We start from the raw sequence: 61,240 nt of genomic DNA on the forward strand, positions 1-61,240 counted from the left end.
TCTGAAGAAGAGGAAGAAATTGCAGCTCATGGGGGACTTGCTGTTGTGCTTGTCCCTCTGGGGCTTCAACAGCCAAAAGTGTAAGTCCTACATCTGAAATAAGACCATCAGCTGAAAGCCAACAAGATTTCCTACATGTCTATGTATATATTGTCTATGTGAAGTGAAAGATGTGGGATCCAAATCAAGCTGAAGAGAATTTTTTCTCCAGTTCTTCCAGCTGCTCTCCACTGTAGCTAAGATGTCACGCATTCTAGCTCACGCAATACCAGTGTTGGGAATAACGGCGTTAGAATAAACGGCGTTACTAACAGCTTTACTTTTTTTCAGTAATGGGTAATCTAACCAATTACTATTTCCATCATTACAACGCCGTTACCGTTACCGACTATTAAATGTGGCGCGTGACAAACTGAAGCTCATCATTGAAGCTGTTGTCATCCGACTTGGCTGTCAGCCACAGGAGCTGCAGAGCTGTATTTTTTTCCTCCGGTGAGGGAGGAGGGAGGAGCAAGACAACCGCATAAGTGATGATGATTGGCTCTCTCACGTTGAGTGAGAGTTCTTAAGCCAATCAGTGGCAATGTTCGGTGTACACACAAGCCACACACGCACACAGCAGCCTCACACACTCAAACTAGCAGAGGGGAACTTCAATCAAAATGAGTGTGCCCCCAAAATTTCTTTATCTATTTCAAAGTCTTCCCATTTTTTTAACAAAATCTTTTTTCTTGAGTTTGGACAGTCAGATATCAGCCTTCATATGGAATAAGAAGCAACCAAGGATAGGTAAAAACATTTTACAGCTGCCCCTTACAATGGGAGGCATGTCACTCCCAAATTTCAGGTATTACTACTGGGCTGTTAATATTAGAAAGCTGATGTATTGTTTGAGGAGTGAGCCTTAGCTGGTTAGTATTAGAGAAGGCCTCAATTGAACACACCTCGCCTGCAGCTTTGCTGTGCTCTAAACTACATTTCAAAAAGCCCATTTCTAACTTTACATCCAACCCAACTGTTATCCATACATTGAAGATCTGGAACCAGTTTAGACGATCTCTCAACATTACTGGGCTGTCGCTTGCAGCTCCAGTGACGAAAAACCACATGTTTATTCCATCAGTAATTGCTGATGCCTTTGATTCATGGCCACAAATTGGAATAAAGTCACTATACGACCTCTACATAGAAAATAAGTTTGCCTCCTTTGAACAGTTATCGCAAAAATTTGATATTCACAGGTCACAGATTTTTTCAGGTATCTTCAAGTCAGATGTTTTGTTAGATCTAACTCAGACTGTTTTCCCTTATGTCCTCCCATGTCACTTCTTGACTCAATTTTCAAATGCTTTACAATCACCAAACAAATTATCAGTAGAATTCATACATTGCTTAATTCACATCAAATGACCAATCTGGATGCTCTTAAACGTAAATGGGAAACAGACTTAGAGGAACCTATTTCAGAGCCTGTTCGGCAAAAAATTATTCAGAGGATATACTCCTCCTCTGTATGCTTAAGACATGCTGTGGTACAGTTCAAAATTGTTCATCGTCTTCACTGGTCCAAGGAGAGATTATCTAAGTTCAAACCATATTTGGATCCAGCTTGTGACCGATGTAAACAAGTCCCGGCCACGCTGTTGCATATGTTTTGGACATGCCCAAAGCCGATCTATTTTTGAGGCCATCTCTAAAGTATGTGGGAAAACGGTACACCCATCCCATTTAATTTCACTATTTGGGGTGGATGTCTCTCTCAGTAAGTGCAATATAAACATGATTGCATTTTGTTCTCTGCTGGCCAGAAGGCTTATTCTTTCTAAATGGAAAGATTCTCAACCTCCAGCATATGGACATTGGATTCGGGAGGTCATGTGTCATATCCATCTGGAAAAAATCAGGTATACCATTGGGAAATGTTATTCTACCTGGCAACCATTTATATCCTTTGTTGAATGTGTGGCTGCTGCCAACTTTACAGAATAACTAATCTAACTATGTACAGTAAATATGTGACCCTGTGAAATTGCTAATAGAATTGACAGAATATTTGTTTGTAAATGCATCATTTTTTACTTTTCTTTATTTCTTGTTAAATAGCTGGCTATATGTATTTGTATTCCAACATTGGTCTGGTATTTTGGGGATGGGGTGGGAAGGGTTCATGTTGTGTTTGTTCAGACTGTGTTTGTTCATGTAGTTTTGTATTGTTTTGTATAATTGGAAAATTGGAAAATAAAAAGACTTTGATCAACAAAAAAAAAAGCACGCAAAGGGGAAGTGATGTATCTCCCACATTATCCTTCAGAAGAAAGCAGTGAACACCAAGAGCAACAGCGGCTCGAAATTCTGTCTGAATTAAAGAAGAGAGAGAGGGCAACCATCAAAGAATTGATGTCCAACACTTTTGCTCATCGAAGACAGGATGTTGTTGGTCTTCAACTGAGCATCAAAGAGATCAAGGAAAGGTGGCCTGCCTTGTTCGATATGTCACAGGTGAGAAAATCAAATTTGTGTTTACAAATGAGCAATACATCCAGATTTCTTGAGATTTGTATTGTCAATGGGAATTTAAATGTCAGGCGATGTTTTCTTCATGGAAATTATTTTTCAGGCAAACAATTATAAGAGAGAGAGGGAGCGCGGACGGGGGATCCGTTGTGTGACAGCGGAGTGTCAGCAGCTGGATTTTGCACGCACGGTCAGTAGTATTAGTGGGTGTTTGAGGTTTATGACGTTTGCGGACATTATTACATTCAATGTAATAATGTAACAGCCTTTGCGCCTTTGCGTGCGCACAGTTTGCGTGTGTAGGCCCGTGGTCATGATAATCCGTCTATGGCTATAAGAGATGGATACACAATCAATTTCATGTAGTTTTTATTGAATCAAAAATACATAGGTAGCCTATTGTCTTCTCCTCTGCCTTTTTTTTTTCAAAGACAAACTGAGCAGCACTGCTCAATCCACTCATACATTGTTAACCTTCCACAAAGACAAGTTATGTTAAAACAACAACCAGAGGGGTCATTCCCCGGCAGATCGCACCCATGGGCCACAGTTTATTTCAGAATTGTGCGAGTGCGGCTGGAAGTGGGGATTTCAGCACCACGGATAGCGTGTGTAAAAAGATTAGACAAACGTTTAAATGTGTTTGCTGCAAGCAAAAATATACTGCATAATAAATGAAGGTAGTGACATAGGTAGGGTGTACATTTTAGGACATCCTCAAGATCAGGCTTCAGCGTCAGACCTCAGATGAAAAGGTATAAGGTCTCAAGAAAAGCTCTGTCACACTCGCACCAAACAGCCACATGAAAAATAGTCATTGGACCAAAAGGCCTAAGAAAAAAAACTTGTCACACTGAAGTACCTCAGGATAAAAATTGTCACACTGAAAGCATTAGTAACTAAGTTGTTACACTGAAAGGTACCAGGAAAAAAATGTTCACACTGAAAGGTATCAGAAACTAAGTTGTCACACTGAAAGGTGTCAGGATAAAAATGATCACATTGAACGGCATCAGGAAAAAAAATTATCACATTGAACAGCATCAGTAACTAAGTTGTCACACTGGAAGGTATCGGGATAAAAATGATCACATTTAACGGCATCAGGAAAAAAAATTTCATACTGAAAGGTATCAGGAAAAAAAATATCACATTTAACGGCATCAGAAACTAAGCTGTCACACTGAAAGGTATCAGGAAAAAAATTATCACATTGAATGTCATCACACTGAAAGGTATCAGGACAAAAGTTGTCACACTGAACGTCATCACACTGAAAGGTATCAGGACAAAAGTTGTCACACTGAACGTCATCATACTGAAAGGTATCAGGACAAAAGTTGTCACATTGAACGTCATCATACTGAAAGGTATCAGGACAAAAGTTGTCACACTGAACGTCATCACACTGAAAGGTATCAGAACAAAAGTTGTCACTCTGAACGTCATGACACTGAAAGGTATCAGGACAAAAGTTGTCACACTGAATGGTATCGGGAAAATCAGTTTCCTACAGAGGTCGCATAAGTACGGTGGCCGACAAGGGCAAACGCACAGTAACGGCCAAACGTTGCAAATACGTAAACGATGCAGAACCAAAGACACCCAAAACACATGCAACAACAAAATGCTGCAAACAAAGAAACGATGCAGAACCAAAACGACACAAACCTCAATATAATATATCTGGTTTAAACAGATTATTATTAATTTTTTTTTTTTGCATAAGCAAAATGCTTCTTGTTAACACTAGAAGGGCCTGAACTCCAACTCTACTAGAACGGTCATAAGCGGTCATGGTGACCGCTACATATTAAACTCTATAATCTCTCATGTAAATACCCAACTGAGTGACGAATGCATTCATTGTGTCATGATATTTTTTAAAAAAAACGAAATAACACCAATATGTACATTTTAACACGCTTAATTATACATTTATCAATATTCATAACATGCACATAGTAAAATGTAATTATTGCATATATTTACACAATATTTTAATAGAGAAAACACAGAACATGAAAATTAACAATTAAAAATAACTTATTTGATTATGAAACATTTTATTTTAAAACTTAAAATAATAATAATAACAATAATACTAGAAAAGCTTGAAAGGAGCTGATCTAAAACAAAAAAGAGCCGTTTTGATCACTGGTCACAGTCTGCAGACTACCTCCGCTCTCCTCACAGTCACCACACACGGGCTTGTGGCATTTCAAGTGTCCGAGGTTTGGTTCCGTTTGCAGCTCTTTCAGACCGGCACTGCCTCCGTCTCCGTGTCTGCTGCTGCAGTGGTTGCTTCCGCTGCTGCCCACCTTGTGCCGACTGCCGCGGCCGCTTTCCCCTCCATGTATTCTGCCCTCAGCTCCTCTGCCAGCTGCTGCAGGACTTTCCTCCGGGCTCTCCTGCTGCTGGTGCTTCTTGAATAAGATGCGGGCATTGATCCCAGCCAGGTCGAGGAGGATGTTATAGAAGACCGCCACTGGCCATCTTCCATACCGCCTTTGACGGAGTACGCCCTCGCCATCTGGTCCGGGACGTCCACACAGTATTGGTGTTGTTATAGTACATCACAGACTCTGGTTTTGCCTTCGCCCCACTAAAGGTGCCCACGCCTGTGTGCATGGTGCTCAGTATGCAGACATTCTTCCTCGGATTTCCCTGGTACACAGTCAAGAGTCGCATCTCTTCAGCACCGAACAGCTCCGCACGCTGTTTCATGGAGGGGGAACTCCCGTTTATGTTTGCGCATGCCAACCAGGCTATACAACTAGATTAATTAACTTGCAAGTAAATTCGCAAAGAAGCACAATAAATGAGTCTCGTTGTTAATGAGACCCTGCAAAATGATGCGTGGTCAATACAACCACTTATGGCCAAAATAGGTCAAATATATATTTTCTTTGTCTTTTGTGTAATTTATATATATATATATATATATATATAGATATGTATGTATATATATATCCATCCCCCGCACTTTTAAAAAGCTTGCTACACCTCTCTATTGTATGTGTTTTGGGGTTTGTGTCGTTTTGGTTCTGCATTGTTTCTTTGTTTGCAGCATTTTGTTGTTTGCAGCATTTTGTTGTTGCATGTGTTTTGCGTGTCTTTGGTTCTGCATCGTTTATGTATTTGCAACGTTTGCCGTTACTGCGCATTTGCCCTTGTCGGCCACCGTACTTATGTGACTTCTGTAGGAAACTGATTTTCCCAATACCATTCAGTGTGACAACTTTTGTCCTGATACCTTTCAGTGTGATGACGTTCAGTGTGACAACTTTTGTCCTGATACCTTTCAGTGTGATGACTTTCAATGTGACAACTTTTGTCCTGATACCTTTCAGTGTGATGCCGTTCAATGTGATAATTTTTTTCCTGATACCTTTCAGTGTGACAACTTAGTTTTTGATACCTTTCAGTGTGATAATTTTTATCCTGATACCTTTCAGTGTGACAACTTAGTTTCTGATTCCTGTCAGTGTGATATTTTTTTTCCTGATGCCGTTCAATGTGATAATTTTTATCCTGATACCTTTCAGTGTGACAACTTAGTTACTGATGCCGTTCAATGTGATAATTTTTTTCCTGATACCATTCAGTGTGACAACTTAGTTACTAATGCTTTCAGTGTGACAATTTTTATCCTGAGGCAGTTCAGTGTGACAATTTTTTTTTCTTAGGCCTTTTGGTCCAATGACTATTTTTTATGTGGCTGTTTGGTGCGAGTGTGACAGAGCTTTTCTTGAGACCTTATAACTTTTCATCTGAGGTCTGACGCTGAAGCCTGATCCTGAGGATGTCCTAAAATGTACACCGTACATAGGCCTATTAGCAATTAAAAAAACAATGAGTTGTGTGAGTGCGGCCGGCAGTGTTTGATGTAAGAAGTAATGTAAACTTGAAAATCAATTTCGGAACAGCGGTGTTTAAAGTCCGTGTAAAGCAGAAATACATTTTTGTTATGAGTTTGTCACACCACAGAAACATGTGTCATTGACCACTGACCCAAATTTGAAAGATTAAAAAAATTGCCAAGTATATAAAATTAGGTCTCAAAATCATGGAAAAACAAGCACTTCTCTCTGCTGTGAAACGCTGGGGGCGTGTCAGTTAGAGGCGCTGGAACCACGCCCACGCAGGGAGGGGAGCCGCCTCCATGTACTGTACAAGGACATAACCTACAGTAACAATGGAAGCTAACAGCATCATCGGACAGACCCAGCCGGACCTGTTTGAACCATCAGAGCCAGAAACTGACTCTGAGTCAGACACTGATAGTGCTCAGCCTCGTTCCTCACAGTCCATGTTTTACATTACACACAAATGTAAAACCCCAGTCTATATATAATTCCTTGTTATAGCTATATTGGTGCACATAACCACATTACCTGAAGATTATCATTGTGCTGTCAGATGGACTCCGCTCAGGGAATGAGGCCAAATCATGTCATGATTAAATGCAATAACATTTGCTAACATTACATGGGCATGACAGGATGCACGATGTAAAATCACTTTCAGGATTTGCACCTTCAGCAAAATGCATTTAATTGCCCAAATGTACATTATTTATAACATACATAAGTACACACTTACACTTAGAGCTTAGATCTGGCCCAAAAAAAATCAAGCCTGACTGAGCGGAGCCCGTGCAGTGATGCCGGTAACGCGTTACTCTAATCTGACCACTTTTTCAGTGAGGAGTAATCTTACGCGGGGGGGGGGGGGGTGGTGCTTCCGTGTACTGCACAAGGACGCAGTCTACAGCGTGACGGTACACGTCATGTTAATGACGTCAGTGTTTCCCCAGGTGTTCCCCTTGTCTATCTAAACCCACGGACAGTTTACAATCATATGGATGCTGTTATAATGTGTAGTGATTAAGATCCTGACCCACCAAACATCCTGGAAAGTGACGAAGTTACGTTTTTCACGCTAAATTACACATAATCACCATCAGTAAACAGGACGCTGTCTGACTCTATCAGTCGCGGGGACGGAGGCTGTTTTCTGGGGGAAAGCTCCCTGAAGTCTCGGTCAGGAGGGCTGGCGGTCGCGGTGATTTATTTTTGTCACAAACACTCGGTGAGTTAAAGTCTTTGCCGGTGACAGACGCTGTTTTCTGAGCAGAAATGTGACGAAGAGTCGGGAGGACAGGCGGAGGACGGACAGGAGGACAGACGCTTCTCCACATACAGCTGTGGTATTTGTTTTCCTCATATACGTCGCCAAAGACAGTTACATTTACTACGTTACTTTTGTTCGGTCATGTAACGTTGCTTTGTGGGACATTTATCTGTATTTAGTTGAGTGAAGGACCTGTGTAGTTACCAGACTGTCAGACCAACACGCCCTCGCTCCGCGCCTCCGGATTATCGTTCACACTGGGACGACTCACCAATAATGCGGCCCTGATACTACCGCCACATACCGCCGGTGGGACCCGCCGTCAGCCGGACGGAGAGGGTCGGCTGCGGCGGCCACATTATGCCCAGTGTGCAGCGTCAACGGACTCTGCAGAGTCCAGACATTACCTGGTGATAGTTGCTGAAACTATCAGGGGTAAAGTGGACACTGCAGAGACGGTGTTGGTGTCACAGTAACGTTAGCTCCTCTTGACAAAATCGATCCACCGTTTCCTTAGTTGTCCTCCTTAGGAAACTTAAATAAGCTAACAGCGCCGTCACCCTGCACACTGTGGCTGCGTTACGTAACGCAGCTATGATTTGCATGATTTCTGACCCGCCCATTAAATCCTGAACACAGAAATGTTGAAAAACAGTTTGTGAGCCTAGCTCCGAAATTAAATTCTAAATGGTCGAATGGCTTTTACATGTTTTAAGTAAACACATTTATGACCTGTTTAATGTGTTTAGAAGAAAATGGCTGATTTTGCTTTACACAGACTTTAATTTCGGAATAGCGGTGTTTTGAGGGGAGGGTCAGAACAGCGGTGTTTCGGAATGGTGGGGTTTCGCAATGGAGGTGTGTCGGAGTGTCGGGCTGTCCCCGGGGGGGGGGGGGTTGCATGTTTTTTGTTAGGTTTATTTTGTGTGGGAAAAATGTTTTAAAATAAAGTTTAATGTTTTGTGAGATCTTGGTCATATTTGTATATAGTACTGAATATCCTTAAATCAAATACAGCATGTAGTGAATGAAGTTTAAAAAATCAGTCAGAACAACACATTTTTTTAGTAAGTCATTAGCAAATTTGCAATTATCTCCCACAAATATTTTCAATTATATTTTTATATTTCTTAAGGGCTTTCTACTCACGTTTTCTATATGGTTTACACAGTATTTCAGTTACATTTGCTCAATTTATGTGGTATTTGTGCCAAGTCAAATCATTCAGACCTAATTGAAAATATTACTTAGATTTACTCATTACTCATGTTTTGTTTGAACAGATTTGAGAGCTTTCAAATCAACTCAGTATTTTTAAGTGTAAAAATGTTTCACTAATTTAATTAAGTATTATGCAGTATTATTTTTTAGAGTGCAGTCTGATGCTCCCAAAAACCTAGAGAAAGACTGACAGACGTGGAGAAAGAGGAGAGACTGACTGACAGACAAGGACATGAATACTAGACAGTACGGAAGACAAGACCGTGGAAGACCAGAAGAACAGAGAGAGAGAGAAGTTAGAATTACAGAGAGGAGACTGCCATAAGTACAGACATGTCACAGACAACAACAATGATAAAACAGAAGACACACAACATGGAAGACCAGGGCTAAAAGAGAAAAAATGGAGAATAGGAAACAGAAAAAAAGAAACAGTGGTCTCTACCAGGTTGGGCTGGATTGCATCACTGCACGCTGATGGTCCAATGAGAAACCAAAGAGATTGTCAGTCTTTATTTTCTTTGTCAAATGGTTAAAGTCTATATGCTAATGCATTATGTTTATTATGTCTTATGTACATGCTGACTGGATTGTAATTCCGTATCTTTGTGGTTGTGTTTTTCAGATCCTGGGATGGATGAGAGGGAACTACGGGGTGACGTTAGAGACGTAAGACTTTACCGCAACTATCGGCTACCAGGCTCGGCTGGACTGCATCACTGCACCCTGATGGTCCAGTTCAGGTACTGAACTAAACCAATGTCAAGAGAGACTGTCAATCTTTATTTTCTTTGTACAACAGTGAAAGTCTTATAAGTCTTATTGTGCTGACTGGATTGTAACTCCATATCCCAGATCCTGGGATGGAGGAGAGGGAAGCAGAGCAAGCAGAGTGTGAGCACGCACACACACACACACACAAAGAAGCACACTGAAACCAAAAATTTTGGCACAACTTCAGCCCCTATTCTTTTCCCCTTAGCCCCTGATGTTCTTGAATCCTAAAATCGCCCATTTGGAACTAATCCGAGCTCCATAACCCGGAAGTAGGCAGCAGGCACTTGCACACATAAGGCCCAAAAGGTGCTTGAGCCCCTGCCCTTTTTGCCTCTTATTATAAAGTGCCCTTTTTGTGTGTTTTTTAAATGAATAAATAAAATCCAGTTGTGCAAAAAAACGGCGGTACTTTTATCTACCGTACGCATTTCGTAGTAATATGGTGTGTGAAGAACCAGGTTACAAAGATGCTTATATAGCATTCATTTTCACTAAACCTTCAGATCTGCTTCAATATTTGATAATCAATGGATTACTAAAGATGTTTAATGTAATAAACTTTAAAATAAATCAACTGATGTCACACAAAAACTCAAATCAGCTTCACAGCTTGTCTGTACACGTCACTGTCAGAGTGACAGTCAGCTCCTTGATATTAGATTATTGATTAGTCTCATTATTGTTTGAGTTTCCATTTGTTGTCTTCCAACAATAATATCTTTAGGTTAGCTAACAATCTAAATAAAAACGCTGCATTATGTTATATATTTTGAACACACCTGAACAGAATCTTAAGATCGGGGTATTCGTTAAATTTCACCAGGCAGAGCCGGAGGATCTGACGGGCTGTCCGTGAAGCCACAGGCTGAGCCTCAACCCAAATTAAGGCTCTTACTGATGCTGACTGCAGTCCAATAACCATGAGACGGCACCTGCAGGAGAAGGGCTTCAAAGACCACGTCTCCTCCCGCACCACAAACTTGCCCATTTGGACTTTGCAAGGTAGAACCAAACATGGGACACTGAAAGGTGGATGAAAGTTTTATTCTCTGACAAGAAAAAAATTAACCTGGACAGTCCTAATGGCTTTCAACATTACTGGCATGACAAAGAGTTCCACTGGTAGTGGAGGAGGCTCCATCATGGTCTGGGTTGCCATTTGACGCCTGATCTGGGTCAAACGGCATCTGGGCACCTGTCTATGGTGGGGTGGCTGGGTCTGTCAACAGGACAAAGCTGCAGCTCGAAATGCCCACCTGACGAAGAACTTCTTCCAGGAGAATAATGTTGCTTTTTTGGACCATCTTGCGTGTTCCCCTGATATAAATCCGAATTAGGTGCGTTTGGGGTTTGGGCAAGAGAAGTTTACAAATAGAGACGTCAGTTCTAGACTCTGGATGTCCTTCGTGAAGCCATCTTAACCACATGGAACAACGTTCCGACCAGCCTGGAGAAACTCACATCAAGCATGACTAAACTAATTTTTTAAGTGATCAATAAGAACAGTGGGGCTTCTTACTACTGAGGCATCTTTGGGTTTTTTTGCTCCAGTTTCCTCTTTTTGCATTTTGAAGCTCTACTTACAACCCGGTTGCGATCCATCACCGCAAAATGTGAATACTTGTAATTTTCTACTGGTCTTAAGGTTTCGTTCAGGTGTGTAAATATAGTTTGAAAATCAAGAAAATCCATCCACACATTCAGTTCTTAACTTTAATGTACAAAACCCACAAGAATATAAAAAGACAGAAGTGAAGAACAGAAATGACGAACTATGATCCAGAAGAGCAAAAACAGTTATAAACAGTTATAATGTGACGATACACCAGAGAGCAGAATAAAAACCCTGTGTCATTCTCATTCTTTCTCATTCTTCACACAGATTATAGTATGTTAGCTTAAGTCTGTGTTTTCTCTTTCTTGGTTCTTTCACTCCAGCAGTGATTGGCATCCTGTTTTAGACAGAACACTGTTAGCTAGCTGAGAATCTACAGACACATAAGCATGACGCTAACAATAGTTCAGACAGCAGCCACTAATGGTGTCTGTGGCGGCCGAATAAAGAATTTAAAGATGGTGCATTGACTGGGGGCTAAACAGGAAGTTGGCCGACTCGGTCGGTGGATATCTCCAGTGCTCAACCTTTCTTGGCCCAACAACACTGAAGATACTTTGGTTAACTCACAGGTTGTGATGTCATCATACAGCACCGTATGACTGAAGAGCAAAAGCTCCTCCCTCTGGACTGGAGGAGGACTGAGCCTGATTTACTTGTAGTCCAGCTGTGTGTCAGTTCTCCACATGGTCCACAGTCAGACTGTAGACCAGCTCTTAGATTACATGAACCAGGATTACTTGTAGGTTTAACTCACTTGTATGCTTTTTGTTTTTTACATGTAAAACACATTATACACTTTATACACAAAACACTTTAATAGTTAAGCTTGTTTTTTGTTATTATATCATCACAGCTCCTCCTCGTCCTCGCTCACCAAGGTGTCGAGCTCCTTATCTTTTTGTTCGCTGCTCTCCTTTACAAACTCCCTCTGTTGCTCCTCCAGCTCTTGCAGCTCCCCTTGCAGGCGGTCAAGGTGAAGCGCTCGTCGGTTCCTCAGCAGGCGTCCAGGGAACGGGTTCATGTCTGAGAAAGCGATGCTGATCAGCCTCCTGCAGGAAACACAGCAGGAGTGTTATAATGAGGTCATTGTGTAGATCATAGAGGAGGAGAAGCCACGACAGGCAGTATGGATCCAACCTAATCTCCAGGTTCTTTAACATCATGTATGTGTCACAGGTTTGGTGTCTGAACCTGATGATGTCAGCAGCACACTGTCTGATTCTATCACCAGACTCCCTTAACAAATGTAGTGATAAAGGTAAAAGAGGTAAAACAAACTTTATAACCTTGTGACAAATTCTAAAGCATTGTGTCCTTCTTGTAAATTGAGCATTACATCAGAACATGAAGCTGTTTGTCTCTCTCATTTAATTCCTCTTATCCATGAGGGTTGCCGCATTTTATCCCCCTTTTTCAAGGGGGTTTCTGGAGCAAATCCCAGTTTCTCTATCTCTATCCTGCGAAGGGTACATTCTGGATGAGTCTCCAGCTCATCGCAGGGGGCCGCCACACAAGGTGCACATCAGTTCAAGGATACTCCAGGGCAGCTGGGATTCGAACCACCGACCTTCAGCTCACTAGTCAACCAGCTCTACCCACTGAGCTACGCCCCTGGAAGTTGTTTGTCTCCTTGTAAAAGTGTCAGTTTGTTGCACTCCCTTAACAAATGTCTCAGTTTAGTGAGTTGTTGAGTTGGAGACACTTTATAAACTCTGTGAAACTCTGTTATGTTCTACATTAACTTCTTTCTGTCTCTGAGTAGAAACATGGAGTCTGTTTGTCTCAGTGATGGATGCGTTTGTTTCATAAAGAGCAGGAAGTGACATCACATCAGGTTAATGTAGCTGAGAACTGATGGACTGAGAACTGAATAATGTGATTGGATCAGCAGGGCAAATGTCCAATGACACATGACAAATGTTGGATTTTGTGGTTCTGGTTCTGTGTCTCGTTTTGTTTGGAGGATAAAAACATCACACGATGAGAGTCAGAGTCTGACCAGCAGGTGGCAGGTTGCACCTCAGACACAGAGGACAGACTTCACAACAGCTGAAGATTTTATAAATGTCTGATGATGAGAAGATGAAGACAGTGAGAGAGTTGAGGTGAGACTAGTTGAGACCATGTGAGACCAGGTGAGAGTTTACCTGCTGTCAGAGATGGTCTTGGTGAAGAAGCGCAGGTATTGGTAGATCTCCACGCTGTCGTGGATCCTTAGGATGTTGTCCTCTTTGTATTTGAAGAGAGCCAGAGCGTACCTGAAGATCACCTGCAGCACAGACACACAGGTGATCACTCAGTTCACAATGTTATGATCAAAATAGTTACTATTGTTTTGACCTCGTTGTTTATTTTTCATTTTCATTTCTACACTGTAAACTCCTAGGTATAATGTACCCGAGTACACGCAGGAAGTACTTCACATAGGTAAATCCTGATTATAGATGGAGATAAAAACTACTGCAGTAACAATGTGTCTGAACTTTGATTTATAATGACGTACTTTTCAGTGTAGTGTTGATACTTTTACTGCAGTAAAGTATCAGAATATTTTAACTGCAGTAACGTATCTGAATACTTCACTCAAACATAAAGTTTCTATGTCGTCACTAATGTGTCTGTTCATGTTATTTATACATAATGAGACTGGAAACTTTTATTAAAACATTACGCTGCTGTAAATAAACATCACAGATTCTAATAATAGAAAGTCTTTTGTTTTGAAATCACAGAGTCTTCCTCTGTCAGACTTCACATATAGAAATCTTGTCTACATGTTTTAGTCTGTTTGAGTGTGATGACTCACTCTGTCTAACTTCCTGTTGACGCTGATCTGATGTTGATTCTGCCCAACAAGGTTTTAATAACTTCATCAAATTTTACAGATCAGTGAACTAATAACTTAACAATGATTACAAACGGTCTGTAACCAGATCATCATCATCATTTTGATTTTGGAAGGTGTAGTTTGTGATGTTCATTACTGATTTAATGCTGAATTTAGGACATAATGATTCAGCATTTGTCACACAGAGTTTCACAAGGTTATAAAGTTTGTTTTAACTCAACAACTTTTAGAATTACAACATTTGTTGAGGGAGTCTGGTGACAGAATCAGACAGTGGCCCTTTTTACACAGCGACGCCACATTATCTCCGCAGTATTGGTAATACGGTCCTGATACTACCTCCAGAGGCAGATCAATGCCGGAGCGAAATTTCATCCCTCGCCACATCTGAAACTTTCACATAGAGGAGGAGGCAGAGAATTGGTGCAGAATTCCTGCATGCAAGCGGCAGTGTGAATGAGGCTAGTCTTCACAGAAATCAGCTGCTAACTGGCATTTTCGGATGATGATATCAGGTCTAAACAGGGCCCGGGTGTCGTGGTGCATTCAGGTGCTTGGTACCTTGGTGCCCTCGTACAGGAAGGCGTCCCACAGCGGCAGCAGGATGTCGCTCGGCAGACTCTCCACAAAGACCACCAGGAACCAGTTGAAGGTGATGAGAGACACGTCAATGCTGTGATCCTCAAAGTGAGTCGCCAGGCGGGGGAGCTTCTCGCCCAGGAAGTCCTTCAGCACCCACTGGTCCACCTGAAAACATAAACTGTCAGTCAATAACACTGATCAATCAATACAAATCATCTCTGACTCTGACATTAAAATCAAAGTACTGTCTGAACCTGATGAACTTGGACACAGTCAAATATCAGAGTGAATGATTCTGTAGCTTCCTGGGAATAAATGACCATTTGGACACCTGAGTGAAACCACAGGTGAGCAGGTGAGTGTGTCTCCTGACCTGAGAGGCCACCAGGTTCTTGGTGTAGTAGTCCTGAGGCATGATGACTTCCACCACGGCCACCAGACACCAGAAGGCATTTTCTTCACTCTGCAGGACGAGCAGAGCGATGGCCGCCAACCTGAGGGACACACAGTAAGTGTCACCTGTCTCATGACACACAAGAAAGTAGGCGAGTTCAAAATCACACAGCGCTGCCTAAATCGTGATGCATGCTGGTTAAAATGTGTGTACACGATGACCTGGATGGGAGTGGTTACTGTTCCACATCTGATGTCACATGACCTTAAGTTATCGCAGGAGCAAGGCGGCTGCAGAGCAGTTGCGCAGTTGCTCTTCAGGTACTGCGCGATCCTAGACCCACCTTCATGTCGTCAGGACTTTGCCCTAATTGGCTCTCATCTACGCTGACGTATATGACGTGTGTTTCGATGAATTTCCATATCCATAAGCGCCTGTGCCTCTTTTCCATTCAAGTATCACATACTTTCAGATAAGTAGCAACCGTGTGGCCGCACCTATGGGATAGTCAACATGAATAAACCTATAAAATCCTTCATGTAACACAACAACCCTGAAAGATGTCGTCAATAACACTTGTGGTGATGATGGAGAAGTGGTTAACTGCTGTGTCCAGTGTTATCTGTACTATCAAATGTATTTCATTCATTGTGAATAATGTTGCTATAAGAAAATGCATCATCTTATGTGTCTTTATGCATATTTGTTAAATGTAGTCAGCAAATTCCCCTTAGCTGTGATATAATCATGCACCTAAGCACAGTTGTCATCATAATAATTAATAACTGTTGTAATTGTATTGTATTGTTATTGGGCAAGCCTTACTATAATGTACCAGACAGACAAAGTTCAAATGTATTTAATGGTGACATTACAAGGAAAACAGAACATGATCATTTACAGTAATATATATGTGTAAATATATATATATATATATATATATATATATATATATATATATATATATATATATATATATATATATATATATATATACAACTTTTGATGGACAACTATTTTGAACATCTCAGATTGAATAATTTCCGAAGGGGACTCATATCAGGTAACGTCAGGTAAGAAAACTGATCGCAGTCGTTGTTGATTTTCCTCAAACATTAATGGAATTTCAATTTCCTCCACTACTTCTCAGACGAAGAAGGCAAACGCCGCAAGCTCAGCCAAGTCTCGTCACGTCTACGGGAAGAGAGAGTGTCCGACTTCATAGCAGCGTTTGTATCCCCGCCCCTGCAGTCGCAGTCGCCAGCTGCAGGCAGTCAGCAGGAATTCAACTTCAACGCGCCTAGTGTCACCTGTCACATGACACACAGGAAGTGTCACCTGTCACATGACACACAGATCTAATACCAGGACAAATGAGTGCATACCTGTTGAGTCCCTGGCAGTAGCCAATAGCAGGGTTCTGCCAGGAGAAGGCCAATAGGATGCGGCGGAGCTGCTGGAGGGCGGGGCTGGAGGGTGAGCAGAAGTGCTGATTAGTTGTCAGGGTGCGGTGGAGGTCCAGCTGGATCTGTCTGGAGGCCGGATGAGGACACATCCGACTCTTTTCACACAGCTGCAAACACAACAGCTGGATTATTGAGAGGAACTACAGCCAGCTGAGACAGAGGGCGCTGTGGACAGGTGTAGACAGGTATAAACAGGTGTAGACAGACAGGTGTAGACAAGTATGGGCAGACTGGTGTAGACAGGTGTGGACAGGTGTAGAGGGGTGTGGACGGGTGAAGATGGGTGTAAACGGGTGAAGTCGGGTGTGCTCAGTGTACCTGCTGGTAGCGCTGTGGGTGTTGCTCTCTCATGGTCCTGGTTCTGGTTTGGACCATCCAGCTCCAGACTCGCTGGCGGTACTCCTGAGGGACGCCGCCTCGCAGAAGAGCTTTGAGCTCAGGTGAGGGACAGAGGTCATCGTCAGACCTGCCAGCCAGGTACTGAGCCCAGCGACTCAGCAGGGGGCGATCTACACCCTCCTGCAGGGACACACCAGAGACACACTTCAGATACTAAACATTACAGGGGTGAGGGGTCATGTGTATAGGTAAGGGGTCATGTGAACAGTTGAAGGGTCAGGTGTACAGGTGAGGGTTCAATCAGAATCAGAATCATCAGAATACTTTATTCTGATTTCCGAGGTGTACAGGTGAGGGGTCATGTGTACAGGTGAGGTGTCCTGTGTACAGGTGAGGGGTCATGTGTACAGGTGAGGTGTCCTGTGTACAGGTGAGGGGTCCTGTGTACAGGTGAGGGGTTCTGTGTACAGGTAAGGGGTTATGTGTACAGGTGAGGGGTCATGTGTACAGGTGAGGGGTTATGCGTACAGGTGAGGGGCAGTGTTGGGCGCGTTACTTTTAAAAAGTAATTAGTTATAGGTACTAGTTACTTCTACCAAAAAGTAACCGAGTTAGCAACAGAATTACTCTAAATAAGTAAAAGTATAAAACTATAAAAGTACCTAGTTCACAGGGAAAGTAACTATTGCATAACCCCTTTTTCCTTCCCCCTTTTGAGCTCGGCATTCATTTTAGTGTACTCGGCATCTATGTATAGAAAATGTATTTTTGCATGGCGGACCGGCACCTGCTATCCCCCGTAATTTGCCAATGAGGTCTCTGAAGGAGTCTGAGTCAGCTGTTGAAAACGGGAGCATGTTCTCAACAACATACCTGCCTATCAGTGCATTCAGTTCAGTCTGTGTCACAAGTTTTTGTCAAGCTGGAGCAGAAAAATATAGCTTTAGCTGCTTGGACAGCTCCATGTCCTTCTTTGTTAGCGGAGCTCACGTTAGCCACAATTGGCCTGCTATCATCATCAAGAGTGTCAACAACTGTTTTTAGCCACTTCTGTTGTAGAAGCGTTTGCCGCTGAGAGATGCTTCATTAGATCAGAGTTGCTTACAACGGACGTGGACAAAGGAGATTAAAGTAGTGTCTGTACTTCCACTTTGAAAACGATAATTTTCCCTCCCGACTCACCATTGCTCCAGCTTACCTCTGCTAGTTTGTGTGTGTGGTTTGTGTGTAAACTGAACACTGCCTCTGATTGGCTTAAAAAACTCTTACTCTCCTTTAGCCAATCATCATCACTTATACGGTTGTCTCGCCCCTCCCTCCAGTGACTGAGAGCCAAGTCAGATGACAACAGCTTCAATGAGTAGCTTCAGTTTATAACGCGCCACGTTTAATAGTCGGTAATGGTAACAGCGTTATAACGATGGAAATAGTAATTAGTTAGATTACCTGTTACTGAAAAAGTAACACCGTTAGTAACACCGTTTATTTTAACGCCGTTATTCCCATCACTGGTTGATTGATTGATTGATTTATTTATTTATGGATCGAAAACACAATAAAACGGTAATCCAAAAGGATGACATGCAAAAGTGTACAACTTATTTCCAGCATGGTCCTTGGTGTTACACATCAGGATCATCAGGTGAAGGATCATGTCTACAGGTGATGGGTCCTGTGTACAGGTGAGGGGTCATGTCTACAGGTGAGGGGTCCTGTGTACAGGTGAGGGGTTCTGTGTACAGGTGAGGTGTCATGTGTACAGGTGAGGGGTCCTGTGTACAGGTGAGGGGTCATGTGTACAGGTGAGGGGTCCTGTGTACAGGTGAAGGGTCATGTGTACAGGTGAGGGGTCCTGTGTACAGGTAAAGATTCAAGTGTACAGGTGAGGGGTCCCACCTGGTGCAGCAGGTTGTGTGAGCGGATCTCCAGCGCCTGAATCTTTGCCAGCAGCTTCATGTCCTCCACCTCATAGTCGGGGATGATTTTGAAGCCATACTCATCGTGATCTCTGTGGACAGAACACAGCAGCTCATCAGTGATCCAGGTGTTCCCATTATTCTGTACACCCTGAGTGCAGACCATTACCTGTTTACCTGGTCAAGTTGAGCTTGACGACACTCTTCAGCTCTCCTTTCAGAGCATCCTCGATCATCTTCTGGACAGCTCCCTGCTGGGCCGGATCCAGAGATTTGGTCTCCTGCAGCTGCCGCAGGACGCCCAGGTAACGGCTTTCCACCTGACAGTTACTGGCCTCCAGGAAGGCACACTGCAGCCAATCAGAGGCAGAACAGAGTGTCCAACACAACACAATGAGAAGTGGAGCATTTGACCCCAGTGCAGCCCCAGTGTCACCTCTGTATGACCCCAGTGTGACCTCTGTGTGACCCCAGTGTGACCCACCTTCACCATCAGACTCTTCTCTTGCTCTGAGCTCTTCCTCCACAGTTTGGTCAGCTGGTAGATCTCAGAGTTCAGGAACTTGTTCTGAGTCTTATAAGCCTCGATGTCGTCCTGACGATTAGACACAACAACACAGTCAGCTGATCATGGATCAATATGTGATCATGTAATAACAATAAATCACCAATATCTGCTGTCAACAAACAGGTTGTTGAGGCTCAGTACAATGTACTTCCACCTCCCTCAGTCTATGTGGTCAGAGACAAGCTCAGGCTACATAAAGGACAAAGACAGAGAAAAGACAATGTGCAGTATGTCTTTAGTCTGAAGTTTACGATCGATCTATCAGATGTTTGATGTTTTCAATAAATTAATTGATCCAGCCTGTTTAATGTGTTTTAAAGGAGTTAAGTTAAATTTCCTGCTTCACATTTAAGCTCCAGCTCACCTTGAGGTTCTCGACATCCTGCTGAAGCTGTCTGAAGGTCTGAGAGTCCAAACCGCCGCCGCAGGACGAGACGGAGGGACCTGGGTCGTACATACAGGCAGTCACCTGATCGGACAGCTTTATGATCACCTGACAGGAAACACAAACCATCAGAGGATCCATAATCACTCTTACTTAGTTGACACCTGATCACCTGGTTCAGCTGCTCTGTGTCCTCATGTGTGTCTCACCTCCTGCCTGGCCTTGTTCTTTTCCGTCAGCATCCTGATGTTCTCCTGAAGCTCGGCCAGCTGTGTGTCTCTCTGAGTCAGACTCCTCCTCAGGGTGTCTGCCTCAGCCTTGGCCTCCTCCAGCCGGCTTCGCAGATCGGCCACCAGACGTTCACGGTGTCGCAGCAGCTCCAGACGCTCCTGCTCACCTGTTGCTGCCAGAAACTCTGCACAGGTGCGCTTCTCCAACTGAGACGCTTCCAAGGCTTTGTGCAGGATCCACACCAGCTCCTGGACAGGACACAGTGACATCATTCTTACTGATATTGTTGTTTATATTATTATAATAATTATCATTATCATTATTGCTGTTGTTTATAATATTATTATTATTACTATTACTATTATTGTTGTTGTTGTTGTCGTTGTTGTTGTTGTTGTTGTTGTGAAGATAAAACTTTCCACTGGGAGAATTGTCTTTTCTGTTTAGTGAAAATCAACCTGAAGTTCTTCTGTACGAGACTCAAACCAACATGTTGGTCCGTCCCTCAGTACTGTCTGACTTCCTGTCTGTGGCTCTTTGCTCTGTCTTTGGTTCCCACTGAACAAATGTTAAACTCAAAAAGGAGGAAACAGTGCAGCTGTTTTTTATTTTCAGAAAAAGATTAATCAACATTAATGGTGGATGGTGTGTGTGTGCGTGTTTGCATGATAAGTCAATAAGCTGTTATTGATTTGATCACCTTCTGAGCCTTGACCTCCTCCATCAGCATGTGTTTCTCCTGCTTCAGATGAGACGCCCTCTCTGATGACACCGTGTCTCTGCGGAGGACCTGCATGTTGGAAGAGCTGCGGCTCTTCGTCTTTCTGCTCCTGCTATCGAACTGCAAGGGTGTCTGTCTGCTCCCCGCTGGGGTCACCTGACCTGCTGGATCAGCCGATGAGAGGGCAGGGGGCGGAGTCAGAGGCTCGATGGGAGCTGTAAGGACTGAAAGTACAATAAATGTATTAAACATAAAGAATATCATTAACATAAAAGTGATTATCTGTAAAGAGATTGTCAGTGAGTCCGTTGCTCTTCCTAACGATGTCGTGTTTCTCCTCCTGACAGTCATCGCAGCGTTACCATGGAAACCTCACTGTTGGTTAGGTGTAAATGGAATGGTAAATGGACTTGCATTTATATAGCGCTTTTCCAGTCTACTGACCACTCAAAGCGCTTTACAATACATTCACCCATTCACACACACATTCATACACTGAGGTGCCAACTGCACATCAAGAGCAACTTGGGGTTCAGTATCTTGCTCAAGGACACCTCGACATGCAGCTCAGCTTAGCTCAGCCAGGGGGAGCTGGGATTTGACATTTTGGTGTATATTTTGATTTGTTTAGAACTGCCTTTAACAACTGACATGTTTGGTTTCCACCAATTTTTCTTTTTTTAAACCATCTAAAAACTTTAATCAATATAGTGTCTGGACAGACAGAACAGGCTCACATAAATGATTACATGAAGATCAATGACATGAACTGGGAAAAGTTTGGACTTCTGTGTGAGTTGGTATAAAATTATCCTATAAAAATAATGAATAACAATAATACTAGCGTCTTATAAGTGACTGTCAGTACCTGGACTGTTGGTGTTAGCGGCGCTGGGTAAAGTCCAGGGTGGAGCTTCGACATGAAACACACTCGGACTCCACTCCTGAGACGACCTCTTTCGCAGACTGTGGACTGAGTTTCTGAACATACAGAGAAACAACAGGGGTGAGAAGAAGCACCGGGGCTCATGGGAAACGTAGTCTCACTGTGGTTTTTATTAGCTGATGTTGAACTGACGCTGCGCTCACTCACTGTATCTCGATGAGCGGATGTTTGATGGACATGTTGGTGAGCGGCATTCGTTGTGATGGGACGTTGGCAGCCGCCTCCCCCACCAAACCCATAGGGGTCTTCAACACCTGCAGGAAGTCGTCTGCAAACAGGAAACAGAATGGGTTGAGAATGCGACGTCAAAAAAGTGATCAGCTGATCCCAGCCCTAGGTCAGCTGGACTCTGATGATGTTGTTGTGACCCACAGATGAAGTCGTTCACTGTGGATTTCAAAATGGACTCTGAACTGAACTCAGTGTCCCAGAATTCCCTATTTCCTCAATTCCCACACACATAGATGCAAAATTCAGCTTTGAGCTTCTATTGGTCAGGTTGACAGACACCCCTGTTCTAAATACACCTATGAGGTACTTGTACTTTACTTGAGTATTTCCATGTTCTGTTACCTTAAACTTCCACTCCACTACATGTATCTGATTACTTTAGTTACTAGTTATTTTACAGATAGCATGCTGGCCCAAAGTAATTGATTTACTCATCAAACAGACAAAATCAGTGATTGTGATGATCAGCTGACTCACAGTACTCAGTTTATACATGTAAATGTATGGATCATTTACTTTTACTTTGACACTTAAGTAGATTTAACATCAGGTACAGTTGTCCAGTTGCCTACGATACAGCACTTGAAGCAGTGGCGGTTTTAGACCAGTTTTAATAGGGGGGCCAGGTTGGGGCCGACTTTTTTGTTAGGAGGCACATACAACCTGGAAAAAAGGATAAATCCCTCATTCAGGCAAAGCAGTGTTTACAATTTCAGCGATTTTGATTGGGTAGTAAACTGCTGAGACACTTTATTTCTGCCTTTCCCTTCAGAACAAAATTATTGCAAGAAATCTGTCATTGTATTATTAATGCAGACTCCCTGTCAGGGGGGCCACAGGGGGGTCCAGACTCATAGTTACGGGGGCACTGGCCCCTGTTGCCCCCCCCCCCCCCCCCCTAGAACCGCCCCTGCAGCCATTTCTGCTGCTGCAGCGCAGGTGGACACAGAGCAAGAGGCTTTCCTTCCACCGGGTCCTCAGTCATCTGCACTTCACTGTGGCTCACAGTGCAACCTCAGACCTTTTCATCGTTCATCAGGTAGTGTAACATGACTCATATATAGAAGTAATTGTATATGCCATTAATGTACAATGTTTGAGGGGAAAAAAATGAAAATCTTTCTGTATAATGCAGGTTGGTACAATTCCAACACTATCTGACCTCCTTTTTTAACACATGATTGAGTGAACACATTCTGTGACAGAACTGTTGTATGGGATTGCAGGTTGGACAGGGGCATCTAGTAAACCAGCCACTGAATGTATGAAATTACACAATTATATAAAGAAGGACCTCTTTTTATTCTAGCTGTCCAGGCACAGCCCAAGATGGTCAGTGTGGGAACTCAGACAGAAAGCTCTGAGAAACAAACATCTACTCCACTGCCCAGTCCTGTGCACAGCGATGATGAATCGTCCTCTGTTTTCATGGGAGCTGCTGGAGACATGTCATGGATCCCAGAGGAAGAAATGAGAAGTGACTCATCTGATGAGGAACTCTCAAATCCGCCTCTGCAGGACTCTCACCGTGACCTCAAGTAAGACTTTTTTAGATTTTAGATTATGTGTATGACCAAATTGTGTCATCAGTGCAAAATAATAGGTGATTTTCGTTATTCAGGGCTGCTGACAAGTTCATTGTGTGCGAAAGCCAGCTGATGTCTCTCTTTACCAACTGCCCAGCCTGTCGTGGGGAAACTCAAGGAAACATTGAGACTCAGGAGGGAACTTATGTAAAAATAAAGCAGGTAAGACTTTTTTTGTGATTTCAGATGGAAAACTAAGTTGTATTATAACTTGTATATATATTTGTATGTCTAGGTCTGTTTATATACTTTTTTGTTAAAGGATGGATTTGTAATTTTCTGCCTTTCACAAATGTCTCTCAGGTCTGTGCCGCATGTGGGTATCAGCGTTTCTGGCAGAACCAGCCCATGCTGCACCGAAATATGCCAGCCTGCAACCTGTTACTGAGTGGAGCCATCCAGTTTTCAGGTTGCATGGCTACCCAGACGATCAGGTTGCTGAAGCTGTTCGGGCTTCAGAGCATCAGCACCAGCACCTTCTTTCGCCATCAACGCCTTTACACAGTCCCAACGATTGTGCAGGCGTGGCAGAATGAACAGGCAGGGATCATCAAAGACCTGAATGAGATGGGGGGTGGACTGATCCTGTCTGGTGACTGCAGGTAGCACACCTCTACTTATATCAATATAGAAAGCAGTTCAAAACAGATTAATATAATTTAATATATCAGATTTTGTGCTTACATGTCTGAATTTAACTGTTTTTGTAATTTGTAGGTCAGACTCCCCTGGCCATTGTGCCAAATATGGCACATACTCCTTGATTGAGGACAGAATCAACAAGGTGTTAGATCTTCAACTTGTCCAGGTAAGTTAACATTATCAGACACATGAACCACTTGTGTAGTGCAAGATAATGACATCGCTTAATGTTTTACACAGAGCTCAGAGGTCCCAAATAGTAGCTGGTGTGAGCAAGAGGGTCTTAAGCGCAGCGTAAGGTTTCTTGATGAGCAACATATGCATGTGTCAGCCCTCATCATGGACAGAAATCGACAGGTAAAGATGAGCAAGAACAGAATGTACCAGTGTCCATTGAAAATCTTGTTGATGACTCTGTTTGAAGCTAAAATTAAATAAAAAATCTTTTTAATGTGTTGTATCCCCTGGTTTAGATTGCTAAGTGGGTGCAGGAGGAGCTGTGCCCAAAAGGAACCTGTCATTTCTTTGACATTTGGCATATTGGCAAAAGTATGTTTCTTGATCAATGTAGTTTTGTTTGGGTTGTCTATGATTAAATTTTTTTTGTTGGTTTGTTATTTGTTTTTTACATTTTGTGTTTCTGTTTTGAAACAGGTGTAGGGAAAGCTTTGGATGCTGCTTCAAAGGAGAGGGAGTGTGAAGATCTGAAGCTGTGGAGGCCAGCTGTTATAAACCACCTTTACTGGGCTGCTGCTTCCACTCCTGATGGAGATCCAGATGTGATGGAGGCCAAGTGGAATTGCATGGTCAACCATGTTCAGGACATCCACGAACATGGCACACCAGCGTTTCTCAGCTGTGCACATCCACCTCTGGAGGGAGAAGCAAGGAACAAGCAGTGGCTGGAACCAGGTACAACATATTGAATCTTCATTGTTCAATGTGCTTACTTGTGATTTTAAGAGGTGCTTTTAAGATAAAAAAAAAAATTAATTAACATAAATGTAATACAAATCACAGCTAATAATGATTATACAGTCTTGCCTCATCATCAGAACAAAATTTGTGTTTATGCAGGATCAACTGTAGCAATAAAACTGGAACACGTAGCTACAAGAACAGCACTGGTAAAGGATGTTCGGCAGTTGTCCCCACAGCATCAGATCTTTTCACTGGAGGCCTTCCACTCCCTCATCCTGCACTTTGCACCAAAGCACACTGGCTTCTCCTTCCTTGGGATGTACAGCAGGTAAGTATGTGATTGTGAAAGAATGAGTACGGCTAAAACTATAGGTACAATTTATTGCAGGTATGTTGTATTAGACTGCATGAGTTTTAGCTTGGTGTACCCTGTCAACGGTGAATGATTTATTCTATTTGAATACTTTGTTCTGTAACATTGACCTATCACTACACAAGAAAAATTAGGTCTACAAATTTTCTACATGATGTTTTTACTTTTGGATTTATTCACACGTACAACTTGTGACTTTCTACTTTTTACTACAGACTTCTCTTGGCAGCTTTGCATTTCAACAGCAATGGCAGCAGAGAAGTTGCTCAAACCAGTGATGGTGAGGTGTATTATGCGGTTCGCTACCCACGGTTACGCAAAGGTGGCTGGGTAGTTCGCCCTGTCAAGGAAAAGCCATCATATGGTTAGCAGTTTCAGTCAGTTCCTACATATAATTGTGTCAGTCCATAAGTCAGTGAATGTGATCTAAATTTTTTTATCCTTCCCCAGCATATGCATCAGCCCTCATGGAGTCTCTGAGAGTCGTATACACCAGGTCACCACAGGCTCTACGAGAGCACAGCACAGTTCTGTCCTCCTCTGCACCTGCGCCCCTTTCCAGATCCCTACAGAAGATCAACAAGGATGAGGCTGTTGGCGTGTACCTTGCACAGCATTCACGATTTAATACAAGACGTTGATGCCCCCACAGAAGCTTGCCATACTCAAAGTACACACACAATGTGACTTTCTATATATTTTTTATATATTTGGCACATCTGCATAAAAGTTGCAGTGTTGTGTTGTACAGAATGTGCCTAATTTTAACTTTATTTATGAATATAATTTATGAAGAACATGTTTGTTAGCAGTCTTAAACTGCTGCTGCATGCAGGGTTAACCATCAAATGCAGATCTGCTTGAGATGTACACACGAAAAATCAGACATTGCTCTTGAATTTTGTTTCAACAGAAGTATTTAAAAAACAAACAACAGAAAAAATGATGGTACCCTTAACTTCTTAAAATTTTAATTTATATTTTGTTGCACAACCTTTTGAGCCAATCACTGCAGTCAGGTGATTTCTGTAACTCTTAGTCAGACTTCTGCACCTGTAGACTCCTCGTGAGCAAACTGCTCCAGCTGACTCAGGTTCGAGGGCTCCTTCTCCCGACTGCATGTTCCAGCGCCTTCCACAGATGTTCAACAGGATTTAGATCAGGGCTCATAGAAGAAGCTACTTCAGAACAGTCCAGTGTTTTATTCGCAGCCATTCCTGGGTGTTTGTAGCTGCTGTGTGTTTTGGGTCATTACCCTGTTGGACGACCCCTGACCTGTGACCTAGACTGACTTTGACACTGGGCAGCACATTTGGCTTTCTTGAGATTTCATTGAACCCTGCACAGATTCAAGACACTGTGTACCAGGTGCAGCAAAGCAGAACCAGAACAGAACTGAGCCTGATCCATGTTTCACAGTTGGTACAGTGTTATTGTATGTTTCATTTTGCATCTGTGTACAAAGAGCTGATGTGACTTGGCAAAAGCTTCAGTTTTGGTTCAAAAAGGCTCCAGCTTTGTCTCATCTGTCCACAAACCTTTTGGGAGAATGTCCTTTGGTCTTTGCTGAAACTTTTTGAACCAAAACTGAAGCTTTTTTAAGTCACATCAGCTTTTTGTACACAGATGCAGTGTCCGTTCGCGGCATTCATCAAGTCCGCCCGTTACCTTAAATTTGCGTTCGTACTTTCCCTTTTAAAATAAATAATTGAAGGGGATTGTTACAAACCATCATCACCATCAGATCAGTTAAATCATCATCAGATCAGTTAAACCACCATCAGACCAGTTAAACTACCATCAGACCAGTTAAACTACCATCAGACCAGTAAAACTTCCACCAGACCAGTTAAAACTCCATCAGAGAGGTGTACTGCGAAGCCAGTTTAGTGGGTTAGCGAGGTATGTTGAGTCTAAAGCCAGGCTTCCCTGTACTACAAAGGTGGCTCTCTTTTAACCCGGCTAGATCACCATGGTAACTTATGCTTTGCTCATAACCTGGTCCCGACCAGGTTATGTTCAGAGTTTCAGCTTAAAGTCGGCTATAAAAGCGCCGCTGTTTCACTGTGTAACTCATTCGGAGATGGCGTCACCATTCATTGAGAACCCAGTGGACCTGGGAGCAAGAATAATTCGGGCAGCACTACGACGTGAGCGGCTTCTTCGAGATCGCGCGGATCCGCTGGCATTTCCTGATGAAATTATCTACGAGCGATATAGATTTTCAGCCGAGGGAATACGGTACATTTGCTCACTTATCGAGCCGAGTGGCAGGAATGCCACTCGAAGAAGCTGTGCGTTCACTGTCGGGCAAACTGTTTGTGTAGCCCTTCGTTTTTTTGCCACGGGAACCTACTTGCATTCAGTTGGTGATGCAGAAAATCTGAGCAAGAACACACACTGACAAACTGATGGGGCAGCTTGGCTACATACCACTTTGAATGATGTTTTTTGTATTTGGCTCTAACTTGCTGCCATGTCCGACTGCTGCTTCCACATCTTAATAAAATGCAATATGAAATATTAATTATCCAACCTAGTATTTATTTGTCACAGATAATGAGTAAAGTTAATTATTTCTTTGATGTGGCCATGAATAAACTGATGAACTGATCAATGTTTCACCCGTTGTAAGGCAGTGTACGCCCAAACACAAATCTTACAGGCTTGAGCTATTTTCACTGTCAAAAAGGTCTTTATTGTCATTGTACAGGGACAGTAGCTACATTTGCTTGTTCATCCCGACACAGTAATACAAAAATAAAACACTGAACATTTATAGCCTACGCACACTCAGCCTCGCTTACAATACAACACACACGCGCATTCTATAACTGAGATCAGTAAAATGTGAAAACAATATAGACATCATTCAAAAATGAAAAAAGATAGTTGTTGCTTCAGTTTATTTATTTTTTAAATGAATGAGGGTTAATATGTAAAAGTTGCACAATGTTGAGCTTTCAGAAATTAAAACACCAAGGGCTTAATATAATATTGATCATAGTATTAATCATTGTTAACCTACGCATTTACACGGTCAGCACTTTTCTGCCAGCAGCCCTCCCTCGCTCTATTGGCGGCGACAGTGTTACTTTTTGCCGTGATGGTTTCTTTGAATTCTTCATAGCCTTGCATAATAAGAATCTGCTCATCTTGAGTGAAATATGTGGCCCGGGATCGATCCATTTTCGCACGGAAGTAGAATAATATGACGTCAAACGCCCCCTTTTATGTGAACGCGCACAGAGCACAAAGCAGAGAACAGGACTTGACAAATTAAGTTGATAACCACCGTCGCAGTACCGTTTAACTCTGTTTGGGGACTTGGGGCTTTGTTGAGCTGTATCATGAGCAAAAAACCTGGCTATGTTGAGCCCCCTTCGCAGTACAGGCCTCAGACCAGTAGAACCACCATCAGACCAGTAGAACCAGTCAGTCGAGTTGAAGTGTGGTTGTCGTTGACTCACCTGCAGTGTTGTTGCTGTTGTTTGTCTCTGAGCAGCTGGTCGGCTGTCTGTGCTGCCAGCGTTTCACCTGAAGCTTTTGCAGCCAATAGAGCATCAGCTCCTGGGTCACAGCCTGAGGGGGCAGGGCATGTACATCAATATTTACATTTATTCTAACAGGACATGTTTATGTCAAATCTCAGAATAAAATGGCTGAATGTTTGTTTCCATCCAACTGCAAGTAGCCTGATAAATCACCTCCAGTGATGTCACTCATGGGCTCAGGTGCATTGTGGGTAATGAAGGAAGAAGAATGTGTGGAATAATCTCTCAGTGATCTCTCTGCTTCCTTAGTTTTTAAACTGTCAGTAATGAGACCGACAGTTTTATAGTGACATGATAGAACAAAACCTGGAGTCTACATTATCCACAATGCTGAGATGTAGTGTTTGTGTGCCGAGGGAAAACTAATCATCCTTAGTCAAAATACTTTTCACAGTTCACTTTGTATTTACCGTTTACTGAAGGTCCTGGGTTCAAATTGTACTGAGGGAGGGCCTTTCTGTGCAGAGTTTGTATGGTCTGTTGCCCACTACTCCCTCTGGACGGGTTAAAGGCAGAGTAACAGCTTTACTGTGTTGTAAACTGTATGACATGTGACCTAAACAAACATTCTTCTTCTTCCAGTTAAAAACACATACATGACTAGAAAAGGCAAGTTCTGAAGAACTTGCGGTCGTGAATGCTCCCTGTTGACCAGCTGAAGCCAAATGCGGATTGCTGGCTGTGAAAAATTTGAATAATGTCCAGAATATATAAAAACTGTGAAATAATGTAGGATTTGTTGAAAAACTATGGCCAAAATGAATTGGTGGCTTTAATTCATTTGAAGTCTCGTCTGAAGAGAATGAAGCTTTGTAATAGTTGGGTGACAATGACGCATTAAAAATATATGGAGTTTGAAGAGATTTTCCAGTGAAAAAGAGTCAAAGACTCTGAATCGGAATGATGAAATGAAATCGGAAAAAAATAATAGTTAAATATAGTTAAAATGTTGGGAATTACACTGTGTGTGTTTGTGTACATGTGTGGTCATGTGTGCATGCTTACACATGCATATTGACTAAATTTGTGTGTGTGTGTGTGTGTGTGTATCAAACTAACTCATTGATAAATATGTCTCTCTGTGTTGGCCCAGTTGATCTCGGTTGCCACGGTGATAGATAGATAGATAGATAGATAGATAGATAGATAGATAGATAGATAGATATACTTTATTGATCCCAAGCTGGGAAATTACAGTGTAGAAGCAGCATTACACACAGAGACAATGATGGTAACCAGATTGGTCCTGGTAACGGACTGTGAGAATTGATGATTTCAGCTGAGGCTCATCTCACATTATCATGCTTCTCTCTGCAAAACAGTAACTGCTATCACTCAAATAATGATATGGTCGAAACAATGAGTCTTTTGAGCATTCTGTGAAATTTTTGCGTGTGTGTGGTCAAAAATGTGTCTTGTTGAGCAGTTTAGAAAAGTGGATGTGTTTGCCTGCCTCCAGATATTTTTCCTCTTAATGCAGCAGTTGGTCATTGCTCCTGTCAGTAAAATGCCCACCAAGCCAAACGTTTTTGTCTGATTGCTTCGAGACATCCACTGTAACACTAGCACAAGTGTACCTACAAGCTGGTGTTTTTATTTTCTGCTGGAGTGAAAATTGTGGAAATGGTGGTGAGTTGAAGAGGAGATTTTCTGAATTATTTGAGCTCATTCCCACTCTGTCAGTTGGCTCCTCCACTCTGGCTGTCAGCATTTCACCCCATACACACCAATGCAAAAATTTCAAAGTGGCTGAAAAGTAGGGGTGGGTAAAATATCGATTCATCAATGCATTGCAATATATTTTTTCCCAATTCAATATCGATTCATTAAATCCTCTGAATCGATTCAGGCAAGTGACCACCCGCGGTCCCTCGCCGGACCTCTCGGTCCCCGCCTCAAGCATAGACGCGACGACTCCCAATTGAGATGAATATTCTGTGTTTGAATGGAGTGAATCTGTTGAAAAATGTTGAAGGAGGCCTTCCAGGGCCTGACCCAGAAGAATAATAAGTAGAAGAACTAGAAAAATTGCATTTCCTTCGAAAACACAGTGTGAATGCTAAAGGCTGAAGTGATTTCAGAAATCTGCTCAATATACTGCCGAAAATGCATAAAATGGTCGTGAATTTGCAGAAAAAGCTGAATTTTTCAAAAGCTGAAAAGGCAGAAAAGGCTTAAAATAGGTTGAATGGTCTAACAAAGAGGTTGAAAGTCGATTAGTTTTGAAGAGGATTTGAAGATTTTCCCATTTACTTCAATGTAAACATTTTATTTTTTAAAAGCCGAATTTCTGAAGAAGTTGAAAAGTTAAAAAGCTGAAAAGTACAAGGCTACAAGAGCTTAAAAAGTTGAACATTTTAATAGTTGAATGGTTTCTATAGCTGAAGGCAGGGGCGGACTGGCCATCTGGACATTCTGAAGAATACCAGAACGGCCGGTGCAGCCTCTGCGCAGCCGTCACAGTTTTTTTTTTCTCTTGCTTATAATCGACTGTTGTTCCATGTCCAGACCGATAGGTGGCAACAATGCACCTGCAGGCCCATAGATGCGCAAGCTCACTCGTCACTCAGCCGTGTGCAAGTGCAGATGGGAGAGACTAGAGACCAAGGATACTGCCAGTGACTGACTGGTAATCTTGAATTTGGGCAGATGCCAGAGGGGCCAGCGGCCCTCGTGGGCCATTCGGGCCGACCGAGAATCACAGAGCGGTCCCAAACTCGTTTCTCCCGGCTGTTTCAAGCGTCAATAAAGTTTTTAAGCCAACGGGAAGCCAAATTTCTCCTAATCCTATACACTACACCAGTGGTTCTCAACTGGTGGGTCCCGACCCAAAAGTGGGTGGCAGACCCGTTCTGGGTGGGTCGTGGACAGCTGGTCAAAAAAAGTAAATAATATTTAAAGCGCATCTGATGCTTGACATGTCTTTTATTTTTGAAAAATGATTTATTTTGAAAGGCACTCGTCAGAAACGTGCAGCCGCCTAGGCGCGGTAGCCATGGTAACTGCCATTTGATTGACGCTCACTGTCTGTGTTGCAATGGCGAAGCGGTGTATTTAAAATGCAGATTTTCGTACATTGATGATAATAAGGGACAGAAACCCCAGTGTGTTATATGTAGTGAAGTGCTTGCAAATGAGAGCATGAAACCATCGAAACTGAAGCACCATTTGGATACTAAACATCCTGCATGTAAAGACAAGCCGGTGGAGTTTTTTCAAAGACAACTCCAGAAGCTGAGGACTTCACAGAAGTGTCTGACAGCGTCTTGCTCCAAACAAGAGGAAGCTCTCCGTGCCTCTTACCACGTAGCTCACCGTATTGCGAAGGCAAAGAAACCCCACACAATAGCCGAAGAGCTTATTTTACCTGCACCCATGGATATGGTGAGAGAGGTGATGGGTCAATCAGCGGCAGACAAGCTGAAAACCATACCGCTGTCCAATGATACTATAGCTCAACGTATTCATGACATGTCTGGTAATATTAAAGAACAGACCCGCGTCCAAGCAAGCCCCTACTATCCCCTGCAGATGGACAAATCCACCGATGTATCTAACCATGCTATTTTCTTGGTTTATGTGAGACACATATTGGATGGTGATTTGCAGTTTCTCTGCAGCTGAGATCTCCCTACCACTACAAAGGCAGAGGACATTTTCAACAGTGTGGACTTGTATTTGAGCTCAGTGGGCCTGAGCTGGGAATACTGCGTGGGAATCACGACTGATGGCGCGGCTGCCATGACCGGGAAACATTCCGGTGTGGTGAAGCAAATTCTGGAGAGAGCACCGAATGCGACGTGGAACCACTGCTTTTTGCACCGTGAAGCGCTGGCGGCCAAGGATATGGTGCCGGAGCTCGACGAGGCTTTGAAAGATGTCATCAAAGTGGTGAACCACATAAAACGGAGTGCAAAAAACAGCCGCTGCTTCTCAAAGCTGTGTAAAGACTTGGGCTCCGAGCACATGCAAGTGTTGTATCACTCAGAAGTCCGCTGGCTATCGCGGGGTAAGGTGTTGTCACGTTTTTATGAACTTAAAACAGAAATCGCCACCTTCCTCTCAGAGAATAACTCCCCATATGCTAAACTGTTTGACAACGAAATCTGGCTGGCATGAGTTGCATATCTTGCTGATGTGTTTGAGCACCTCAACGCATTAAATGTGTCTATGCAAGGAAGAGGACACAATAATTTTGAACAGTCCGACAAAATCGCTGCGTTCCAGAAAAAGATCAAACTGTGGGTGAATCATTTATCCAAAGACAGACTGGACATGTTTCCCAGTGCTTGCCATGAAGTACAGCAGCTGGACACTGCGGCCAAAAATGACTTGAAAAAAACCCTCAGTGCGCATCTTACTATCTGTGTGAAACTGGCTTTTCCACCATGTTGCAGCTCAAATCAAAGCAGAGAAACAGACTGGACACTGAGCATGATCTGAGGGTAGCACTGTCTACTGTCCTCCCAGACTTTGAAACGCTCATCAAGAATAAACCACATGCCCAGCTGTCTCACTGACTTCCCCAAATGACAGGTTAGGTGAATGGATCTTACTTTGTAGATCTTTAATTATTGTTTGATATTTATTTTATTTATTTTATTATTTTCTTTTTTCTTTTTGTAATAGTCAGTTATTTCTGAATAGGCCTACATATAAGTGAAATATATAATTTTGTGGCCATAATTACTTTGTGCACTTTTGATTATTTTATTCACTTGTCATGGTATTCCTCATGTGGCCTGAATGCAGGGACCTTGTTTGTTTTGTGGGTCTTGTGCAAATTGTTGATATTCACTTTTGTCTGCATGCAGTTGCATGGTCCTCCTCCTTCTGCATGTGCTTTGAATGCAGAGATAGATGTCAAATATCTCATTTTGCTGGTATCCATTTTGATACTTCATGTTTGATACTTATTTCATTCAATTCTGTACGCAGTTGTCATGGTTCTCTGGTGTTTTGAAACGCACTTTGCTCAATAAAAATGAGTATATTTATGTTAAAGACTTGAGTTTTCAAAGGCTTTTTAAAAAATACATTTGCGTAGTTTGAAGGACTATAAAAGTGGGTCGCGACTTAATGACCATGGGAAAATGTGAGTCCCAGAGTGAGACCAGTTGAGAACCCCTGCATTACACAGTGATATGATCTAATCACTATTTATATGCCACATACGAGTCTCTATATCACAGTCATGGTTACCTTCTACAGTCACAAACTTTTATGTCACTCTGCATTGTTTTGTAGCGAAATGTCTTATTCAGATGTTCAAAAACGTGCATGGTTTGAAATAAAACAAATCTACCTGCATTTTTTTATTTGAATAGTTGTTTGCAAAAGTTAAAATAAAGCAATGCCTTCTGGGAATTTCAAGACTGAATCGAGTGGACCGTCTGAGTGTGGTTGTTGGAAGTTGGAAGTTGGAAGTTGACTGAGTTTAAGCTAGCAAAAAAATGAATCGAGGTATCAAGCGACACAAGGTGGGAGCGGAGAAAAAGAGAGAAATCTCAGAGATCACTGTTGGTTGACGGTGAAAAATGCTGCAAACCGACTGATTTGTTTTTAAAATCAAGTGCTGCTTCAGCTAGCACTAGCGCTAATACTGCTAGCACCAGCACAGCAGGGAGAAAGACAGGACAGTGAGGAATATGAGCAAGAGGAGGATGAAGAAGTAGACATGGATGACTGCGTGATGGTAAGACACGTTTGTATTATGGAGCGGCTGGCTCTGATGATTTATTAATGTGTTTTATGTATTGGTGTGTAGTTGTTTATAGCTTGGGAATTTACGTTTACTATCACCGGGGCTATCAAAAGTGCCTGTTCTTTACATGCGTCAAAAATTGCGAGTGGGCGCGTGCACCCCCCTTCCGTGGGCCGCTGGTGGGTGAAAATGCCAGGGCCGTTTTTTGTTCCCAGTCTGTCACTGGCTGAAGGTATGCTTAAGTTGTAGCAGACTAAAATTAGAAAAATTCCCCATAAGGATGAATGGGAAAACGCCTCCCAAACTCCTGCAATTTTTGAGAAAACTGTAATGGTTATTGCCAAAATATTTATACAGTATGTTGTGTAACAGGAGACAATGCTGAACGCACTCAAGTTTATATTTCTGTAGAGTGTAAAATGAGGGCACCAAAGCGAGAGACACAACAGGTACTGTCTGTCAAAATTAACACAGCTTATGGGGCAGTTGCTGGAGTGCTTGTCGCTCTCGGGCTTCTAAATTGATAACTGTAAGTCTTACATCTGAATTAAGACCATCAGCTGAAAGCCAACACGATTTCCTATATTTCTATGCATATATTGTCTATGTGTAGTAAAAGATGTGGGATCAAAATCAAGCTGAAGAGAATTTTTCTCATGTTTTTCCAGCTGCTCTCCACTCTGGGGTGCGGCAGTTGATGATGTCACGCACTCTAGATGACGCAATACACAACTATTATAAAATCAGAAGACAGGCTAAAAATCCTTGAAACTAAAACTGTGATTATTTCAAAACCGTAAAAAGATTATAAAAAGCTAAATACATGTCCAATAGTTCAAGGTCTTTTGACTCTTATAAAGTTGGAATGGTGTCTCTAGCTCAAAGTATGAGGGACAAGAAGAGGTTGAAAGTTGATGAGTTTTGAAGAGGATCTGAAGATTTTCCCATTTACTTCAATGTTAAATTTTTTGGGGAAAAAGCTGAATTTCTGAAAAAGTTGAAAGGTTGAAAAGTACAAGGCTGAAAGAGCTTAAAAAACTGAACATTTTAATAGTTGAACGGTTTCTATAGCTGAAGGTATGCTGAAGTTGTAGCAGAATGACATTTGAAAAATTCCCCATAAGGATGAATGGGAAAAATCTTGCAGAAAAAGCTGAATATTTCCAAAAGTATGAAAGATAGAAAAGATAAAAATAAAGATTAAAAAGCTGAACATTTTGTTAGTTGAATGGTTTCTGTAGCACAAAATTTGTAGGAGAAGAAGCGTACGGAAGCAGGAATAATAAAAACTTTAATAAAAAAATTCTGTGAATCATTCCTGTGTATTTAACATGTGTGTAGGCTTAAGCCTGGTTTATGCTTCTGCGTCGCGTCGACGGTGTAGCTACGTCGTCGACCCTACGCCGTCATTGAGCATTCGTAGTTCTGCGTCGAGGGAACGCGTTGTTCCGCCAAGCGGCTAGGGGGGTGTGGCTGTGTCATTGTTTGGTTTCGGGGGGTTCATATCGGATTCCTTGGTTTTCTTCCGGTCAGACAGTAAACAATGGCAACTGAGATGACGAGGGTGTTTTTGGAGATGGAGCTTGTGGATATTGAACAACAAATGCGGTGGCGGTGTTGTTATACTGTTGACCGGAAAAGCAACTGCCGGAAATCATGTTCTGAGCGGACCAATCACAGTCCTTGCCGTTCGCGTCTCGACGCGTCGACGTGACACGTAGTCAGGATTTTTTGGAGGCGCACGTCAGGCTACGACGTAGGGTCCGCATAGGGGACTGCGTTGACGACGTCGCTACGCCGTCGCCGCGACGCAGAAGCATAAATCAGGCTTTAGATATGACTGTGTGAGTGAATTTAGATCTAAATCTGACCTGTTGAGGGCAGTAATACGCTTAACAGCGTCTACACTGCCGACATACTATAAGAAGAAGAAGAAGAAGATGCGAGAGTGTCGGGGCGGTGATGTTTGTTTTTGCATGAGCGCATAAATTTACAAGCAGGAGCTGGAGGTGGCAAAAAAAGTCCAAAAGTAAGTTTGACTTGGACGTTGAAGTGGAAGACGGAGGATTCAGAGAGGTGCTTGAGGTCGCTGAGCCCCGCTATGACAAGCCAAGTCGTCGTCACTTTGCAGATGTTGCCCTGCCTGCCTTACGTGATATCGTAGCCACCCACGTCCACAAGTTACTCGACAGCAATGTCAATGACATCAGTTTTACAACGGATATCTGGAGTTCCGACCTCAACCAAACAAACATGTTGAGCCTCACGGCTCAGTGGATCGATGAAAACTTAGAGATGAAGAGAGCCGTGTTACATGCCCAAGAATTCCCTGGCTTGCATACAGGTATGCCTGGCTATTTTTTTTTTTTTTTGACAGATGCAAATTATATTAAAGTCAAGGCAAAAGGGAAAAGTTGTGTATAATGGCTGGCTTGCATGTCAGCTGCAATAGCCTAATGCCTAGCACTACATATCTCTCGCGGTAGGCTAAATATAACTGTGTTTCAGGCAGAATGTAGTTATATATCATGTGCCAGCTAGCTAATGTGTCTTTGATTAAACGTTTTTTTATTATTTCATTCCAGGTAATGCCATAGCCAGTGCGTTTGACGGTATGTTTACAGAATGGAGAATTCGGAAAGAAAATATGCACGTCGTGCTTCGAGACAACAGCACAACATTCGCCTGCTTCCAAAGCACGGGAAGGGTTAGGCCTAACCCTTAAGTACTTGGCAGTTAGAGTACTTAGTTACTGTACTTACAGTTCAGAAGACTGCAAAAGTCAGTGTCTGTTCAGTCTAGGGATGTCACAAGAACCGATACTTCGATACCAATTCGATGCCACAAAAAAAAAAATTCGATACTTGCTTTTTTCTGTTACCATCAGAACCGAATATACATCTTTTCACTCGGCGAGCTGTGTCGATTCTTGGCGGAACTGACGGGGGCAGTATACACATGTGAGCAGCACAGAGCAGTCAGCGGAAAAAAAATGGCTTCAGCAAGTGAGAGTGAAAGCACAACACGTCGGCTCGTCGACAAGACAGGTACTAAGAGTTGCATGTGGAAATATTTTGCATTCGAAGCGGATAAATACAGAGCAATTCTAGACTCAAACAAGCCAACATGCAAACAGTGCCTCAGAAGTTTTCAAACGAAAGGAGGAAGCAGGTCAAACCTGGCCAAACACCTCAAAGACAGGCACCCCGACTTGTTTAGAGAATTCATTCGTGGTATCAAATTAGTATCGAGAATCGTGGAAATTCACAGGTATTGGTATCGACTACTGAAACTCTGGTATCGTGACAACCCTAGTTCAGTCCAGTTTGTTCTGGCTCCATTTTCACATTTTACCATTTTCAATACTTTTGGCTTTGGCCATTTAAGGCCTACTACTGTACTTTAAAGTTTTGAACTGGTGTACAATGTTCACAGAATGCAGTGACTTGGTCTAAAGTGAGTTAGATGTTTATTTAGAATACTCAGGGTTGGCTTATTCATAGTGTGAATTCAGGACACACTTACTTATCCTTTATAAAAATGTATTTCTATATAAATACTTATTTTTTCTTCTGAAAATCTGATGACAGTCATATTTTGCACACAGGTAAAGGTGCCCAATATCAGTCATTTCTGAAAATAAATCACACAGTTTTTTTTTTTTTAAAAAGCGTTTTGGCTCTTTATTTGATTATCATAAAAATGTGTTTTCCATACAGAGATATCAACATCGGTAAATATCGGTATCAGCCATAACAGCAATATTAATATTAATCGGTTATCGGTATTGGCCACAATTTTCACATCGGTGCATCACTAGCTGAAAGATGAAAAAAGGCTGAAAAAGTGAAAAGCTGTAGAGTAAGAGGGCTGGAAGAGCTTAAAAAGATTTAAAAAGGCTGAAAACGTGAAAAGCTGTAGAGTAAGAGGGCACAAAAAGCTTAAAAAGGTGGAAAAAAAGCTGAAAAGCTGTAGAGTAAGAGGGCTGAAAGAGGTTAAAATGGTGAAAAAAGGCTAATAAAGGTTAAAAGTTAAAGGCTGAAAGAGCTTAAAAAGGTGAAAAAAGGATTAAAAGGATAAAAAGCTGTAGAGTAAGAGGGCCGAAAAAGCTTAAAAAGGTGAAAAAAGGATGAAAATGTGAAAAGTTAAAGGGTGGTTATTGCCCAAATATCTATATGTGGAGTGAGCAGGAGCAACCATCGAGCAAGCCAACAAGATTTCCTACATTTCTATGTATATATTGTCTATGTAAAGTAAAAGTTTTCCAGCTGCTCTCCACTCTAGCGATGATGTCACGCACTCTAGCTCACACAATACACATAGGAGAGCCAAAGATGAAAATGTCCCCAAACTCCTGCGATTTTTGAAAAACCTGTAATGGTTATTGCCCAAATATCTATATGTGGAGTGAGAAGAGACATGGCTGAACGCACTCGTGTTGTTTTTATTTCTTTAGAGTGAGAAATGAGGGCAGAAAAGCGAGAGACAAATCAGGTACTGTCTGCTCTCCTCCAGAAATGTAGCCTCAAAATTAACATTGCAGCTTATGGGGGAGCTGCTCGAGTTCTTGTCGCTCTCGGGCTTCTAAATCCGAAACTGTAAGTCCTACATCTGAAATATGACCATCAGCTGAAAGCCAACAAGTTTCCTACATTTCTATGCATATAATGTCTATGTCAAGTAAAATATATGAGATCCAAATTAAGCTGAAGAGAATTTTTTCTCCAGTTTTTGAAGCTGCTCTCCACTCTAGCGATGATGTCATGCACTCTAGCTGACGCAATACACACCCATTACAAAATGAGAAGACGGGCTAAAACAGATAAAAAAGATAGAAAAGCCAAAAGTAATAACAGTAATGTCCCTGAAAAGCTGAACATTTTGATGGTTGAATGGTTTCAAGAGCTCAAAATTTGTAGGAGGAGATACGTGCCGAAAAACGTACGAAAGAATAATAATAAATAAATTCCAGAAGAATTTGTGCGTAGAAGAACATATGTTGTGAATGCCTCCTGCATTCAAAACCAATTATCTAAAGGATTAAAAATGTTAAAAACACTATGAACTAGTGTTGTCACAATACCAAAATTATGACTTCGGTACGATACCTGCCTAAAATATCTCGATACCAATACTGAAACGATACCACGGCAGAAAACTCAAATATCATCAAAAGTCATGGTATTAGTATTCAGCATAAAAATAATTAACAATTTTATTTTATATACAATTAACAGTCTGGCAATTCATAAAATAAGATAATACTTTATTCATCCCACAAAGGACAAATTAGCAGTTTGCATTTCATGTTGATAAAATTCAAACCCTGGATTATTAGCCTGAAAAACTACATTAGTGCACTAAAGTACAACACAAATGACCCAGACCTGGTGGAGGTCTGTGCTCTAATAAGACCATATTCTAATAATATAAATTACAATAATATATTATAAATTATTGACAAAAATGTACATGCTATGATTATATTACTAGTACTGATTGACTTAAAATAGATAATTTGTAAGTGGTGATGTTGATCAGCATACTTGTGAACACCAGCGCATGTTATGGTAAAGTTGCGAAGTGTGAACGTTGCGTTTGCATACAGAGATGTGTGGAACCACATCGGACTGTTAAACAGTTAGCTTTACCCCTGACTGCCTCGTGCAACTCTGATGGTTAAAAAAAAGTTTGCTTGTCACAAAAAAAAACTTGCTTGACTTCCATCCGGGGGATATTATGTTATCTATCGCTAACCTGCAGCTCTTTGAACTGTTTGAACAAGTTCACATGTCTGTCAGCTAGATGTTTCGCTAAGTTGGACGTGTTGGCTCCCTTGGTCATTACGGATTTAAAGTATCGTTTACAGACGGGCTTTGTTGTGTCCGTGGGTTTGCCCTTACCAGTGTTTCCCACCCCGTCCCCCTTGAAAAACGTGAAAATCTAGGCCCCCCCTGCACACTTTCTCTGCACACTGTCGGATGCTATTTACATTTTAAACTTTTCATTCAAATAAGCTAACGTAGCTGCCACAGATGTTTATTTTCATCTATGAGACCTACATTTATCTTCCGAAATGAAGCTATCCAGTCAGTGTTTAATCTCCAAAAAGCTGCAGGTAAATTAATCGGCTCGTGTTCTTCTACCGGTATGACGGTGAAGTTTTGACCGCAGATCACCTCAGCAGACCCGGGCTGGGCTGCTCCCCCGCTCCGCTACAGGTGCGGCTGGTCTGGACTTCTCCCACCACGTCGGAGCAAATGTGCAAACAAGCGTTATTTGGATAAACTGGCGGCACAACGGGGAACTAAACGGCTACTTTCTCACACGAAAAGGCTTTAAAACCTGATGTTACCGGCGCTATAGCGGAATTTAAAACAGAGTTACGGCAGTTTCAAGTTAGCCATAGCAAGGGAAGGTTTGCTTCCTGTTTATAAAATAAAAGCGCAAATTCTATCCTTATGGTTTTCTTTATAATTAAAGGAAAACGGGTGTTTTATTTTTGTGAAAATGACCAGAAGTGCGTTACTTACTACGGCTGGCTTGGGTAGCGCCAAACTAATCAGAACAAAACTTTAAACAGCTGTTATTATTATGTTATGTAAGCCAGCTTGTATGATCCTTGCAAGATAGCAAGTCAGCTGGCCTTGTATTGATGGCTAAATTTTTATATATATATATATATATATATATATATATTTTTTTTTTTTTTTAAATTCAGGAATGTTCTGTAGGATCTGCCAGACTCAAAAAATCCGCGAAGAGGGGTACCCAGACATGGCCATTCATTGAGGCCCCATGTGTGTCATACAGGAAGGACAAGCTGGACAGCATCTTGAGGCGTGTATGAGGATTTCGATCAGTGGCCCATCAGTGCAAGACTTCCCCTACGAGGAGGCTCTCAAAATCTTTTTCAGAAAACCAAGGAAAATCAAGTGCTCTGACAACAGCTGCACAATGTGCCATTAAGCCCAGCCCAGTCCAGTCCAAGCAGGCCCTGCCCTTCCCAGCCCCTACCTAACCTGTCCTGTCCAGCTCAGCCCCGCACAGCCCAGCCCTTCAATTAAGTGTTTGAGTGTTTCTGTTTTGTTAATGTTGTTCTTCTGTTGTGTTTTAATGAAATTAAATTGTTCTATTCATTACCTTGAGGTTTGAGGAGTCGCTGAATGTAAATTTTCAATGTAAAACATTTTCAGCCGGACGAAAAGTATTTTATATCCCTGAAGATATGTAAACTAAATTAAACATCTGCATGCACTGCATAGTAAACATCACATGTTGTAGATGTACAGGACATGAGGTGTGTGCTTGCTGTCTGTTTTACACATTTTTGACCAGGAAGACGAGCCTGTCTGCTTCCTCTGGTTTGAGTCAGGACCGGTTGCGGCTTTGTAGCACAAACCTGCGGTCGAACATTTTCAGCATGTGGCTGAACCTCCGGCTTTTCCACTGTATATACGAGCAGCATGTCTTTAGCGATATGCAACGTGACTGCATCCATAACAGCTGTCCACCGGGCCGCTTTCTTGTCATACGGGACACAATTATTACATGATTCCGCTAATGTTGGCTGCTTTATAGCGGGTGTTTGTGGGCTCCCGCGGTTTTCTCGTAGTGAACAACAAGTGTCCCACTGTGATCCAGGCGTCTATTTGAGATGCTGACATAAATGGGTCGGTCCGCTGCCTTTAGTTGCAAAAGCCTTTGAACAAACTTTGCAGCGGACGGTGGTTTGTTCGAGGTCCGACGCTACAGAACCAAACTACTAACGAGACAGTGACTTTTTAGGAACGAACTCTTGGCTCACTGCATGTTGTTTGTTTCTCTGTGGAAAGTCAATGCAAGGAGGGCGGAGCCGACTATGGACTACGGGAGCCCGTAAGGAGCGGCGGCGGAGCAAGTTAAATAAAACATCTATTTTCATTTTTTAAAATCGTCCTAAAACAAAAACTCGAATTAATCGAGTTTGCAGATTTATCGCCCAGCCCTAAGCAAAGGGATGTGCAGATTGTACAGCAGGTATTCTTCACTGTACACTTTGCAAGGATAGAATTAAACCATCAAACTCAGACCAGGGGAGATTTATTCTTTCTAACAGGATGGTCTGAACCATACCTTGAGTACGAAGGTCCGTTCAGGTGTCTTGATATGGAAGGTGCCCTTCTCAGCCTTTAGTGGGTAGGTAAATGTAGCACTGCAGAGCTCCACCCGGCCCAGCGGCATCACATCCTGCGGCGTGCGGTAGTAGAACAGCTGGTTCTTCTTCTCCTCGTGGGTGAACCAGCGCAGCTTCCAGGCCTTCAGAGGCCCCCCCTGCTTCTGCAGGAAGCCACACAGTTTGGGGTCACTTGAAGAAGAATCCGGAGGGTGGGGCTGCACCTGGTCACAGAACACCTCAATGGTGAGGGGCGGAGCCAGGGTTGACACTGTAGTCAGATGGACTGCAGGAGGAGGAGGAGTTGTGTTCAGGTGAGGAGGATCTCCTTGGTCATGATGCCTCTCATCTGTGGGTACAGTGAATTTCTCTGGAGGTGGATCCTGTTGGTTTTGCTGGTCTTTGGACTCTTGCAGGTGGAGGTTGTTCTGGTTTGGTTCTTTGAAGGTTGAAGCGAAAACAGTTGCATCCTTTAAGGGAGGATGAGGAAGAGGAGGGTCCTCTTCAGTTTTTCGGTTTGTGAGACAAAGATCTTCCTGTTGTCGGTGTTCCTGAGAATTGGCTCGTTCTTGTTCTAGTCTATCACAAAAAGGATCTCCTGGTTTCTTCAGATCTGTATGAAGAGGATCTGGTTTTGGTTGATCTGTTGAAGGAGAATCTTTTGTTTCCTTTTTATTTATCACAGCTGAATGTCCCAGTTGCTGTTGATCTTTAGGAGGAGGATCTAGTTCTGTTCGTTCTGGTTTAGGGTTTTCTGGTTTTGGTTGATCTGCATTTGTTTCATGTTTTGGAGCAGTCTGATCTTCTGCTTTTAGTTGAGCTGTCTGAAAATATTTTTTTGTTTTCTGCTTTTCTGTTGGGGGATCTTTGTGATTTGTATGTTTATTGAGAACCCACTGGTCAGGTTCTTCTGCAGTTTGCTGCGTCTCCGCATGAATCTGGTGTTTCTCTGCAGGAGGACTTTGGTGTTTTTCAGCAGGAGGACTTTGGTGTTTTTCAGCAGGAGGACTCTGGTGATCCTTAGCAGTAGGACTCTGGTGAGTTTCTTCAGGAGGACTCTGGTGTATCACGGCAGGAGGACTCTGGTGTTTCTCAGCAGGAGGACTCTGGTGTTTCTCAACAGGAGGACTCTGGTGTTTCTCAGTAGGAGGACTCTGGTGTTTCTCAGCAGGAGGACTCTGGTGTTTCTCAGCAGGAGGACTCTGGTGTTTCTCTGCAGGAGTTCTCTGGTGTTTCTCAGCAGGAGTTCTCTGGTGTTTCTCTGCAGGAGTTCTCTGGTGTTTCTCAGCAGGAGTTCTCTGGTGTTTCTCTGCAGGAGTTCTCTGGTGTTTCTCAGCAGGAGGACTCTGGTGTTTCTCTGCAGGAGTTCTCTGGTGTTTCTCAGCAGGAGGACTCTGGTGTTTCTCTGCAGGAGTTCTCTGGTGTTTCTCAGCAGGAGGACTCTGGTGGTTCTCTGCAAGAGGAATCTGGTAGTTCTCTGTAGGAGGACTCTGGTGGTTGTCTGCAGGATTCTGGTGTGTCTTTACAGGATTCTGGTGTTTCTCTACAGGACTGTGGTGTATTTCGGCAGGACTCTGGTGGTTCTGGGACTGGGACAGACTGACTGACTTTCCTCTCTGCTCCCCCTCCTCCTCAGAAGCTGAGATCCAATCAGCTGGTTGAAGCGCCTCCTCGTTAGTGTAGGCAGGAAGCAAGCAAGACAAGGCAGCGCTGGGATTTCCTGTCGAGCCGCCTCCATTCATCCTCCTAAAAAAAAGAGGAGAGAGGAGGAGGAGGAAGCTTTAATGATGTGGCTATGATCATTTTAATGTTGGTGGAAATGATGAGACAGAGTTTGTTTGGATATTGAGGCCAGAACAGTAGTCACATTAAAACACAGATTAAAAAGTTTATTCCATGAATCTTCACCACAGCACAGTTTCTCAGAGCAACATGTCAGCTTTATCACAAGAGCTACTTCTCTCCTCCTGTGAGACAGTTTCAAGATACATTTTATTCTTGTAAATGTGACATCCAGAATCTCTCTGACCCAGGACAACCCTCACTCTATCTAATAGTTTAAACAAACAAAAAAATCTGTTTCATGAATAAATATATAGTGAAATAATCATTTGCTGACTTTATTGATGGCTGTTGTTTTTTTGTAATTTTTCTCATTGTGAGTATTAAAGATTTTCACTGCAGGACTGACTTCTTCAGCTGTCCGTCACCCTCAGTGAACACCAACAAGCTCTGAAGGTTCAGAGGAAGTTATTTCCACAGTAATGACACATAATGACAGGAAGTGGCAGCATAACACCCTCCTGACAAACACATACGTGAGCACGTCAGTAAGACCCTCCCCAAACCCTGACTCTCCAACTGAACATGACCTGAACCTGATTCTGACCTGAACCTGACTCTGACTCTGACCTGAACCTGGGTCTAACCTAAACTTGAACCTGACCTAAATCTGACCTGAACCTGACTCTCACCTGATTCTAACCAGGGTTGAGTTGGACATAAGTCAGGGATGAGTCAAATGTTGCACTAACTTCTCTGAGTATCTTCAGGTTTTACTGTCAGCCAGAACAGCTTGTCCTTCATTGTTGACAGAGGACCTGCAGACAGAATTCAGGGCAGAAAACCCAATGTCACCTTCTCTGCTTGTTTTTCAGTTACAAAGAAGAATTTGATCTTTTTTATATATATTCCACGTCTCAGGACACTGTATGGGGCCAGAACAGTGACTTTAAAATTTGGCATCCAAAAAAAAAAATTGGCATTGAAAACAAAACCAGTTGTTATGAGAGCAGCTAAGAGTGAAGAGTATATTCCTTTAAGAGAGAGAGAGCAAGGTGATGACGTGATGACATCATCGTCGTGTGCGAGCGACTGCGTTCTGGATATATGTGTGTGTGTGATCCGGAGCGGGAGACACGAGTGAGAGACCGGAGCAAGTTAGCAGACGTAAATGAGTTTGACTGTACCGGAAGAAGTGTTCGGGTTATGTGTTGTTGCAATAAACACACAGCATAAGAAGGCAAGACGTGTCCGTCCATCTGTTTACCTGCCGTGTGCAATTAATTGGGTAACTGAACCTGAAGCAAAGTGAGCCCAGCTACTCCTTCAGCCCTGGAAGACAACAGAGTGCCTTCCCCTACACCCCCTTACTACGGTCAGGGAGCAGAGTAGGAAAGTTCAACACTGGCGACCACGAAGGGACTCTCAAGTCTAAATAAACGGCAGTGGTGAGCGTTAAACACTGAAACTGACACGGACAATAATTGCTATCAATTAGCAAGTTTCCGAGCCAAGATGCTAAGTAAAATGGCGGCCGCTAGCCGACGTCCTGCTAACGTAAACACAAGTGATGCTCCTGGGAATGTAACAAATTACTCCAACCCGTTTATGACGTTGACTGCAGTTGGAGGACAGCAAGGGGAGTGTGTTAGTGAACTGAATAAAAGACATGGAAATACAAATCCCTTTCTCTGTGAAGAGGAGCCATTTGAAATGCAGCAAGGAGGGACACAAATGCCATATGAGCCCAAGTTTTCAAGCACCAACCCCTTTGTCGATAAAAAGTACTGCTTCCATGATTGTGATATATTGAATCAAGCCCCATGCCACCATGTGTATAAACCCCAAATACAGCCCCAGCCATTAAAGCTGCAGCAGGCAGCTACATCCCCAGCTGCTGCACTCGTAAACCCTTTCTCCTCTGCCCATATGAGGAGCTTCTGCCAGAGTACACCAGTCCCATGTCACCCCCCATGCCCCACATGCCCAGGGCTGCAGGCCTTGTGCTGTAGCCTGCCATTAGACCTCGACTGTGAATACTTACCTGAGCAGAATCCCGGTCCAACTATGCAGCTGAAGAGCCCTCCCCCTAAACCTGTGAGGCCAAAATCACGTACACGTTACCAGATCACGTCAGACAGCGAGGATGACTATGATCAGAGAGAACGAGTCCCAACCTTACGTCCTGGTCAGTATGATGGCACCACCCCATGGAAAGAGTTCCTACATAGATTTGAAAGTTGTGCTAAAGCTAATTGCTGGTCAGAGAAGACAAAGGCGATACAGTTAAAGTTCTGCCTGGTGGGTGCAGCAGGAGCAATCGTGCACAGAAATCCCCGCTCTTCACAGTGGGATTACTGCCGCCTGGTGGAGGAATTGGAAACTGCATACGGCCCCTCTTCAGAGCATGCAGCTGCAGTAGCTGTTGAGCTGAGACAGCGGGTCCGCAAACCAGGTGAGGCTCTTCATGTTTTGAGAGACGACATTTATGGGAAAGTGTCTGTGGCCTACAGCAATAGGACTGAGACTGAGCAAGACGCCATAGGCGTTGAAGTTTTCACCAATGCTGTAAGAGATGCTGAAGTGGTACAGAAACTGTTAGAGAAACGGCCCCAGACCCTAGCCCAAGCCTATAACATAGCCCATCGTCATGAGACCACCAAGCGGGCAGCATATATGTATATATATGTTACGGGCCTCATGCACTCAGGGGCACACACCATGAATGAAAAGAGGACCCGCACCGCTGTCATCAGGGAAGGTGCAGCGGAGGAGCAGATAGAGACTCCTGTAGCCCTGCAAGCAGCCAGATGGGAACCTAGACCCCTTAACCCCAGTTCATATTTCCAACAAATCTCCCTTGACTTGAAAAATGAGGCATATAAGGGGAGAGGCCGTAAAAACACAAACTGGGAGGAGATTCGTTGTCACAACTGCTCAGGCTTGGGTCACATGAGGAGAAACTGCCCCTCACCAAAGAATACTAACAAGACCCAAATTCCAACAGTTTCCCCCAAAACCCAAAACCCTGCTGTGCTTCACCTTAAAGCGCCAAGTCAAGAAATGAGTATTCACATGAGAGTGCACGACCTGGATGTGCGTGCTGTGTTGGACAGTGCAGCTCAGAAAAGTGTGTTGCCGCTGTGCTATTACAACGCTTTCCACCCAGCCGAGCAGCCTTCTCTCCAGCCTTCCATCACAAAGACTTTGCTTGGTATCGGGCCTGGTGACGTGCCTGTGCTCGGTGAGGCTCACATCCCTGCCCTGATCAACAGCCATGAAGTAACTGTGCATTTCCTGGTGGCCGATGTAGCTACCAACGATGCTCTGCTGGGCCACCCATTCTTGGTCCAAGCCAAAGCACACCTGGACTATGAAAATCAGAGAATAATGCTCTTCCGTGAGACAGTACCTTATTTCCAGGAGGAAAAAAGTTCAAGAGCAAATGCAGTGAGAGTATCCCGAACTGTGGTGCTGGAGCCTGGTCAAGAGTATCTGGTGAGAGGACATACCTGCAGGGGGGAACAAGTTAGAGGGGAAGTAATGCTGAGCCCCACCAAGGGCTTTGTTGAAAAACATAAACTGTTAGTCGCTCGTGTCCTGGTGGATGCCCAGCCCTCCAAAGCTGTGCCTCTCCGGTTTTTTAACCCTGGCAATGCTGTTATTACTATAAAGAAAGGGGCCATTGCGGGGTTTCTCCATCCTGCCAAAGCTGTGCAGTCTACGGAAGCCACGGATCAGATGGAGCAGGCTGTCAGCAGCACCCCTGCTGTTCCCCCTCACCTACAGGAGCTCTATGCCCAGAGTTCCACTGAACTGAAACCGGAAGAACAGCTCCAGCTATCCCGGCTCCTGCGCACCTATGAGGGGGTATTCTCTACTGGCCCCAGTGACCTTGGCCGCACCGGCCTGGTGCAGCATGATATTGTAACCCGGCCTGGGGTTCCAGTCAAGCAGCCGCTAAAAAACAACAAAGTGCTGACCAGCAAATTCAAGAAGGCTTGGAGGCAGGGGTGGCCCGCCGCAGCCATAGCAGTTGGGCATCCCCCAATAGTGATGGTGCGTAAAAAGGACGGGACGTACCGTCTCTGCATAGACTATAGAGCCCTAAACGACGCCACCATCAAGGACGCATATCTGCTGCCTCGCATCCAAGACACACCCGACACCCTCTCCACTGCCAAGTGGTTCAGCACACTGGACCTTGCCTCTGGCTACTGGCAGGTTGAGTTAACCCCCAGGGCACGGAAAGCAGCTGCTTTCTGCAGCAGGAAAGGGCTTTTCGAGTGGAATGTCATGCCGTTTGGACTATGCAATGCACCGGCGACATTCCAGCGATTGATGGACCGTGTCCTGGCTGGTATGCAGTGGGAGACCTGCCTAGTTTATCTGGACGACATCATTGTGCTAGGCAGGGATGTGCCGGAGATGCTGCAGCGTCTGGCCCAGGTTTTTGACCGTCTCCGTCAGGCCAACCTCAAATTAAAACCAGCCAAATGCTGTCTCTTCCGCCGCCAGGTGGCCTACCTGGGCCACGTCATTTCAGAGGATGGCGTGGCCACTGACCCCAGCAAGATTCAGAAGGTGAAGGAGTGGCCAACGCCTGCATCAACCCAGGAGGTCCGTCAGTTTGTCGGCCTTGCTTCATACTATCGGCGTTTTGTGAAGGACTTTGCAGCTGTGGCTGAGCCCCTCCATGCCCTTAATAAGAAATATGCCCGGTTCCAATGGAGTGCAGAATGCCAGGCAGCGTTTGATGAACTTAAACACCGGCTGACCACAGCCCCTGTCCTGGGCTACCCACTCGACCATGGTGGCATGATACTGGACACTGATGCGAGTGATGTGGGCATTGGTGCCGTGCTCTCACAAATCCAGCAAGGCAGAGAGCGCGTGCTGGCTTATGGGAGTCGCAAGCTGTCAAAAACTGAGCAGAATTACTGCACCACACGGCGTGAACTGCTGGCTGTGGTGGAGTTCACAAGACATTTTCGGCAGTATCTCCTTGGGCGGCCCTTCGTTGTGCGCACAGACCACAGCAGCCTTCGGTGGCTTACAAGGCTGAAGGAGCCTGAAGGACAGCTCGCCAGGTGGTTGGAGAGGCTTGCGGAATACGACTTTGAAATTGTCCATCACCCCGGCCGATTGCACACAAATGCTGATAGCCTCTCTAGGAGACCATGCCACCAGTATTGTCCCTGCAAGCTTTTGGACCCCTCTCTTCACCCAGAGAAAGTCAATCATCAGGCTGTGCAGTGTGACTTGGACTCAGATATCAGCCAGGTGATGTTGAGTCCAGTGGGGGTAGGGGGACACACAGCTCCCCCAGCAGTAACTTTGGTGGGGGGAGACGAAACTTCCCCAGGGGATGTGAACAGCTCAGGGCTCGCTGAAGGAATCTGCAGGACTAAAACAAACAACTCTGAACTGTTCAGTGGTTGGTCTCCAGAAGAACTGCGGCAGGCTCAGGGAACTGATCCGGATATTGCAGTTATCAGAGCATGGATGGAGGCCAGTGAAGAACGGCCACCCTGGCTGAAGGTTTCAGCATGCAGCCCGGCTACAAAGACATATTGGAGCCAGTGGAAGCGGCTGTACTTCAAAGACGGCATACTGGTCAGACGCTTCTACTGTCTGGACGACACCCAGTTCTACCCGCAGGTTGTGCTGCCTAAGGCCTTTTGGTCCGACGTCATGAGACAAATGCACGAGGGGCAAGTAGGTGGACTTTTTGGGGTGGAAAGGACTGTGGCCCGCCTACAAACCCGATACTACTGGTACAGAATGAGAGAGGATGTTGCCCTCTGGTGCAGCACCTGTACCAGCTGCGCAGCCAAAGCCAGGCCCCGTAAGACACCACAAGCACCCATGGGCACTGTCAGAGTTGGAGCCCCCATGGAGCGCATCGCCTTGGACATCATGGGGCCACTGAATGAGACAGAACGCAAACAGTCGTTTGTGCTAGTGATACAGGACTATTTCACAAAGTATGTGGAAGCTTATCCCCTACCTGACCAGCAGGCTGTAACTGTGGCTAGAGTGTTGGCCTCAGAGTGGGTGTGCCGTTATGGAGCGCCACAGACGCTGCACAGTGACCAAGGCCGTAATTTCGAATCAGAGGTGTTCCAAGAAATGTGCAAGCTGTTTGGCATCGAGAAAACACACACCACACCTTTTCGACCTCAGTCTGATGGCCAAGTCGAGAGATTCAATGCCACTTTGCAAAAGATACTGGCTACAACAGCCGAGCGCTGCCACTGGGACTGGGACCTCATGATCCCTTATGCTGTCATGGCCTACAGAGCAACAAAGCACAGCGCAACTGGTTTCACTCCCAACTTCATGATGTTTGGCCGGGAAGTGAGGGAACCTGGTGGCCGGCCTGCCTCCAGGCACTGATGCAGCTCTATCAGCCCCTGAATTTGTCAAACAGACCAGAGAACGCCTGGAGCTGGCTCATCAAATTGCCAGGGAGGCTCTCGGTGAGTCTGTACAATGTGCAAAGAGACAATATGACAAAAACTGCTGCCGCACACAGTACCAGGTTGGCGATGCCGTGTGGTACCTAATCAAGGGTACGCGGAAAGTCAAGAACAAAGTCAAAAAGTTCCTCCCATCATATGAGGGACCTTATTTCATCCTGGGACATCTGGATGATCTGGTGTATCGCATCCAGAAAGGCCCAAAGGCCAAGGTGAAAGTGGTTCACCATGACCAGCTGAAGCCCTACCGCTGCCGCGACCCACTGGACAACACCTGGGCTCTGGAGCAGGCCCAGAGTTGGACACCTATGGAGGTGTCACCCCCAGCATTGGACGTGGATCCTGCAGGCCCTACCCTGGGTCTGGCTCAACTGTTCGACAGCACTGACTCTGCAGCTGAAGAGGGTCCCAGCTGCACCTCATCAGATCCAGTCACAGCACTTCTCCCCTCCACCCTGCCTCCGGACTCTATTGTTTCCGGGGACTCTCAGGATAGTGGGGGTGGGGTGGCGGAGCAACGCCAACAGAGCCGTCCTTCCCAAAAGCCACACCGCCGGCGAAGGCCACCCGTCTGGTTTGGTGAGTGGGTTGGTTGAATCCACCATTCATGGACAATGTTCATAAACAGTTTAAAAAAAAAAAAAGAGGTTCACAGATTGTAAGCACTTAAGCCAAAAGAGTTCCGAGAATGGAGTGTTTAAACATTTACATTGTGATTAAGTTGCACTTCTGGTGTTATTTTTGCCGTTAAGATGAAATGTTGAGGGGTACAGACATTCACTTTGAAATATTCTGCTAACATGGAGCTTCAGATGGGATGGTCTTGACTGTATACTAGGTGTCCTTAATGTTTTCCTTTCGTTTCAGGTTTCATGCTCTTCCATAGAAAAAAAATGTTGTACAATGTGTGCTGTTATGGAGTGGAATTATGTGAATTGCCATCCATAGTGGGGGTAGTGTTATGAGAGCAGCTAAGAGTGAAGAGTATATTCCTTTAAGAGAGAGAGAGCAAGGTGATGACGTGATGACATCATCGTCGTGTGCGAGCGACTGCGTTCTGGATATATGTGTGTGTGTGATCCGGAGCGGGAGACACGAGTGAGAGACCGGAGCAAGTTAGCAGACGTAAATGAGTTTAACTGTACCGGAAGAAGTGTTCGGGTTATGTGTTGTTGCAATAAACACACAGCATAAGAAGGCAAGACGTGTCCGTCCATCTGTTTACCTGCCGTGTGCAATTAATTGGGTAATTGAACCTGAAGCAAAGTGAGCCCAGCTACTCCTTCAGCCCTGGAAGACAACAGAGTGCCTTCCCCTACGCCCCCTTACTACGGTCAGGGAGCAGAGTAGGAAAGTTCAACACAGTACTGAAAAAGGAAACATTGTCATTGAAACATTTGTATTGAAAACAGTTGTATTGGCATTGAAACAAGTATTGGCACTGAAAAAATAAAGTAATTCAAATAATTCAAATCCGAAAATCTTATCATTTTATTTTATTGGGATTTTTTTGTATTTTTCAATGACAAATCTTCAGATTTTTTCTTCATGTCACTTTTTTTTCAGTGACAGATTTTTTTTACAATGTCAGTTTTTTTTCAGTGTCACTGATTTTCAGTTTCAACTTTCTGTCACTGTTTTGGCGTCGAGAGGGAGGGGCCTGAGGGGAGGGGGGGCTGGACGGTCCAGCCAGAATACCGTTGTAGCCACCTGTCTCTGGGCAACACAGAGTCCAACTACCTCCCGGACTTTTCTTCAAGCTCTCTCCTGATGTGTCCAAGTCTCTGTGTAGCTGGTTCTGTCCCGGAGCTCTCTACATGCATATGTAGGGCCCTATGATTTCCGCGATCACGGAATCGCGGACAGAATCGCGGAATTGGCAGATTAAAATGGAATCTACTTTTTAACGCGGAATACCGCTGAATTTGACATAATTTCACTGAAATGTTGTTCTCGTGTGGAAGAGGAACGTTTGTCTGGGGAAAACTGCACGGGGGGAACCAAATCTGGGTGGCACAACAAGTCATCGCCGCCCCCCTCCCCACAGACTGAGCTCCCCCGTCAAAACAATGTAAGCATGGCGAAGCGGAAGCTCACGGCTCCGTCTTTGTCGGCGTAAAAGCTGAGAAACTTGACATTAACCCCTCAGTACAGAGCCGAGCAGTTCCCGAACGACTTGTATGTGTTAGGTGAACTGTTGTTTTGCAAAGAAGCAGACCTGAAAAATCGTAATTAAAGGTGTATGTAACGTTAATGCGTTAGAGTTAGCCACCTGTCCGATTTATATTATCGGCATATAATACCAGAGTGACTGTTAACTGCTGCTAACAGTAGCTGCTGTTAGCTAGCTAGCCCCGTTAGCCACAGCCCTGTTAGCTGACTCTGCCTGGGCTGGGAGGCTTTTCTGGATCTGCCTGAGAGCTGACCATGTTTTTATTCAATGAAACCCATAAAAACACAAAATATACTACTGTATGAAGAATCAAATGTTTTTGATGCACTTTACTGTACTTTACGGTACAGTATTGAGGAAATATGTTTGTCACCTCAATTCATTTAAGGTAATTTCTATTTAATTTGTGTACATTTTTGTCATTTACATTAAAAACACACTGTTTTTGGTAGTATAATAAGAGTAAATCGGGATTCCCAAAAATTAAAACGGAAAAAACGGAATTAGGGAAAAAATAAAACGGAATTTGGGAAAAAATAAAACGGATTTTATAGGGCCCTACATATGGAGTGTAGTAGTAGTACCGGGCGCCGAGCACGGAGCATTAGCCACGTAGCACAACAGTAGAACAGCCTGTCGCTCTGAGCCGGGGCTGCAGCGCCGACAGCAGCGCTCAGACTGCTCCCCGAGCTCTGTAACACCGCACCGCTACCGGAGACCGGAGACCAGAGACCAGAGCTCTCCTAACTCAGTTCATGTGAATAATATCACTATTCCTACAATGACTCCTTTGAGTCGAAACGAATAAACTCAAAAAGTCAGTATGCGGGTAAAGTCAGCTGTGATTGTGCTACTGTGGTTCATAGTAAAGTACAACAGACGGCTGTAATCAAGTAACAGACACATATTTTCATAACTGACAGACTTTTCTTCAAGCACTCTCTTTTATTGTCCGGTCTCTGTATGCGTGTACAGCGGTGCGGTGGCACAGAGCTCGGGGAGCAGATGGAGCGCTGCTGTCGGCGCTGCAGCCCCAGCTCGGAGCAACAGGCTGTTCTACTGTTGTGCTAACTGTGGCTAATGCTCCGTGCTCGGCGCCCCGGTACTACTACCACACTCCATATGCATGTAGAGACCAGGGGCCTCATTTATAAAACTGTGCTTAGGATTGACGTCAAAAGGTTGCGTATGCACGGAACACAGAAACGTCACACAACGTCCTATGCCGATTTCCCTTTATAAATCACACTCCACTCTAAATGTGGCGCACCTGTGTGCGGGTCATACCACGCCTATATTTGCCTATGAATATTGAGAGAAACGCCCTTAATTAATATTCATTCATGACTGAAAGCATGCCGAAAGCAGAGAGAAAGGCAAAGAGGTGCAGTTCCACCCAGTTTGAGGTGGAAGTTCCTGTCGAGGAGGTGGAGAAGAGGAAGGCTGTATTATTTGGTGGACAGTGTTGGGTCGGGTCACCAATGCCAAAAAGGCTCTAGAGTGGCAGCATGTGGCAGACAATGTAAATGCTGTTGCCTCAGAAGGTTGGAGTGTGGCTGAAGTGAAAAAAAAAGTGATCAGGCGTAAAAGTGGAAGCAAAAAAGCGCCTGGCGTCACACAGGCAGAGCGTCTGTGTGACGGGCGAGGGAACGGGCCAACCGGAGCTCACCCCGCTGGATGAACAACTGGCAGGGATCATCAGGGAATCCCTCCTGAGTGACGTGGTGATGGAGGTGGAGGGGGACACCGGTGCCGTCCCAAATCATTCTCACTCGGTGCTCTTATAGCAACTTGAGTGCAGTTAGTGGCACCGATTAAATTTGGGAAACCGGACATTGCTGGAAATTGCGCATTTTTATTTGCCTGTTCACCGTATAAGGAAACTTTATGTACTGCTGCCACAAACCAATTATACCTCCTAACACGTCTGGCATAACACGGCTAAAGGTTGGCTGGGATATCCCTGACCTGTCAGCCAATTCCCTCTGGAATGTGCCGGTTGAAACCCGAGTGTTGTGAGCACTTGAAGCGGGACCGGCACGGCGTGGTTTCTGCGGGTGCTCCTCTCTAACGCTGGGCCCAATACCGCACATAGATCCAAGAGGACAGCTCGTGGGAGTCGGAAACGGCTCATCAGCCAATCATCACTGTTGGCCAGTGGATCTTGCTGTTCTCTGAAGTTCCGCTCCCTCCATATCCTTACGTTTGCCACATGCTCCAACAGTGCCAAAGCAGCCATTGTGCGCCATAACGCATTGTAAATACATGCCTTTGTATGCCCATCTATTAGGTAATATCTGCTACACGTGTGAGAATAACCCTGACTGACTAACAGTCCTTCAGACTAACATTATAAGATAATTATAGTCTTTATCTGTATGGCAACAAAACACAGTTACAAAGTGTTTTATGCGTTATGCATTGAAAACGGAGATTGAACGAAATGCGCTATATGGTATAGGATATTAATATATTAAACTGCATTCATATCAGTGTAAACGTAATTTGCTCTATTGTTGTCTTACTTTTGTCATAAATCATATGTTTTCCGTGTGCACTCCAGGGAGTTTGTTTATTCATTGTAGAAATAGTTTTTTTTTAAATACATTTCTTGCAAATAAACTGTTCATAAAAGGTAATATTACTATTTATTTTACACAATCAGTATCAGTTTCACACAGTTTCTCCCATTTCTTTCTTCTGCCATCAGTGGCGCAGTTTCTCCTTACCCCAGTTATGTGCGTACGCATGGGTCAGAGTTGGCGTGGAGAACCGCACATTTTCCCGTCAAGTTCTCTTTTTTTAAATCCCACGGTGTGCGTAGAGAGTTGCGTACGCCGTCTTTTGTGCGTACGCAACGTTTATAAATTAGGCCCCTGAGCTCAGGAGCTCCGGGACAGAACCAGATACACAGAGACTAGGACACATCAGGAGAGAGCTTGAAGAAAAGTCCACGAGGTAGTTGGACTCTGTGTTGCCCAGAGACAGGCGGCTACAACGGTATTGTGGCTGGACCGTCCAGCCCTGCCTACCCGCAGGCTGCTTGCCATTACCTTCTCAAATGATATGCAAACCACGCTCTACTTGCCCCTCCCCTCAGGCCCCTCCCTCTCGACGCCAAAACAGTGACAGAAAGTTGAAACTGAAAATCAGTGACACTGAAAAAAAACTGACATTGTAAAAAAAATCTGTCACTGAAAAAAAAGTGACATGAAGAAAAAATCTGAAGATTGCCATTGAAAAATACAAAAAAATCCCAATAAAATAAAATGATAAGATTTTCGGATTTTAATTATTTGAATTACTTTCTTTTTTCAGTGCCAATACAACTGTTTTCAATACAAATGTTTCAATGACAATGTTTCCTTTTTCAGTACTGGCTTTGTTTTCAATGCCAATTTTTTTTTTGGATGCCAAATTTTAAAGTCACTGTTCTGGCCCCATAACACTGTTAAAGAACATTTTAATAACTGCTCAAACTTCAGAGTCAAGGTGTGTCTGCAGAGCACGAACACCTGCTCATCTGTCAGGACACTAAACCACAGCTGTCACATCTGTCACTGCATACATGCAATACATAGAGCCAGTGAGAGCACGCACGCGAGCGCACACACACACGCTGCTGAGCCTCAGCCTGTCCTGACCTGTTCAGAAACACACCCGAGTTTTTACCTTGGCAGCTGCAGCAGAAACAAAGTAAACTGAGAGCGAGACTCTGTCGGCTCTTCTTCTTCTTCTACTCCTTCTTCTTCTTCTACTCCTTCTTCTTCTTCTACTCCTTCTTCTTCTTCTTCGTGTCTCGGTCGGTCCTGTGTCCTGGACTTCTTTCTTCGTTCTCCGTCCCTCCCGCCGGTCACACTCGGCTCAACAACTCATCAAGGTACCGCGATAACACACACAACTTCCGTTCTTTCAATTTGAAAAAATACATTTTCAAAATAAAACCTAGATTTCCTATCGGTGTTATTATTCCTTCATGATGGTCATATTCAGTCAGCCAATCATAGTATTGATTCCATCCAGTGGTAATAACTAACTCGTAGACATTTACTCGACATTTACGTTACTTGTCTTAATACTTTAATTTCCTGCAGAACACAGTCTGAGGGGTCACAGCAGAGTCACTGTTCAGATTAAAGTAGCAGTCTGTAGAAATGTTCATGAGGCGAGAAAGATGTTCAAACAAACTGAATAATCAAACTCTCTTTGTTTCCATGACTGAATAAGCTGCATTAACACACTGACCTTAAAGTAGCATTACTGTGTTTATATGTGACGGCCCCTGCTTCTAGCCTCAAACAGTGTTGTGGGAACTTATTTTTCTCTGAGAACGGCTGGTTTATTCACTGATGGAAACACTTTGTATTATCAGCTCATTAATATTGAATTTCTACTATACAACTACACAGAGCTGCTTTAAGATGTTCATTAAAACAAATGCAGAATCAAATCACACAAGACATTTTAAGATGACAGCAGACATTTTTTGTCTCAGATACAAAGAATATAAAACACTTTGTCACTTTGTGCAGCTGTAATGAAACATTACACTGTGATGATCATAACTTGAAATGTGTACAGGACATGAGCATTAGTTTGAAACAGTTTGTACAAAGAAAAGATCATCACTAAATATTCATTTTGACATTTACACATATGTTTCATAACATAATAAATACTAACAAGAGCATTTCATGGATTCCACAGAAATGTAGTGATGGATACAGTTTGTGTTCAAATCAGGAGCTGAACACTTTTTTCTTTGTGATTTGACTCTTTACTATGACAGCCATCAGCTGATTCAAATCTCTCACCAAAGTTCATTGAAATGACAGCTGATCCACAAAGATCTGGGCATGTCATATGATGTTAAATTGGCGATCCAAAGGGCCCACAGAGCATTAGCACCAAAACCATGGCCAAACAAATCCCCAAGAGCGATTATTGTTAACTTCACGAAGGTTTTAAGTGAAGAAAATTGTCCTCAAGACGGCCTGGCATAAGTCGTGGAAGTGGAGGGATGGATAGTGACTTTTGAACATGACTACGCGGCAGAGGTGGCTGCTAAATGTCGGTAATACGCGAGGCTAAAGACTATTCTTTTTTTTTTTTTTTACACAAACTTTATAATTTATTTTACGTATACAGTACAACAAAGTTAACAAACAGAAACAAAAACAACAGCAGCAACAACCACAATAGCAGCGAGGGACATGGGACAGAGAGGATTGCAGGTACCAGCCCAGGGCGAGGAAAGACATACACTGCTGCAGGATGGGAGATGAGAGCGAAGAGACGAAAGCGAGATACGAAGGAGAGAGGAAGGAGAGAAGCTGAAGGACCACAAGTACCCGAAAAGAACATAAAACAGTCACACCGCCTACTTGTGCTTATATACAGCTAATTATTTTGTTCTGTGATCAACCTTTTGGACCACTGCAAGAAAAAAACTTGGAATGGTATTTATTTTTAAGTTATCTCTATTTTGTAGATCAGGGATTTTTTTTTCTCTCTTAGCAAATGTGATATATGTGCGGTAATACTCTCAATGTCCTCATTTAGTGACAGCCAGAACACACTTTCCCTCACCCTCCTCGTCGTGCACTCCATGCCAGGGTGTCCTTTATGCAATGCTTTGAGATGATTAGAGTGTAGGGATGTTGGAATGACTGCTCTGCATCCTCTCATGATGATGTTGTTTTCAACACAGAGTTCATCACGAAACCCAAAGAATGGTCTCACCTGTGCAGGAATGTTACATGAACGTCTTGGCCATCCATTCTAAGTGAAGTTAGACAGTGTTTGGAGGGTTGTGTCCTCAGCTGTGTGTTTCCTGAGTTCCTCAAGCTGCCATGGGGAGATCAACTGAACTGCGATGCCATCACTTCAAACTAATGATGTTGCACTTTGGTGCATGTGAAAGGGTGTCATCCAGGTAGAGGTGCTTCCCCTTCTTGTAGACGAATGTCAAGTTGAATTTTTCAGGCTTAGCATCATGCGCTGCAGGCATGCCTGGACTGTGTGAAATGATTTGTTATGAATGTAACCAGAGGCTGGTGGTCAGTTTCAATCACAACTGGTTTACCATAGATGTAGCCATAGAACTTGTAACATGCGTAAACTACTGCTAGTAACTCCTTTTCTATCTATGCATATCTAACCTCTGTTTGGGTCAGTGTGTGTGATGCATATACCACAGGCTCGCCATCCTGCAGGCAGGCAGCTCCTAGACGGTGCTGGATTTTGCACGTCGTAATAATGTAGCACAGGTGGGCTGGTGATGCATGTCTTAAGTTTGTCAAAAGCTTCTTGTTGATGCTGTGTCCAGTTCCACACTACCTCCTTGTGTAGCAGCTGGCATAGCGGGGGTGACAGTTCACTCAGCGCATCAGTGCCTTGTTTAGGTCCATCGGGTCAATGTAGATGCGAAAGTCGTCAGTCTCTTTTTTTATGTGTGGCAACCAGTGCAGGAATTTCCCTCGTGCCCTCGCAATTTGGCCTCGTGCCCCTGAAAAAAATATCTGCACTAAGGCCACAGTGGCCTTGATGCCCCCGCCTGCAGTTTTCTTCTCTGCCTCTTCCCTGTCCACACGGCTTTGAACACCGGCATCTTTGGCGGAAAAGAAATGCGTCTTTTTATGACATATTGGCAACATCAAATGAGACGATGCGTACATCACCAGTGGTAGGCTCGATTCGAGCATTGCATGAACCGCTTGGGCGGGCTACAACGACAGTTTGACAGTAATCTATCACTGGCTAACCAGGAGACTTCATCAAACGCACCCCCGATGTCCGCGTGGCCGAGACGTTGGGTCTGAGGAGGAGGAAAAAGTCGCCGGGTCTGAGTTAAGACAGTAGCCCTTTTTACACAGCGTCTCTGCATTAACTCCGGAGCAGTGGTTCGCTAATTCTCCACCGATGGTGATTCACACAGAGCGAAGCATCTCCGCTGTACCGCTGTGTAATTCACACAGAAAGCCAGCACTGCGGCTCCTAAAGAGGTGTGATGGTTCACGTCATGATGACGATGTCGGTGTTTCCCAGGTGTTCCCTGAAGTCTCGGTCGGGAGGTCGAGGTGATTTATTTTCACCAAAAACACTCGGTGAGTTAAAGTTTTTTGCCGGTGACAGACGCTGTTTTTCAGGCAGAAATGTGAGGAAAAGTTGGTAGAACAGGCGGGAGGACGGACGCTGCTCCACGTACAGCTGTGGTATTTTTTTCCTCATATAAGTTGCCAAAGACAGTTACAGTTACTACGTTACTTTTGTTTGGTCCTGCAACTTTGCTTTGTGGGACATTTCTCTGTATTTAGTTGAGTGAAGGACCTGTGTAGTTATCAGACTGTCAGACCGACACGCCCTAGCTCCGCGCCTCCGGCTTATCCGTTCACACTGGGACGGCTCCCACGCTGAAACTCTCCCTGACCCTCCATCCCCATATTCAAACGATAGTGACTGATTAATCACATAACCTGGCATAAATGATTGTCACTTTGTAGTATATGTTAAAAATAAATATGAAATAAAAATAAATGCATTTATGAATTAATAAATAGTTGAAAGTTGAACATTTCTCGCCTGAGCTTGTTTTATGTATTCATTTCACAGATATTTATACATTCTTAGTCCTTAAATTAAATTCACTTGGACTTAAAATCATTGTTTTATTTTATGGCCTTACTGCCCTGGCTTTTGGCCTTTGTGCCCTTAAATAATTGACAATACGAAAGGTCAAGTGGCCTTGCCCCTAAAATGGGGAAATTCCAAGCCTGGTGGCAACCATGTTTGAAACCCATTCTTCCACAGGTTCAATTACTCCTAGTGCTTGCATTCTCTGGAGCTCTTTTTCCACTTTTCCTTGCATCCCCATAGGTATGCGCCATGGGGGGTTGATCCAGTGCCGGCCCAAGCCTTTTGGGGGACCTAAGCAGAATTTGATAATGGTGTTTTAAACTGTAATGTTTTCCATATT

General features: G+C 43.7%; 1 protein-coding gene across 5 annotated transcripts; it reads right to left on the minus strand.

Moving 5' to 3' along the window:
- Positions 1 to 11,347: 11,347 nt before the first annotated feature.
- Positions 11,348 to 57,144, minus strand: tbc1d2 (TBC1 domain family, member 2). 5 transcript variants are annotated; one of them, XM_030395554.1, is made up of 17 exons: positions 56,938 to 57,144; positions 42,789 to 44,574; positions 28,886 to 28,997; positions 21,810 to 21,930; positions 21,585 to 21,697; positions 20,696 to 20,940; positions 19,974 to 20,243; positions 19,744 to 19,872; positions 19,296 to 19,406; positions 18,989 to 19,161; positions 18,792 to 18,903; positions 16,875 to 17,075; positions 16,476 to 16,663; positions 15,070 to 15,190; positions 14,676 to 14,861; positions 13,414 to 13,535; positions 11,348 to 12,315 (listed from the first exon to the last, which is right to left on the minus strand). In XM_030395554.1, the coding sequence occupies exons 2-17, from the start codon at positions 44,568 to 44,570 to the stop codon at positions 12,114 to 12,116; spliced, it is 4,188 nt and encodes a 1,395-aa protein (XP_030251414.1). In that variant the 5' UTR covers positions 44,571 to 44,574; positions 56,938 to 57,144; the 3' UTR covers positions 11,348 to 12,113. The 5 variants fall into 5 exon arrangements, with proteins under 5 accessions (XP_030251414.1, XP_030251417.1, XP_030251418.1 ...); XM_030395557.1 differs by lacking the exons at positions 28,886 to 28,997; positions 56,938 to 57,144 and having other exon boundaries at positions 42,789 to 42,881; XM_030395556.1 differs by lacking the exons at positions 11,348 to 12,315; positions 13,414 to 13,535; positions 14,676 to 14,861 and having other exon boundaries at positions 15,179 to 15,215.
- Positions 57,145 to 61,240: the final 4,096 nt, after the last annotated feature.

The sequence above is a fragment of the Sparus aurata genome, chromosome 18 (genome assembly GCF_900880675.1).
Source record: "Sparus aurata chromosome 18, fSpaAur1.1, whole genome shotgun sequence".
NCBI classification, from domain to species: Eukaryota; Metazoa; Chordata; class Actinopteri; order Spariformes; family Sparidae; genus Sparus; species Sparus aurata.

Bases quoted from the DNA above. Each gene is read 5' to 3' on its own strand.
- tbc1d2 (XM_030395554.1), bottom strand. From the start codon at position 44,570: ATGAATGGAGGCGGCTCGACAGGAAATCCCAGCGCTGCCTTGTCTTGC. The intron at 14,862-15,069 runs GTCAGGAGACAC...TTATGTTTTCAG, and splicing joins AGAACCTGGTGGCCTCTCAG to GTGGACCAGTGGGTGCTGAA. The intron at 12,316-13,413 runs GTAAACTCTCAC...TGTTTCCTGCAG, and splicing joins AAGACCATCTCTGACAGCAG to GAGGCTGATCAGCATCGCTT.